We start from the raw sequence: 72,089 nt of genomic DNA, 5'->3' as shown, positions 1-72,089 counted from the left end.
TTTTTTTTTTTTTCCTTCTTTCTTTTTATTTATTTATTTATTTATTTTTAAGACAAATTCTTAGCCTCTATTGAAGGAGAAAATCAACAGTGATGAAAGAAAATGAAAATAAAAAAACTTTCATCTAACAAATATATTGTAGATATCTGTCATCTTCTGAAATCTTATTCACGATTCTTTGCTCCACCAAATTAGCCTAAAGCAGTTGAGGACAAGATTGTTTGACACAGGAAAGCTGTTCCTTAAAGACCTGGCTCTTAAAAATAATTTTGACATATAAGCTAATAAGATTTGTATTTTTAAAAGCTCAGGAGACCTATCCAGTCTTCAGAGAACATACAGGGTGATTTTAGAGTGGATGTTCTGTATATTTGTTCATAGTAAAATAGGTGAAGCTGAAACTTTGTGAAAAGAATTACATTCAGCTTGGTGTGACCTATGTTATCAGGATCACAGCCTACACTATGTTCTGCCAGGTCATACACAGGAATGCATCTAATCAAATTTCCTCTTTATTAATCATTAATTGAGTTTTAAGTATTCTTCTATTTAATGCCATTGCAATCATACAAAAGGATGTGTGCTCTTTTTTTTTTTTTTTTCTTTTTTTTTTTTTGTGTAGCTAAACCCAGCAGAGAATCTAAGTATGTTAGATCACTAAAGCCCTATGACAATTGTTTAATGATTTACTTTCTATCACATTATGTAGGCTGACATTGACTAGATAAGATTTCTCTCCTAGTCGCTTCCTTTTTTTAGAAACAGTGTTAGGCTAGTCAGCCTGTAATTGTTCAAATCATACCATCTGATCCTTTAAAAATATGAATATAAAATTGCTTTTCTTCTAGTTTACCTAAATAAACTTATATTGCAGCTTAAATTCTTAGAAGAAAAAATAGTTCCTAGTTATCTGTAAAACCAGTTTTATAGCATATAACATCAGTAGATATAATTTATCATTTTCTTTAGCAAATACTGAAACAAAACGGAATTATTCAACTTACATGAAATCCTTATCCACTTTACTGACTAATATGAAAATATCAGACTCACACAATAAAAATAATGCTTCTACTTTCTCTTTGCTTTGTTCTCCCAAGTTAGTAAGGAATTTAGGCTACTGTAAGGACTCATTTTCCTCCTGTTATGATTAAAAGACAGACATTTTATTTTTTGTCATATGATTCATAGACTTTTTCAGATATTCATTTTCCATATAACTTCCTTGCATTGCTTAACTTTTAATGCATAATTCAGTGTGATCAACTCCTATCCTCCTCCTACTATTTCAAAATGATTTTAATAATTCCCTCTGAAGGATAGGTAACACCTTAAACAGTATATCCTTTTCTGTAAGTGTTTCATTATAGCATTTATTAAAGCCTATTTTAGTGCCAACGTAAGAGAGAGTTAGACCCTCAGAGTGGGACAGTCACTCACATACATATCTTTATTTTTATTATATATATATGTTTTTATTTCTGCTCAAGAGCCTGTGTAACATGGACATGCTCCATGCCTTGTTTCTATGTTGCGCAGATGGAATCTACAGATAGAGCAAGAAGAAAAATAACATTTCCACCTTCATATGTTGCAGTTTTAAAGTTTATGAATGACATCAATTTTGCCAAATACAGACATATTCAGTAGATCTGCTGATCTTGGGCTCCAAAGCAGGTATTTCTGCCTGGCCATGATTCACCTCATCCTGATGTTGGCATCTAACTTGGGCTAGATGAATTGTGTCTTAATTTGCTTTTTGCTTCTGAGTTGATTGTAAGGGTAGTCCAAGATGGCTGACAGCATGGTGTGTCATGTGAGTTTTATCCTCTTTGCACTTTCATCTACTGTACAGCAACAGAGAAAATAAAAACAACCCATTTTTAATCCTAAAAATTTAGCTTGGATACTCTAATCTGTACAAGGTTATGACTGATCAAGGTAAGGTCCACTTTATGCATGTATAGAAGGAGTATACATATATATAACATAATTGTTCTCATTTTATTCTTTAAAGACAGTATTGAAACATGAAGTACTGCAAGGCTATTGCTGATTTCCACAAAGCTGACAAGAAATCAGAAAAACAATTATTTATTCTGAGATAGTTGAATGTAGCGCTGGTGCAAGTAGGCTGAGTTTCATTTGAGTCAGTGAATAGGATTGTTCTAAAAAAAGAAAATCTCTGGAAAGCTCTAATAATTTTTGTCCTGCAGTTCTCAGGGAAGGATTAAGCTATAAATTCAATTTAATTTTAATTGCTTTAGGTCTCTAAGGAACCAGTACATAACAAATGGAATCCCAGAGGTGAAAGTACTGAATTGGTCCTAGCATTATGTTTAAATGAAACACACAAAAAATTGCTAATTAGCAGGGGCAGAAACTAAAATTATTTAGGATTTTATTTAATCTGAGGCAAATAGCTTTGAATATAACAATTATCTAATTATACTGTTTTAATACTGTGGAGATTTTTACACTCGTGTATGAAGAGGAACTGAATGCTTAGAACAAGTAGTAAATTCTTTATTTCCACTAGAGCAAATACGTTATCATCTGCTTGACCTATGGCACAGCAATTAAGGATGCAGAGCTCAATTATCTAGAGAGATTATATAGTACTCATTCATTGAGCTGGAAATGTTTAATTAACACAGGAATCATAAGAAGAACATACGTTATTGTGGTTTTGTGGAGTCCTATAGAACCTTAAGAGAATATACTTATTCAAAACATCAAAATAATAATCCATACTTGAAAGATTTAATTTGGCAAATCCATCTGCTGTCTGGGAAATCTTCATAGCCCTCCTGTATATAGGCAAAGTGTACCCGTAAGCAGAAATTTAGAAATTCTCAACTGATATAAAGATTTTCAGAGATTTGTGATTTTAACGGGAGTTAAGGATGACTGAGCATCTACACCCACCATCAGTAGCACCATGATACAAGGAAGGGAGGAGACTGAAGAAGCACATAAGTAAACGGAGTAGGAAGTGGAATTATGTACATTCATGTTAGTGGAGCACTTAAGTATCACCTTGTAATACCCTTCCTGCCAAGATGAAGTAATTTGATGACTGCTCATCAACACTTACACTCTTGCTATATCAAGCTACCTTTCCTTCTATCCTTTAATACTTCACACTGATTTTAGGTTCAGATGTAGAGGCTTGTTACACATTTACAGTGCAAACACTTTGACAGTTACAAGCCCAAATATTTTTAGTGGTAAATATTGAAAGAGAACATGGCCAAGCATTGTAGAATTTCTGGCTGAAAGCAAAGATATGCTGAACCACATTGGGTTTTTAGCATAAATCCATAGGCACATGATGTTGTCAGATCTCACAATGTTATCACAGATTTCATAGCTGAAAATGCTCAAGGATTAACAGTTGGAACATATGCATTTTGGAAGTAAATATGGGAGGGGGAAAGGAGAAAGAAAAGCACAAGGAGTTAATGACAGCATCAGCATAGGGACAAGAGAGAGATATCACAAATTGCACCAAACTTGTATATCAGTTAAAAGAGAAAGGATGGTGGAGTTACAGGAAGAGTGAAAACAGAAAGTGAGAAACTCACTTTGAAAAACGCAAGAAGAGAGTGAGGAGAAATTGAACAGATTTAGACAAAATAGTACTTTAAACTGTAGTCAGAGTGTACCTGTGGCCACTATTTCAGAATGCAAGGTCTTTGAGCAAGTGATGAATCCTGAGGGGCAGTGGTGAAAATCAGAAGCAATATGAAAAGAATGAAGAGCTAATGAGTTTGGCATACAAATGAATAAACTGTTTTGAGCTAATGTGGAATAGGGACATCTAATTTCACTGCTTTGTCTTTATTCTCCCTTTCCCTTGTCACCTCAGATGGGAGTAGTTACAGTCCTGTGGATATACACACAGTGTGTTTTTCAGAGTCTTATAGACCATTATTTTTATTGACTTTTTAACCATTCCATTTTCAGTCATAAGCAACATAAAGGTGACATTAGGGTCACAGAGAAGCACGTTTTGCAAGAAGGTCACTTATGATGACTGAAGGAGATCCTAGCAGTTTATGCTATGAGCAAATATGAAAGGAACACTAAAGATAGCTGTGGGAAGACAGAATGAGTCAAGCAATTGTTTTAATCCAGATCTTCTCTGTGTAAGAGAACCCATAGTTCTTAAGGTCATCAATTACTTGACTCACTTTTATTTCAATAGCTCTTAGGCCTCAAGGTGTTCAAGAAAATCCTATTAAACCCATTGTAATAAATGAGAATTCATTTTTTATGGATCTCAAGTGGGTGAAAAGGCAAAGAAATCTGGAGAGCCTGCCAATAAAAGGCAAGATATTGGATAACAGGGAGACAGTAGAAAGCAGAGTCCAGAATGACAGGTCCAAGAAAACTTTTATTTAGGACCACAAACATTTTGGGAAAAGGTAGTACAACTAAGCAGTACTGCAAACTGAGACAGGACATATAGGTTTGAAGCATAGAAAATGTAATATTGGCTAACTTCCAAAGGAGATTCATGACTGTCACTAAGGGTAGAATTTGGCTTACTTACAGCACAACTTTTCTTAATTACAGTGCATATGCTGCTTTCTATTTTTTTCTTTTATCTTTGTATGTTTCATAGATATTTGTCACTGTAAAAAGGACACTTTTTTTTTTTTTTTTTTCCCCTCCTTCCCGCTAAACCATTTAAGCAAGGATGGCATGTCTGCTACAGCTACTTAGTTGCACAAGTGACTGAGTTGCTTCAGTAACATGAATTTGTTTTCATCTCTCTTAAGTAATTACTTGCCAATAAAGCTGTTCCTTCATTACTTTAGAAACCTTTCTCATGTCTGTAGAGCATTGCCTACATCTCAGGCATATGGCCTTTTCTCTGTAGATGCCCCTAGCTTCATCCATTATAGTTACTTTAGGAGACATCAGTTCTTAATCAAGAGAGTGCTGTGTAAGGCCATGTGGCTTTGCACTTTTTCAGTCAATTCCGACAGCTGCACGCACAAACATAAATTAAACTATTAAGAATCTAAGGAGATTATAATGACTGCAATTAACTTCCAACTTATTTAATAAAAAGGTTGTTTCCAATGAAGGGTCATATAAAAGGAACAGATTGCATGCAGTTAAACAAAACAAAACAAAAGAGAAGAGAAGAGAAAAAAAAGAGTACTTTGCTGCTCATATCCAAAGGGAAGCTAAAGAAAATTTGCTTTGGTATGATCCCAAGGAGACCTTAGGAAAAGCAAAGAACTTTTCTTGGACTATACTTTCACTTTGTGTAGAAAAGTTGTTAAATAGTCTGATGGAATTGTTAGAAAGACATACTTGAAAGACTTTTTGCTGCATGGAAGCAACCTTAATCAGGGAAATACTCTTAGATACAATTAGCATATCCTAGTTTATCTTAAAACTTTTTGAAATGCATACTATCATCCCAGTTCTTTCTGTTTTCTCACAAAGATTTTTAGTCTTAAACTTATGAGTAAAGAGCTTTACATTTATAGTTCTCTAATGGTTTTAGTCTTCTGTTATGCACACAGGTAATTCAATATTTATAGACCATATTCCAGGATGAATGTACTCCCACACCTTTATTGGACAATTGACTATTGAAATCTGTTTGAATAGTGAATTACTGGATCTCACACCATCATTTAACATTTGTAGGAATGTTAATCATAAAATTCTATACCTATCACTGTCAAGGAGTCAGGTAATTAAGGCTTTGAGAAATCATCAAAGGTTTCAAGAGAGCAAGCTGGAAATGCTTAACCATAATACTAGAACTCTAAATAAGGGAAGATGGAGTCAGTGAAAAACAGACTGAATAGCCAGATTAAATGAAAGCAGAATACATAGCTAGATTCTCTGATGACTGCATTTGATGGAAGTCCACTAAACTAAATGGAAGCATGTTTATATATTGGAGGAGGCTACCTGGCCCAAAACAAAAATTGGGAAGGGAAGAAAATTCATTTTTACAAATGGCACTGTAGCAGAAAAAAACCTAACACCTTATGGTTATGTTGCTATGATTAGTGGTTACAGACCACTAATGCTTAGCAATAAAATAGTGGCTCAACAGTGTCAGTTCACAGAATCACAGAATATCCTGAGCTGGAAGGGACCCACAAGGATCACTGAGTCCAACTCCTGGCTCCACACAGCACCACCCAAAAATCAGACCCTATGTCTGAAAGTGTTGTCCAAATATTTATTGAACTCCAGAAGCTCGGTGCCATGACCACTGCCCTGGGGAGCATGTTCCAGTGCCCAACCCTCTTAGTGAACTTTTTCTAACATCCAGCCTGACTCTTTCTTGACAGCTTTATGGCATTACCTCAGGTCCTGTCCCTGTTCACCAAACAAGAGGTCTGTACAGCCTCCACACTCTAGTATTCTTTAGCTACTGGGGACAGCAACAAACAGAGCAGTATATTTTATCTGTTATGAAGATAATAAGAACTAAACATTCTTAACTTTCTAGTTTGTATTGGAAAACACAGACAAAGAAAAGTCATCACCTCACAGAAGGATTTGTAACATCCCTTTTTTGTGTTCAGCCAAGCTGCCACAAAACCATATCTAAGAGACTTCAGCATGCAAAGGGAAAAGTATTTTTTCTATCAGATTAAAATAATTCCGTGAACAGCTTGGTTGACAAAGTTTCCCTTAGTATTACTGTTTACAACAATAAAATATCTTTGTGTCAAATCCTGTTCATATTTCCAAGAAATGCATTAGCTCTGTTTTCTCTAGCAGTAGAGAAGGAAACCATATTAGTTTCTTAGATACCAGGAAAATGTATCCTTTCCACAGCCATTGCCTTCCACAACCTAATTATTATTACTTTTTTTTTTTTGGCAAAGATGAATTGTGTATACTTTAATGTTAGCTCTAGGACTTTCTTCAGTTCATGTAGATTAAAATAGTGATGTTTGTTGTATTGAATAATCCCAATTTTTCCATAAAGCTGACTAATGCTTGCTGGTTTTAATATTTGAAAATTCTGATTTTCTAATTCTTTTTCAGATCACCATTAAAAACAGTAATAATTTCTCTGAACACGCTGGTGATAGTCTATGTCCTTATATACAGACAAACCTGGATACATATAATAATGTGTCCGTGCATCGGTCTGTGCCCTGATCTTATTTAATATGCCAGTACAGGCAGCTTGTGAGAGCCCAACAAACATGGTCTGGCTGAAAGATTTCTGTTTAGCTATTCACATTTTAAGCCACGGTTATCTCTGGTCCCTCAAGCTGCCGGCTTCCATTCTGATTTACACATTTCCTAATCCCCTACAGCAGTTTTTTCTCTGCTGTGGTAACTCAGCCACAAATGCTGTCTGCTTGTGTCTAAAGGGCTGTCTCTTTGCTTCAGACAACTTCTCTTGATCCTGATATTTTACAGCAGAATTTGCCTTTCCTCCCCACCCTTCCCCATCACCCCACCCCAGTGTATTTATTATATATGTTTATTATATATTAACAGTCCTGCACTACTTAAAATCACTTAGTCTATGGTGGACAGACTTTAGTCCTCTCTCTTGGAAGGTAGAGTCATACCTTTTGCTCTGACTCTGCTCTATTTATTTGAAGCATGTTATTTGGCCTATCCTAATGACTACATGAGGGCTGTGAGCAGGTTCATCAGCCTGCCATTGTTCTAGCCCATCTGTACACTCCATCCCATCCCACTGACTTGATTTCTTTCCTCCTATCTACAGCTACAGTCAGACAGCAATGATGAATAAGACTAAACCTGTTTACATTTAGTTACAAATTATTATTATTTTCCCACCGTTTCCTAAACATTTCAGGCAAATATCTCCAGGTTCCAAGTATGAAACTCAAATACACAAATAGCTTTAAATGATGAAAAAGCTGGGAGAGGTTCACAGTGCTAATTAACTGTCATGTCAGTTTTCTATAATGAAATATGTGAGCATGGCAGTTATCAATCTGAACAAATAAAAACAATACTTAACCACCTCTTGAGGCTTTGAGATTTTAAAGAGAAAATAAAAATGAAATATACGTGCCCTTTCTGGATGTCATTTGAATATATATAATATCATCCAAATGTGCATGAATCACAGGCTATAAAGTACTACCACCTGCTTAAAAGAATTTACAATCTAAAGGGAATAGTAGCAAAAATGATGAGAAATGAGGTGTCTTTCCTGAGTTTGCACTACCTGCCAGTGGCAAGAGAGGAATCCAGGTTTTACGAAGCTTAGTCCTGCTCTGTTTCTCCCAAACTAAGCCATATTCTGGAAACCTGAGCATGGGGAGCTCTCGTTCCACATGGTTCATCACTCATGATGTCTCAGACCAGGCTGGTAGACTTCTGATTGTAAAGGAATCAGCCTTCAGTCAAACAGCTTCCCTTGGAGTGGTGACAGAATGATATCCCACTAAAAGGTTTTCCTTCTTTGCATTTTTATAAGGGTAAAGAGATGGGGCATGAAGGAGATGGAGAGAATTATTTAAACTGTATCATTGGCAGTATTAACTCATCACATATTTCATTACACATCACTTCCTAAAGAACTAGAAATTCATATGACTGAATGACAGCACATCTTTACATAAACTGCTAATGTACTCCCATAATCCAGCTCTTTTTAAGGGTCAACAGTGCAATCATGAGCAAACTTGGAAATGCAGAAGCATCTGAAAAGGTAGGAAAGAACTGGTGTCACGTCATGGAAAAACTTGACAAAATTATTAAAGGTTAAAAGTCAGTAATGAAAGAAGGCTTATTTAGAGCCCTCCAACCTGTTCAGTCATATTTACAATGCTCTTTAGAGAAGTTATTTTAATTAATGATCAGAAAAACTGTCCATGAGATGTATTTTTTTTTGTTATTGTTGTTTTGTTTCCTGCTCTTCATAGCAATAAACTTATTGATATGAATTTTTGTTTTCTGATAATCAGTGGCTATGCTTATGTCTTCCTTGTATGTGTGTAACTTGTGTAGAATACTGTATTTTACAAGTTTTATATCACACCAGCACAACACAACCTTTTTCTGAATAGTGGATTCTGATAGAGGTTCTTGTCCCCAAGTGCTTCATCCAGCAGAATGAGACAGACGGCAGCATGAAACACAACAATATGTAAACACAATGTACCCAGAATTAATTAAGTATTTAGTCAGAAGGTAAATGATAGAGAAGAATTAAGAGGGATAGTCAGGGGGGGAAAGCATATGGTTTTGGATGACATTTTGAAAGAGATGAGGAAAAATGACATAAGAGGCAGTTCTATTATTATTTTGCCATTTTTCTTAGAGTAAGGTCTCGGGAACCAATCATGCCTGAAGCTGCACCCTGTTAATGCCACAAGAAGAAAATAATCAAAGAAGACATCCCAAATCATCTAGCCCCTTGAAACAGAATCTGACTGTGGAATAGACTTGATCCAGAAAGATGTACAGAATTTATTTATCACCAGGGAAAAGTTTTCTCTAACAGGAAGACCAAACAAAGAATCATAGGACACTTATTAAAGTAAGCCAAAGAAATAATAGTTATAAATATATTAATATAATATTTCTCGAGGCATGGCCAAATTAAGGGCATATAAGATATTTATGGGGTGCTATTAGTTGAAAACTCAGAGGAACAGAGACTCCACATTGAGTAGAAACTGTGCTACAGACAACAGTCTAAAAGGTTGAAAAGGTTGGATGGGAAGTACAGAAACAGAAACTGCTAAGAACTACAGGGTAAGAGGTTGAAAAGATTGGAGGGAAAGTACAGGAGCAAAGAAAGTTGCTAAAGGCAAAAGTAAAAGCAGAAGGGTTGGGATTTATTTTAAGTTGCAACTGCCTCTAAGTTAGCCACCTCACCTATTCTTGTATATCTCCACAGTAATGGAGAAATATTTTTTTTAGGAGATAAATTTAATTTTACCAGAGTATTACCCATTTCTCTGTGTAGACTGTAAAGATATGGTAAGTCAAAGTTATAAATCTACAGTTGATTAGCTAAATCCCTTTAGATATCTCCTGACTCTTGGGGTGATGTTATGCCAGATGGTCAAACAGCATTTCAAAAGTACCTGAAGCAAAACCAAATCAGCTAGAATTTTCCTTCAAGATCTCAAGGAAGAATAAGAGTCTTGTACATAAATCCTTTATAGCAAGAACTATATATATATGTTAAACTTTCTTTAAAAATATATATATAAATAAGTATTATGGATGGCGAATAGTAGGATCCTTGACTTCCATATATAACAGCAATTACATAGAAAAGAAAGACTCATCATTTGACTCAAAAATACAATAAAAAAGAAAAATCCCACTGAACAGAGATATGTGAAACAAATATAGAGGGGAAAAAAAAAAGAAATGATCAATAATATTTTGTGTTGTAGGTCTCTCTTGGGAAAGGTACTAAGAAATAGTAGGAGAAAGTAGGAGGTACAGTAGCAACACAATCGTGTTTAGATGAATGGCAGAAAGCCAAATGTATTACCTACTTTACTTCAACAACGGGAGCTTTGGTTATTCAGCACAGACCTTTAGGGAAAGTATGTTCTGTATAACTACCTGTTTTCTCAGCTAAGTGCAAAAGAAATAAAATATGTAATTAAATATTTTATAAAATATAAGGTGTGTGTTCATAAACAAAATATTGTTTTACTATTGAATGGACAGTTGTCTTTCAAAATAGCATTGGTCCTTACTGCACAGCAAAAGGATTTCTTGCAGAGCAGGTCCAAAGAATTGGAAATAACTTATCTTTACATGTTGTAAACTGACTTTAGAGAAACACAGATTTTTCACAAACTAACTTCACTTTTAAATGCATTTCTGTGACATGTCTGTAGCATAGGTGAAGAAACAGATTTGTGGGAGACACAAAAAGCTGAGAAGGAACAATATATTAAAATTTTGATTGATGTGTGGCAGGTTGTTTATTAATATGCTATGTATGTACATGTTAGTTGAGCACGCTATGATTGCTTTGAGATAAATGAACAAACAAAGCCAATGTATATCAGTATGTATTTGCATTAGTCATGTTCCGAGCAAAGTGTTCTGCAAGGCTGACATGCTGAAATTCATTCATAAGTGTGCTTATCGACAGGAATAGAATAGAAGCATAACATAGACAAAAAATAACGCCATCTGTTATACCCAGCTAGAAAGGTAGCAAACGGAAAAACTGGGTGCCTAATGATTCAGTGAGAATGGTAGAGGCTACTATGACAGACACCTCAACCTGATCTAGAGCCCTAGGTGTTTTTCATTCTCAGTCCCTTAGATATCATAGAATCATAGAATCATAGAATATCCTGAGTTGGAAGGGACCCTTAAGGATCATCAAGTCCAACTCTCGACACCGCACAGGTCTACCCAAAAGTTCAGACCATGTGCCTAAGTGCACAGTCCAATCTCTTCTTAAATTCAGACAGGCTCGGTGCAGTGACCACTTCCCTGGGGAGCCTGTTCCAGTGTGCAACCACCCTCTCTGTGAAGAACCCCCTCCTGACGTCCAGCCTAAATTTCCCCTGCCTCAGCTTAACCCCGTTCCCGTGGGTCCTGTCACTAGTGTTAATGGAGAAAAGGTCTCCTGCCTCTTGACAACCCCTTACGAGGAAGTTGTAGACTGCGATGAGGTCTCCCCTCAGCCTCCTCTTCTCCAGGCTGAACAGGCCCAGTGACCTCAGCCGTTCCTCGTACGTCTTCCCCTCAAGGCCTTTCACCATCTTCGTAGCCCTCCTCTGGACACTTTCCAACAGTTTCATGTCCTTTTTATACTGTGGTGCCCAGAACTGCACACAGTACTCGAGGTGAGGCCGCACCAGCGCAGAGTAGAGCGGGACAATCACCTCCCTTGACCTACTAGCGATGCCGTGCTTGATGCACCCCAGGACACGGTTGGCCCTCCTGGCTGCCAGGGCACACTGCTGGCTCATATTCAACTTGCTGTCTATCACGACCCCCAGATCCCTCTCTTCTAGGCTGCTCTCCAGCGTCTCATCGCCCAGTCTGTACATGCAGCCAGGGTTTCCCCGTCCCAGGTGCAGGACCCGGCACTTGCTCTTATTGAACTTCATGCGGTTGGTGATCGCCCAGCTCTCCAACCTGTCCAGATCCCTCTGCAAGGCCTTTACGCCCTCATTTGAGTCCACAACTCCTCCAAGTTTGGTGTCATCGGCAAACTTGCTCAAAATACCCTCTATTCCTACATCCAGATCATTTATAAAAATATTGAAAAGTACCGGTCCTAAAATGGAGCCTTGAGGGACCCCACTGGTGACCGCCCGCCAGCCTGACGCAGCTCCATTTACCATAACCCTTTGGGCCCTGCCCGTTAGCCAATTGCTCACCCATCGTATGATGTTTTTATTTAGCTGTATGGTGGACATTTTGTCCAGTAGGATCCTATGGGAAACCGTGTCAAAAGCCTTGCTGAAGTCCAAAAAAATCACATCAGCTGGTTTCCCTTGGTCCACCATACGGGTGATCTTATCATAAAAGGAAATCAGGTTAGTTAGGCAGGACCTACCCTTCACAAACCCATGCTGGCTGGGACCAATGACTGCTTTGTCCCCCAGGTGCGCCTCAATGAGTCCGAGAACCAACTTCTCCATGATTTTACCAGGCACTGACGTGAGACTGACAGGCCTGTAATTGCTAGGGTCTTCTTTCTGACCCTTCTTGAAAATTGGCACAACATTTGCCAGCTTCCAGTCTACAGGGACCTCTCCAAATTCCCAGGATCGTTGAAAAATAATTGATAGAGGTTCCGCGATGACATCCGCCAGCTCTTTCAGCACCCGGGGATGAATCCCATCCGGACCCATGGACTTGTAGGGATCCAGGTGGAGTAGCAAATCCCGCACACGTTCAGGGTCAGTTGGGAGTTTGTCATCCCCACCGTCCCGGTCCTCCAGCTCAGGGCACCCTGGGTCCCGAAGCCCATCATCGGCATTGAAGACAGAGGCAAAGAAGGCGTTAAGCGTCTCTGCTTTGCCTACGTCATCGTCTGTGAGGAGACCTTCCCTATCAAGGAGCGGCCCTATGTTTTCTTTAGTTCTCCTTTTTCCATTTACATATCTAAAAAACCCCTTTTTATTTTCTCTCACAGACACAGCCAGCTTCAACTCTAGCTGTGCTTTGGCCACTCGAATAAATATCGTAATTATCTAAGAGAGATAAAAATAGGTAGGCAAATTACCCATTGTTAGTAAGTTGAATGTCATCCTGTATACATATTCTGTAAGGAACAACAGCATAGCTTGTCTTAAAATGTCTGAAGGGACAGGACAGAGAAACCAACGAGTTTTGGTGGATGATGATGCTGTTTTCAGTGGACAGAGAAACCCTTTCTCCTGAGCCAAAAGCTATCCTAAATGGCCAAAATCTGACCATAGTCCAGTGTATTACATTTATACAGATGTGCACTGATATTACCTCATTTTCTTTAGCACAGCTAAATGAAAGGCACAGATAAACACCTTACAGTGGTGCTGCTGTCAGAGAGCACTGCATGTAGCAAGCTGTCCTACTCAGACTTAGCAAGTTTGATGACACAAACCCCCATTTTAGAAACAAAAGATATCACCTCTTGGAGGTGTGTGAGCACAACTTTGCACAGTACATTCTGAAAGCAACATTCCATAATTATTTTGCTTGCTGTGATCACTCCCAACATGTGAGTAGAGCAGCTGTCAGGTTAAGTCCATAGAGTTGTGGGGTTCATGCTCTGTGCAGCCAAATGGTCCCTGCCAGAGTGGCCTGGGGTGCCCCTAATCAGTGGAGTTGATAGCTCTCCTCCACAGTAACATCCTGCATGGAGTGCTAGGATATGTAATTTGAGCATCAATGAAGAGAAAAAGAGAAGACAAAAGGAAATCTGGAGTTCAGTATATGTTTCAAAGTCATGGGCTCACTGGGAGATCTAGGATGAAACCGAAGTCAATAAAACCAGGGTAAGTTCAACAAAGTGTTGTTAACAAATTTATTTTTAAATAAGATATTCCTGTTGAGTTATTAAAAAAAAAAAAAGTCTAAAAACTCTGAAATAAGATCTCCTATTCTTGACTATTCAAGAAATAGATTTATGTTTCCTGAAATAGATATGTCTTCCTGCTTTAATCAGACTCCTCCAAGACCTTACAACAGCACTGTGTGCATACATATCACTTTTTCTATTAAATCATTTTGCTTGCAATAGGAAGGAGGAGGTTGTTATCATCAGTACACCAGGAAAAATTTGAAAGCTTTAATCAGAAAAATATCACAAATCCTAGAGCCATTTAATCTCTTTAAGAAAGGGTTATATATCTTTGCAGTATTGTATTTTTAACACCAGATGGTACTCTCTGAAGGTATAAATTGCAGCACCACATGACTTAGGTTGTTGTTGCAAACTAAACAAGACGTATTTGTTTTATAAAACCTGTAATGAAACAATAGCCTAAGGATCAGTTTCTTTTCTTAGAATAAGAGATTATTTACACAAAACAAAACTGATCTAATTTTTTAATGTTTTGAAAGTGTTTGCATTTATTAATGTCTTGTTAAAAACCATACTTTATTAATACTTTTTAGCATTTGAGCATTCAGAGGTGACGAAACCAATTTAATGTGTGCTTTTAATCTCTGAGTTTAGTTGTCTATGCATAAATGTGAACAGGTGGATATTAGCTGGTGGTTCATTAAAGTCCCTTCCAAACCAAACCATTCTATGATTCTTCAGCATTAGTGATTCATCAGATTTTCCTCTGAAAGAAAGAGATTTAATAGTAAATGTTTACGGCCAAAATTATGTTTGGTCTGCTATTATATTCTTTAAAGTTACTTCACTGAAGATGGCTTTGCTTAGATTACACATTTTGAAATTCAGCTCTTAATTCTGCATAAATTTTGAAATTTGTCTAAAACAGAAAAAATGAGTGAGTTTCCAAACTGTGTTACAGTTGGTGTAATTACAAAAAAAAAATAATAATAATAATAAAAAAAAAAAAGCAGTATGCAGTAGTATTCACAAATAACTTAAAATCATTATATGAAATAAGCAAAATTACTGATTCTATTGTATTAGGACGGGAAGAGGAAAAAAAATGTAGACAATGTTGCAAGCATCTGAAAGGATATGGTAAGCAAAAAAATCGCTGTCAGATATTAAGTGCTCAGTTGAAACTGATGAGTTACACATATTGTTTTAATTTGCTGAACTGAAAACAACAAAAAAAAAATGTTCATCATGTGAAAATAAAACCAAAAAATGGTGCGAAATAGGATTACGATAAATTCTCTGAAATTTCTCTGACAGTTTTTCCCCCTTACTTTCCAGCTAATTTGTTAGACATGAAAAGTAAAGATGAATGGAATGGAATGGAATGGAATGGAATGGAATGGAATGGAACGGAACGGAACGGAACGGAAATAATAGAATAGAATAGAATAGAATAGAATAGAATAGAATAGAATAGAATAGAATAGAATAGAATAGAATAGAATAGAATAGAATAGAATAGAAAGGAGAAACTTTCAAAGATCATCAAGTCCTACTGCTTGACCACTTTAGGGCTAACCAAAAGTTAAAACATATTATTATGAGCATTGTCCAAATGCCTCTTGAACACTGAGAGGCATGGGGCATCAAGCACTTCTCTAGGAAGCCTGTTGCATTGTTTGTCCACCCTCACAGTAATGACATTTTTCCTAACATCCAGTGTGAACCTTGGTACAGCTTCATGCTGGGCTTCCTGTCTTCTGTGCCTGGTGAGCAAAGGCAAGTACCTCCCTTGTTGCTTCCCTCATGGAGCTGCAGGGAACAGTGAGGTTGCCTTTCATCCTCCTCCTCTCCAGACTGGACACCCCAAGGGTCCTCAACCTCTCCTCACATCACATGCCTTCCTGCCATTTTACCAGCTTTCTTACCAGAACTTTTGGACACTTTTCAACTTTTTAAAATTTGAAAAGTTTGTTATTGAAGGTAAAGTGCAGAGAAAAGTTAATTCTGTCAAATCCACATCATGAGATATTTGACAAGACTCTTATCAGTGTCTTAACTGGTTTTGTTTCATACATTGATCTATATAGTATGTTGCTGAAGAGCATACAGAACGCAGTGAAGTGTTAGCTTCACTGCCGATAGTTGTAGTTTATACATTAAGGAGTTTTCATGCTTAATAATTCTTCATACAAGGTCTGCGTTCACACGTTCACGTAGTATGATTGAATTCTCAGCTGTCTTCAGACTGATATTTTTCCCTTTCTTTACATTTCATTGTCTATATGCTTTAAGCCTGAAACCTATATATAAAGGTATTTAGGAGTTTTTTGTTTTGTTCTGTTTTTGTTTTTGTTTTTGTTTTCCCTGGGGGGGTGGGGTGGGATGGGGTGAGGGAAGGAAATGAGTACCAGTAATACCCTAAGGCTGAGGCACAAGTCAATGTACCCATCCACTCTAGAACGATCAGTTATTCTGCACCTCTCCAAAGCACAATAAAAGCATGATGCTGTTGGAAAAATGTGAGCTGCATAGAACAGTAAGCAGTTTTCATGTCTTGGGTTGATTATCTGAATCACAGTTGAACCCCTGGGTATGTGTGAATACCCTGTCATTACCTTTGATGTGTTCTTTGTTTTTCATTTCCAACATATTGATTATAATATTATGAACATAGTGTCCAATCTCATTTGCCAATGGGTATATCTGTCATTGAAATCTGGAAATGGAGGGGAAAGAAGAGAAGTCTGAGGCCTATTGACTTATAGCAGCAATTTGTAATTGCAATATTTATTTAGCTTGAAAAGATGTCTCATCTACTCCAGAATTGGAGTTCATAGTGTGAAAAATAACTCCATCAAATGCTAGACAATGATAGAAAAGGAAACCTCAAATTTCCTTTTTCCCCTTCCTTGGTAGCATATATTAAATGTTTGGTTTATACTGCTAACAGCTACCTGAAGGAAACACTTCAGAGCTCTAAGTGTATAGAGGCATGTGTATTTTAGTAGGTTAGTAATTAAGCAGGCATTATAATGCACGTCAACAATCACAGCAGGCTTTAGTGGAGAGACTTATTATAGTAAATATTGTAAGAACGCTAGGGTGGCCATCACACATTAGCAGTACTGGCATTAGAAAATGGACATTGTAGGCTAAGGTGGTAAAACATAGTTTATTAATTAGAGTAATGATAATGCTGCTAGCTCCCTGTGGTAGCTAATTATAGGTGCCAGATAATGTTGACGCATTTAAGGATCTGTTGCTGTTTTCTATTACAATGCCACATTTCCTAGAGCTGTACTGTATAAAAATATTGAAAATGAGAAAGCAGATCTTTAGAACAGATCTACATAACCCTGATGCAGAATTTCATAAAACAAACAAACAAACAAACAAACAAAAAAACAATTAAAATAGTAAAAATTATTCATGAATTATGATAACTGTTCCCAAGAGGGCTGTGACTCCTTAAAGCTAGGCCTTACTGGAACACAAACTATCCACAGTTCCTTGACATAGAGAAATTAGGACAGGGAGAGGTTAACATTCAAGGGAAAACATTTTCCCTGAGATTGTGGAATCACAGAATAGCTGAGGCTGGAAGGTACTTATGGAGGTCATCCAGTCCAAACCCATGCTCAAAGCACGTTCAAGTAGAACAAGTTGCCCAGGCTCTTGTGCAGTCAGTTTTTGTCTGTCTCCAAGAAAGGAGATCTCACAACCTCACCAGGCAATCTATTACAAAGATCAATCACTCTTACAATAAAAAAGAAAAAAAAAAAAAAAGTATACTTTTTTCTTATGTTTACAGTTTCAATTTGTTTCAGTGTACATGAAAATGCTCATGTACAAATAATGGAAAGTACATTCTTTTGAGGTTTATTTTCAAACCAACTGATTTCTGTGTCTCAAACTCTTTCAGTAATGTCTTTGCACCTCCCCCTAGGACCTCAAGAAGAACCTTTTTCTTTGTAACCCATCTAAAATCTAATCCTGTCAGGAACTCCTAATCTCTATTTATACTGTCACCTTCCTCCTTACTGTCCCAGACTCTACCTGTCAGAGATCTTGCCCTGTGTGGGTATATTCATTTTTCTTTAAGAAGAGAAGTAAGGCTGCTGTCTGTCAGAGAAAGCAGACAACACAACCACAGTCTGATGGCAAGGCCCTCTGCTTAACAGAACATGTAATACTGTTTGCAGCAAAGAGAAAATGAATAAAAAACTTGCATGATGATACATGAGAAGTAACAGCTTTAACACTTCTGACTTGTCACGATGAATAATTTGAGTCTACACTTGGATAATTTTGATGCTGAAGTATAACACTTATCATCTAATCACCTCCGGGCCTCTTGGAGTATTACCTCTGGGCCTCTTGAAGTACATACTTTGAAACAGTACTTTTTCTCCTTCATTTGAAAGTGAGTTGTCATTATTTCTAAGAGTGTTTTTGTTTCAGTGGAGTTGTATCAAGCCATTTCTCTTTTGATAATTTAAGAGAAACAAATGAAAGTGTTTTGAATTATTAGATTGTTGAACATAAAAACAAATTTCTAAGAAAAGATAGCACATGAATTTATGAGTAAATTAAAAAGATAACTTATGCATATATGAGCACAAAGATCCCTTGAAACAACAGACAATAGCATTCCAAAGAAGCTTTTATTGACTGTATCATCAGTCATGTGCATGGTGAAGAGCTGAAAAGTACTCATTGACTTGATAGCTGCTGCAGCAAAAAAGTCCATTTGGTCAACATTTCATGTTCCTGTAGATCTGCAAAATAAAATATAAAAGCTTCCTAGGAAATACCAGAATCTATTAGGTCAACCATCATACAGTCCAGCCATGTGGGATTCATTTAACTTTTCAGAATTCCTTTTTTGAATGTATGTGAATAGGTCTGTGCTTGCTTTCTTTTCCTTCCTTCCTTCCTTCCTTCCTTCCTTCCTTCCTTCCTTCCTTCCTTCCTTCCTTCCTTCCTTCCTTCCTTCCTTCCTTCCTTCCTTCCTTCCTTCCTCCCTTCCTTCCTTCCTTCTTCCTTCCCTCCTTCCTTCCTTTCCCTGAACCAATATATGAAGAAAGAAGATGAGATTTTAAAGCACCACAAAAGTTCAAATTACTTCCCCTTTCTTTATAATAATTCTCATAAAACACTAAATATTTTCAGGTGTGTAAGTACTAGGACTGATGTACATGTGGCAGAGGATAACAAGAAAATAACACTTTAAAAGATGATTGAAGAGAATTATATTACTTGTGAATGAAGAGGAATAAAAGATGAATTAAATTTAAGCCTTCTCTGTCTCGCAGTATGTTAAGTGCAAGTAGCAGGAGAAGGGAAGGAGAGATAATTTTAGCTCTTTAGGGTGGGCAGTGAAAAATGATTAAGGCAACACTAGTGCAGACAAAAAAAAAAAAGTGTAGCTGGGGTTAGCACAGAGAAATTTTGAGGAGAAAAACCAACCACTACAGCATAAATAAGTTATATCATTTGTCCAGTGACTACATGTGGAAATGCATAAATCTTATCAACTCTTACTCAACTTCAGTTAGAGTATTGAAACTAGCCCCTCTCCTCTTCAGTAGTAACTTTCATAAATGCATTTTGAGAACAATTCCTGACCTCTGAGAGGATCTAATATCAGCCAGAAGTTGTCTCTTTGTCAAAATGGATGCTGAGGATGAGACACAACTTCATATGCAAGGCCTGGTCACATCCTGGTATGAGGTATGACTAAAGTCTCTGCATGAGGGAGACTCGTTTTTTAGCGATTTACAATTTGCATTGTTTTGTTAAATTAATCCAACTGAAAAATAGTCCTTAACTATATATAAAGGTGCATTCATCTAACAAGCTGAGAAACAAGCTGAGAAAGAGAAAAGTAGAAATTTGTGAGCCTTGACCAAATACCAAAACTCAAAACTCAAAACTCAAAAAAAAAAAAATAAAAAATCAAATACTACAATACTATTAATGTTCTCCAGAGACTACTAAATCCCTCTTAGTGAATCCATCTTTTTTTTTTTTTTTTTTTTTTTTTTTTGCTTGACACTCTTTAAACAGAAAAGGCTGCAGCATCTCCCAGGTATGCCTTGTATAGAAGAGCTAATTTATGGAGTTCACTGGAAACTTGGGGGAGAAGCAATGGGGACTCCGAAGTGCTCGTTGCCAGTAAAATGTAAGATATATACTTGCCAGAAGGTTTAAGAAAAATAATTAAAAACCAAGCAAGCAAGCAAGCAAACATAATTTATTAAATAAAATCTCATACTAAAGTAATGAAGAGAGAAATATAATGATTTCCAAAGCAATATTTTCCTTTGAAAACTACAAGTCATCTTCAGCATCTTCAAAAGTAGGACATGTCTATCAGTAAACCCGGGAATAAGGCTTTAATAAAATAGCCCTTCACCTTCTCTTTATTCAGCCACCTGATTAAGAAGACATGTAGGTTTAGATCTATGGTTGATACACATTTTGATGACGTAGCTTAGGATACATATGTGGGGACATGCTATGTCTTAATAATGGAGTCGTGGCCATCAAAGACTTATTGAAGAAACCAGAGACCACAAGTTATGTAATCAAGTATAGATTTCTGTACAAAGGGTTAAAAATGTTTAGAAACAAAAAAGAGGCAGTGGGACACCTATTTTACAGTTCATCAAAAAGCAAAAATGTTCAATTGACAAAAGGAGGCATTTGTGGCATGTAGAATGGAATATATTATATATATATATATCTCATAAATGAAATGTAATAGTAACAGGGAAATAACTGTTTGAATAGATCAATTTAGAAAAAAAGAAAGCATAGACAGAGGAGAGCAACTTACTGTTGTCTGGGGAATATTGTATACCTACTAATCCCTCTTCGCTACCTTCTACCCCCCCGCCCCCCTCTTTTTCTTTCTGTTCTACGATCTTAGATCATTCAGAGCTTTATCAGTTTACCCTTTATTACAAACTGTTGACTACACTAGAAATCCAAGGATCATCCAAAATTGCTTTAGGCAATTTCAACCTGAGGTTAAAGCAGGCTGTTCTGATACATTCCAGCACAGGGCAGAAGGAACTGCCCTGCAGTAAGGGCACTACCTTTGAGATCAACCTGGATAAATAATTTTGTTTCTCTGGACTTTAGCAGTAGCAGCTGTTTTGACATGCTTGTGACTTAATGGGTGAAGAGTCAGGTGCTTCAGGATGTAAAAATCTCAGATTTAAAGATGACTTTCATAAAGGCAGTTGAAGTTAGGAGCAGAGAGGTGTTTTGTGTAGATAGCTAGATGCTGGCTTTCTGACAAGTTACATGTAGGAGGTGTAGGGGTCCAAGAAAAACTCCTTAAAAAATCTAGTTTTTACAAAAGAGATATAGATTAACAGCAAAAAAAAAAAAAAAACAAAAAAAAACAAAAAACTTTATTGCTTAGGAAAAAAATGCAGTATACCCCACCTTCTTTCACACCAATGAGGTAGCAGTTCTTTGTACTGCTGAGAGAAAAACTCATCCCAAACAAGTCAAGAGCTGGCAAGCATATCTTGACCAATAACCTGGAGACCACTTACCATTATACTCAATTATTAAGACAAATGAAACCCTCTTTTATTATACATGAGATTGGATTTTGCTTATTCACATCTGTAGTTCTCTTCCTCTATAAGGCTAATAAAGTGTATAGAAAAGGACATATACAGAGAAGACATGAGATTTGTGTGGAAAATATTTCAATAAAAGGGGAAGAGAGCTGACTTTTATTTGATGCAGCTGCTGGGTTATTCAAGGATATGACCCTCTGACTGCACTGTCATCGGATACCTTTGAAAGATCCCCAGGGTGAATGACAGAGTGGGTCAAGAATGACCGAGCTCAATTCCTTTTTTATTGTTTTTCATTGTAATCTTATTATCTGGTGCTGCCATGTGTCAAAGTGACATTGTTTGACAACTGCATCAAATACACAGAAACACAGGAGTGTGTAAGGAAAAATCTGTGCTTCATTCAAGCCTTTCAACCTGCTTTGGAGACTGCACAGACATTTTTAATTTCTCTTTCAGAAATTATCAGCGCAAATAACTAATCAGTGCAAATAACTAATAGCTTGAGTAGCCTTAATTAAACACCACACTGTACAATGTATGATTTATCAAGTAGCTGGATAGCTAGTACAATCATGGCTTGAAACAATGAATTCAGAGCTACAATAACTGAAAAATCTTGCTTTAATCTTTATTATTAGCCACTTCTTTGCCAGTGGATATGGAATCTACTGGAAGAGTGGGAATATGGATTATTAACTCATTACAGACAGTTCTGAAAAGAGTGATTATGTTCTGGTAGGGGTTTTGCATTTTGGCCACATATTTAGGACTGAAGAATAAATAACAAAATCTGTTTACTTGACATAATTTAATTTAAATTTATTTGCAATGGTCAACTTCCTATTTTCCTTCAGAACAGGATGGAAAACTCACAGATTGGTTGGGTTTCAGGAAGAGTTGTTATTTTAAGGGATCTGTCAGAAGGTGCTGTAGGGATGTGCCCAGAAATCCAATATGGAACATAAATTATTTACCTGCAACCACATAATCAGGGTCATGCCGAAAAAGGAACCCAACAAACAGCAAGGTGCTGTGAGAGGCACTGTCAACATTTCTGTTAATAAACTGTATCTCAATTTGTGCCCCAGCATGTGTGATGACTATTGTATTGCTGGAGGTGATATCTTTCAGATGAGTTGGAAAATGAGGTTCTGACTACATGGAGTCACTAATGATCCCATGCCAGCCTCTGTAAGAGCAGAAGATAACCCAGGTGTCCTGAAAGAGCTCTGTTTCAGATAATTACATTTTACTGGTCTAAATTTCCCCTGGGGTTTTAATTAGATATGATATTTCTAGACTATTGCACTAACTGTTGCGTAGTTTCACTGTTTATAGATAAGATACTATTTCAGGGACACATGAGTCTTTATTTTGGGGATAAACATTCTTAACATGAGATCAGTCCTGTTTTTACTGTTGAGTATATGTTTATTGACATTTTGAAGAATGGGATCAGAAGGACAGAAGGCCAGCAGAGCAGAATGAAAAGAGAAAAATACCAGTAAATTAAGATTTATTTATTTTTTTTTTCAACAAGCTAATAAAATTAAGCACATGAGGAATTAACAAATGTTGTCAGACCATGAAAAACAGAATGTATACCAGTGAGGATAAAATGTCTTAAACAGGCTACTAAACCACCAGGTGTAATTCTACTTGTATTTCTGTCTTAAATCCTGTGCAGACTACATGTAACACCATGGCAAAGACAAACAAATGAAAAAAAAACAACACACAAACAAACAGAAAAAACAACAACAAAGAAACATAAAACGAACCAACCAAACAAAAAAACACACCAGCATCTCATATTTGCCTTCCTTGCAGACACATGACAGGATCCTAAGTGCAGGTTAGCCCAACCAAAAATATGACAAAAAAGGGATGAATCATGAATCTTATTAAACTTCAATTAGTACATGTGAAAAATGAGGTAGCATTTGCTTAAGTTCATGCTGAGAGGTGAAAGGTGCTCATGTGTGCAATTCCTCAGCTGTCATTTAAAATGGTGTTTATGGTTTGGAAAACCAGATAATGGTTTAGTCAGAACAAAACCAGCCAACTAAAGCAACAACAACAATGAACCCACAAGTAAACAATACAGTTATAGAAGAGACAAAGAGAAATCTAGATGCCACATTACTGTCACATTACATCCACATGAAATTAGACTGAGCAGCCGTTTATAGTGTGGCAATACAGAAAAAATAATTGAGAGTTGTATAAACAGACGTGTCATGTCCTTGATCAGGCTAAAGAAAAGTTTCTCTGGGTACTACTTTGCATCTGAAATGACACATATACACTGTTCTTGTCAATAACTGGGAAAAAAAATAAAGAAGGACAAAAACTTAATCAAGTTAGCAGCTGTTCATGGAAGGGGTTGGAAACAGCTCATGATTAAAGGTCTGAAATGACTGAATAATGAGGAATAATTAAAAGGCTAATTTATGACTAAACATTTAATTTTGGTGATGGAGGTCAATGGGTGTTTTGTCATTAACTGTGAAGGAATATGTATCAGTCTGCAGGAGAAGAATTTTTACTGTTATTTTTTACCATGACCTTATCACATATTGTTTTTACATTTATGAAAAAAAAAAAAAAAAAGTTATTGTATGAGGGCTGTAATTGGAAGAAAATAGAGGACCTTCGTTCAAAAGAAAATCTTCCCAGTGGTCAGTTTCCCAGTTTCCTAGGAAAATCTAGACTCCCAGGTAATCAGTGTGGAAAAACTGCAGCAACCAGGGCACTAGGAGATGTGGAATGAAAGTGAAACTTGCAGCAGTGAAGTTGTCAAACATAATTGGTCTCCTCTATGATTATTTTATATGAGTTTCTGTGATTAATTCGGTATCAAGATTGATTGTTGCCCTGGAGACAACACAGTATCTTTGTTAGCTTTATGTTTGTTAGAAGAGCTTGTGTAACGTTAGGAATAACCATGTAGTGAAAGTCTTTCTTCCAGATTTAATTATTTATTGCAATTTCAGCAAGATGATTTTTCTTAAAACTGTTATTTTGCAGTAGTTCTTAGTATTTCTTTAATAGCATGCATTTAAGTACATCACATGATATGAAATGAAACAAATCCCATCCTCCGTATCCCAAAGTACTAGCTCATATGACTGTAAGGGCTCACATCTTCCTTGAAGATAGCACTTTTATTACAGAATTGAACTCAACAAGAGTTGAGCAACTTTTCCTGACTGGACTTACGTTGGGCATGAGTTTGGACAAGTTTACCTCTGGAGATCCCTCACAGTATTCATAAATGAATAATAAATGAAAAATAAGTGAAATAAATGGCAGTAAATGAAGTCCTTCCAATAGTTATAACATGCTAGTACATCAGTATATTCACCATTCAGGAAAACCAGTGAAAAGGACATATTTAATTGTTTTTCATGTCTTTACTACCTCTAGTTTCATTAAAAGAAAACATGAGACTGACTCTGTTTATATATTAGGCACTGCTATTTGTTTCCTCTGACAGAAAATAAATAAATAAATAAATAAATAAATGAATGAATTAATAGCTTTCTCTGTTTTCATGTAAGACTTCATGCACTCCTTGTTAGCTATCTAACATATTTTCTTATAAAACTACCCTTAAGGTCCTTATTATTCATATGTTCCAAGGTGAGCAGAATTTAAGAAACTTTGTTGAACCACATCCTTAGTTTGTCAAACAACAGAGCCCATTAAGTTGATGAAATTAGAAAAGAATAATTAGGTAGTCAGGAGGAGAAAAATGGGCTGCAAATTTCACCAAGAGCAAAAGGTGTTTCACAGAGAAATAAATTGAAGTTCCTATTCTAAACATTGTTTAATAACTATGCTCTGTCCAACTGACCCTGAACTAATCTCTGCTAGTTCATAGAGCTTTTCTATTTAAATGCACAACAAATCATACATTGCTGAAAAAGAAGTACTGGGTTCTGGAAAAGATATTAAATCACATAAGCGATTTTCAGTTTTATCAAGAAGAGAAAACAAATGGACTACATTTTTGTAACCAACCAGGATACATTTCAGTTATATTATCTTCACAATCATTCATTCCATCTTCTTTTTTAGCACATATTTTAGTACACAATTTTAGTACACAAATTAGTTTTAACACACAAAAAAATTATCCTTGACTTCATTTATAACACTACCTGTGGCTTTCAGCTGGAAATCAGTGGTCCATTGCATTAGTCATTGTCCACCTCATAACAAATAGACTATCACGGTCAGATCTTTCACTCAAAAAAAAAAAATTGCAGACTTAAAAACTTCGCAATTGGAAATGCATAAGGACCTTAAGAGTGAAAAAAATTGGTATGACAAAAAAATACAGAAAAAAAAAAAACACACCTTTGGAGATAAAGTAGCGAAGGTCATATCAGTTTTATAATCTATGCATTTAGCAAATAAACCAGACTGCTGCAGCTCTTGAGTATTTCCTTCATTATTATGCAGAAATGTAGCCTTTTCTTTTGACCAAACATTAATGCTTATTTTACTTTTCAAATTATGTATGAATTAATGATATGCTAATAAGGGTAATGATTTTAAAAAGAGACTTTACTAATCCTTTAAATGTTAATTCATATTAATTGAGCTAAGAGAAAGCATGATATTATTTGTCAATAGAGCTAGAAGCATACTTACTGCTGTCCCTCCTTAATTCAAATTATTAAGGAATCTGATAAACCCAGCATAAAAATATCAAAATTGTGATAACTAAGGATAGGATAACTAAGGATAGTTTTTTTTCTCTTTTTTTTTTTTTTTCTTTTTTCTTTTTTTTTTTTTTTTCAGAGCAAAATGAATTTCTTCAGAAGTGAATAGAAAATTTCAGTGAAAGGGAAATGTACATATCTCTTACTTTCTGATTCAAATAAATGATAGTCTCCTACAGATAACACAGATTCAAGAAGGTTTATCTTGTAGTTCATGCAGTCTTTTGTTTTTCCATTAACAAAAATTGATAATTATGATTATCAACATCAAACTCTTGAAGTTATTTATGAATTCATTAGAGATAAAACCTTTCAAAGAAGCTTTTGAAGATCCAACTGCGCTGTTGAATTCGATAAGAATCTTCCTATTAAATTTAATAGCCCTTATCTCCTTTTCAGGGTGACAAGGTATTTAGCCTTGTGAAATTTTAATTCAAGTTGTCATGGGAAAGATATGGAATGAGTCTGAAAATCCTTGGTTTGGGGTATTCATTCTTACTGCTGTGAGCAGCTACATGAAAATTCCTAGAACTCCTCATGCAGCCATGTAGTCACACAGTTGTATACTCAGTTTCTGTGCAGTTAAGGTGGGAAAGGTTGTTTGAGAATCTCTACTTCAGTGTTACAGACTGTAGAACTTTACTGAGCTGCCGCGTGCCAGACCTAGTGTCTCAGCCAAGCTAAGGCAGATCCTATCACCTTGGTGCTCAGACTCTGCTATTAGCTACATAACTGAGGTTTGTTATCTCTACCAAGTGAGAAAGGGCACCATCCTGCTAACTTGCTCTCATGGATGCCAAAGCTAAAATTTTGGCTCATATCTCTCACTCCCGTATCCTCTAAAACTGGAAACAGGTAGATATTCTGTTATCCAAGCAGATAATCTTTAGCAGGCAGTCTCATTGGCTTCCTAGGGATCTGTTTTGGACATGCCTTGAGATATCTAATACTTACACCAGCATGGGCATTCATACGGTAGGTGTTTTTTAGATGTTGTACCTGGAGGATACAAATCAGATGACATCATTTTACATTTTCTGTATTGAACCCTGGTAAACCAGAACATAAGTGTTTCTCATGCCCATTACACTGTTTTATAGAGATGAATCTCAGTGTCTTAATTGTACTGGAGGTATTTGTGTTTGTCTGCTATCATCCAGGTAAATGCTTTAATCTATAATTTACTGAATATTCTGATATTTAGATCTCTCATTCCTTCCCTGTGAAAACTGCCTGAGATAAGTAGTAAACATTCATGTGTGTGAAGAGTGGCAGTGTAGCCAGGGAAAGTTTGTCTGTGTAACAAATCCAACTAGTCCTGTGGCCTTTAATTAAACCAGATAGGAAAGAAAACATCTGGCGTTTGATTCAAGTTCAGTAAATACTTAATATAAAACTATGAATTTCAGTATGTCCTAGATTCCTCTATTCTCCTGTAGTCATGGAATATTTATTTCTGTTAAACACAAGATTCTAGAGGCTTTTTAGGACAGGAAGTATCTCAAAATAATCTATGTATTAGACAAGCATTAGACATGCAGTTTAGGTGACCTGCTGACTGCTTGGTTAGGTGAAATGTCTACCTTCCTATCTGACAGATATATTCTGTATGGAAGGACAGGTTTATGGGTCTGTCTCCAAGGGAAACACACTGATTGTGAATCTAGAGATGAAAAAGCACGCGGGAGAGATTGTCGTCTAGGCATTTTGAGTTAGTTCATCCTAGCTCAGCTTGCCAGTGGATTCCACAACACAGCAGACACTAATTGCTGGAGGTTTTGGCATTGTTTTAGCTTTCTTGTCAGTCTGGACTTCATTACATCGTCTGAACTGAAGAGGCTCCTGCTCTCTGCCTTGGAGATCTTAGTCCAGTTTTGGTTTTGTCACGGTAAAGGTGCTCTGTGTACTTATATGAGCAAAACCTTGCAGGATCAAAGCTAAATATAATTGCAGAAGTGAGAACTACAAGAGAGTTTTATTTCTTTCTTTTGCTCTTTGTTTCACTTTCTTTCTTTTTCTTTTCCTTTTCCTTTTCCTTTTCCTTTTTCTTTTTCTTTCTTTTTTTCTTTTTCTTTTTCTTTTCCTTTTCCTTTTCCTTTTTCTTTTTCTTTTTCTTTTTTTTCTTTTTCTTTTTCTTTTTCTTTTTCTTTTTCTTTTTCTTTTTCTTTTTCTTTTTCTTTTTCTTTTTCTTTTTCTTTTTTTTTCTTTTTCTTTTTCTTTTTCTTCTTTTTTTTTCTTTTTCTTTTTCTTTTTCTTTTTCTTTTTCTTTTTCTTTTTCTTTTTCTTTTTCTTTTTCTTTTTCTTTTCTTTTCCTTTTCCTTTTCCTTTTCCTTTTCCTTTTCCTTTTCCTTTTCCTTTTCCTTTTCCTTTTTCTTTTCTTTTTCTTTTTCTTTTTCTTTTTCTTTTTCTTTTTCTTTTTCTTTTTCTTTTTCTTTTTCTTTTTCTTTTTCTTTTTCTTTTTCTTTTTCTTTTTCTTTTTCTTTTTCTTTTCTTTTTCTTCTTCTTTCTTTTTAACCCCTACTTCCATGCTGTAAAAAACAAACATATACTACCTAGAACACACTGATTAAGAATGTGTTATAATGTATGTCACTGAAATGTATTTCACTTATAATCATTCTGGATCAGTACACTTATGGCTCAATGGGATTCTGTGCCAAGGCTCTTTTGATAAACTTAAGCACCAGGCTTTCTTATTGCAATCAGTCCCCTTATATTTAGAAGCCATAAGTGTAGTAGAATTATAAAAGACATCAGTGATGTAAACAGGAAAGAAATACATTGGACAAAGACTTGTAACAGGAGCCACATTTGTGTTTTTGTCTAAGAATGACCATTGTTAAAATTACACATGGAGCTACAGCTATCAAGGAGCTAGAATAATTTTCAGGATCAATAGCAGAGCAGACAACAGTTCTCAAACCATTACAAAACTGTTATGGTATATGAGATGTTATGAGACCTTGCAGCAGTATCCTTAATGAAAACTGGTAAAACTGTTTTTAGGCTGGGAGTGTTTTGTTTACTTAAATGAACTCCTGTGAATAGCAATATTTATGTGTTCATGAAAAAAAAAAAAAAAGGAGTATTTGGAGTAGTGACTGAAAGCATCAGAACTTTGCTGTGGAAGTGAAGTGAAAATGAGCCATACATGGAGCTTGGCAGGGCTGTCTGTAGCAATCTGCTGAATTCCTGAATTCTGAATTCCTCCGGGTTCTATACTGCTTGCTTTGACTATAGGATCTGAACAGATCCTACAGCAACTGCAAAGTTACTACTGAGGAGTTGTTATTTTTAGGTTACAAACTTGGTTTGAATTAGGAGTCTTGGCTCACAATTATATTCATCTTATTTTACTTTTTTTTTGTTGTTTTGTATTGGTTTTTGGCCTTTTATTAATGAATTCTTCAATCGACTTCCATACCTTGTTTTGCCTTTGACAAAGAACCATGTCATTTTATATTTTATTGATTTTTATTTGTTTGTTTGTTTATATTTTTGTGGGAAGGTGGGATTTTATCTTTTATGGGTTTAATCACTATTTTTTTTTTCTTTCAAGCATGTTCCTGGAAAGGAGTGTTTAAATTTCTGACTAAAAACATTCAATGTTATTACTTCTCTACTTCTCTTGTTGCTATGTGGAACTATTGGTGTTCTCTATATGGCCAGAAATCAATGGACAGCTCTTTCAAATGTTCATTTCATGTTTCAAATATTCACAGGTTCAGTGTGAACATGTGAGTAATGTCTTTTTCTTTTCCTTCACATTGTTTTTATGTTGTTACTACTGCTACTACAAATTGAAGATTATTTTTTTTTTTCAGTATGCAGCAGAAACTGTTTATTTTGATATTTTCATAATATCCATTAAAGTTAGTTTGCAAGTACTGAAGGGACGTAAATTTCCCATACTGCAATGTGCTAGCTTCTTCCAGCCTTCTTTCAGTATTGCAAGTGCCATAGTAACTTATGAGATCATGACCTTCACAAGACTAACCCCCCCAAATAAAAAAAAAAAAATATATATATATATATAAATAATTTAAAATGTACTTTCTATATGATACTGAGCTTTCCATTGTCTACAGATGCTACTGCAACATCAGTCATTCTCCTTCACAGAGTGATAAGCTGTATTAACTGACACAGTCATACCTAGTAACACAGACAAAAGGACAATGTGGGTGGAAAGTTTACAATTCATTTACTCTCACAAATTCACTGAAGTATTTGTGACTAAATAATTCATATTAAAATATCAAGAGGGAAGGAAAAAGAGGGGGAGAAACTAATAACATTAAAGTCTCATAAAGAGACAGATATAACAGTCACAATGCTAATTATCCATACTATCACTGCAATTCTCAAAAGGCTGATTTGGTCTGAGTAGAGTACAAATATATGAGTTCTCAAATTGCATTTGATTTGATTTGCTTCTCATAAGTATTGCCATTTTTATCAGCAGTAATTTATCAGCAGTAATAAAAAGAGTAAGCGTACACATAAAAATATATGTTTTTATGTATTTAGAAAAAAAATACAGCTCTCAAAAGAAAAGACATACAATACTCAAGATTTCTTGTGTAGCCAGCACAAGTCAGGGAGTCTTAATCATCCTGTTGATGACTTTATATCTGCTTATTTTCTGCTACAGTCTGTGCTTATGGCATTAGCTCTGGACAAATATGAAGTAATTCAGTTTGGCCCAGCTTGTGACGCAAAAGGTTTAAGGGCACTTATGTTACATTTAATCTGGAAAGATCTCACAGGTGGAGAGCTGGTATTCAAGGATCAAACTTCTTTTAACTTGGATGTGTAACCAAGCCCTCTTCAGACCAGACTGATGTTTGCATCAGGAGAAAATAATGTATCCTCCTTCTTTTGCCCTGTCCTAGCACTGTTTGGTTTAAAGGCTACATCTACTCTGAAGATGAGCTGGGCTGATCAGGCAAGACTATATTTTACAAAATTCCAGCTTTATTCACTGAGAGGTAAAAAGACTTGTAGGGAAGACTTGAGGGAAGAAAACTAGGAGAGATTTCAGTCTAAAGATCTGGTTTCTGTTCCTAACAGAAACAAAATTTCTGTGGATTTACTTAAAATTTTAAACCAAGCAAAGCTAGCTATTACAAAGACACTCCTACTCTTCCAGGCACCTGGTCTGATATTCTGAGTCTATGTTGGTAGTGTACTCCCAGTTGCATGGTGATTGGAATAGCTCTCTGAAAAGAAGTCATACTGCAAAAAGTCTACCTGAAAAAAAAAAAAAAAAAAGTTTATTTGAAAAATAAATGTAAATAGGAAAGCAAAAATTGATATGTTTCTTCACTTCTCATTAAAATCCCTAAGCTCTAACATTCATCTGTAAAAAGAGAGGGATAAAAGTACCTCACTGACACACAGACATGCTCAAAGCACATCTTGCATCACTGTAACTTCTAGGGCCTTGAATAAGGAGAACATAAAGGCGGTGAACAACAACTAGATGATACATATTTTCTGAGTAGAGCATACTGGAGGAAGTGTGAAAAATGTCGCACACAGAAACACAGAATGGCTGAGGTTGGACAGCTGGAGGTCATTGGATCCAATCCCGTTTATCAAGATAAAAAAAAAAAGAAAAAAGTCTTTCATTGTGTTCTTTACGTTGGACATAGAAGGACATAGAAACTGGGCAAATGAGTTAAGGAAACCAGAGATAATAGTATGTGAGATGTTTGTTGTCACTGTGCTTTGTTTTGTTTTGTTTTGTTTTGAGAAAGGGGTTACAATGTGACAGACACAATACAAATTATCAGTACATTATCTGATGACTAATTGCTAAAGATATCCTGCAGGGTTTGTGAAAGGCAAGATGTTTCCAGGCTTATGACTAGAAGTTGCTGACCTTCTGATTTCACTATCATGGTCTCAGCCAGACAAAAAAAAAAAAAAAAGGAAAATAAATATTTGGATTTATGTATTCTGGCAAAAGATTTCAAGGCTTGCCATCCTGACATACTTAACTACCCTTTACGCTCAACTCTTTGGAGTATTGGGAATAACCAAATATCAGTGCTAAAGTTCTGTTTGGAGAACCACAGCTGAAATAATAAAATGTTAGACACATATGAAAAGCCAACAAACCAGCACCACATCTCCCCAGTGTAAATACAAACAAACACCCTGAAACCTTCCTGCCTGTACTTGGATGGAGAAGCCATGATTTTATTTGCAATATACAAATTACAGAAAATCCAGCTGATGTGGCTCAGACATAAGACACTGAATTGCAAGTGAACTGGTAACTCTATACAGGAAAGGAACATGAACAAAACTTATTTGGGAAATTACATTTAGATTGAGCGAGTTAGTTTTTTAGAGATGCCACCGACCTTATTCTTCATGACTTTGGCTGTTGTGTTTGTACCTGCACAGTTCCTTCTCAGTGTACTTATATTTTCTATATTCCTAGTAAAAAGAAGTAATTACAGTAAATGTTTCTAAATAATAAAGAACTGTCCAACAAAACAAGAACAAATTATTGCTCTGAATTCCAAACCCCAGGTCACTGCTATTATTAAAGAAGACTGATTATTTCTATTAAACTTTCTTTTAGTTTGTAAGATTTAAATTTGTTTGCATGACACTCTTGACTCCCTAAGGTAAAAATGCTGTTAATGTTTACTTTGCAATTATATAAAAAGAGGCCATTTATGTGTATAAATGGAAAGCAATATATCTAACTGGTCACTGCTCTGGATCAATATACTGTATGAATATGAAAATGAAAATATTTTCCAAAAATAAGGGTTGAATCAAGAATAAAAATGGTGTGTTTAGTGTAAATATAACTCTTAGAACAACTGCACTGTTAAAGAGAGTCATCACTCTTCTTAAATATCTTCATAGATGTAATTAACTAATGACTGAATGCAGAGCTTTTTAGGATACAGTTCAGTCATGCTTTTAAGAATTTTCATGGATTCCATCTTTAAAATCTAATTATATTTTATACTGAAAGGTACTTCCTTCTCTTAGTCATTCCCTGTTGTAACTGAATAGAGTTATATTCAAACCCCCTCTGTATGCACAGGAATTCCAAATATGGTCAAAAGTTTATAACTTTCTGAAGTAGGAAAGAGGTGTCACTGCTACATCTGGGACCTCAATGGTAGAGGCACATGTTTTAAAAATATTCAAATCTATTGCATTTAGCTCAGACATTCAGTAGTGTATCTAACTAGACCTGAAACATATTACTATAAATGACTACAACCAGGATATCAGCTTTTGGCAGAAGTGTTTGGCTCTTATCTATCTGTGAAGACTCATTGAGGAATATGTGACAGGAGAAGAAAGGAGTAGGAGTATTCATGAAAGAACACACTCTTCCTGAATCCCATAGAAATCAGTCTGTGCCCTATTTCATAGTGAATGTATAAGACATACATCTTGTTCACACTTCTTCATTTACTGATATTTTGAGTCCAGGTGTAGTAGTTGTCTCTGACCAGACTAAATGGTAAAGTCTTAAGGTGAACAAATTCTCAGTGTCAATAAATATTTTCCCTTATTTGCTGTAAATTTACCAGTATGTTTTGTTATAATGCCAAAAAAAAGTCCTCTTTACAGGACTGTAAACTGTGGATGAGATGATTTCTTTGAATTCTTCTCTGAGACATTATAAACACTTTGGTCTGGTCTCCTAGATCTTATTTTCAAACTTGACAGAGTAAAGGCTTTATTATTGAACTGCTTTGGCTTCTTGAAATCCCAGGCAAATATTTCTTATAATGATGTGGATAAGAGGAGAAAAAAAAATGATAATGGTGTTCTGTGCATACCTTTACTCTCAATAATTCTATTAAATTTAATTTTATAGAGTTATACATCAGTTAAATGAAAGAAAATATACCCACAAAAAACATAAAGCGTTCTGTTGTCTTGGAAACTTACTATACTTAGTAACTAGAAGGTATCTTTTCCATGGTGATTTTTAAATGTAAGCAATTTATTGCCATAACATTGTTTTTTCTTTCTTCAAATTAAACATTTTCTCTGGTAAGAATTCATGTGTGTACAATATGTTTTGGGGAATAAACAATTGAATTTTCCTGGGCAATTAACAGGGCTTTGTACTTGGTCAGAACAAACCTAGATACATCCTAATACATCCAGATTAATTAGTCAATTTACAATAATCTTTCAGTTTGCCTTTCCAAATTGCAATAAGGTAAAAATCAGATTTTATATTCTGCTTTTGTTCATCAAAACAAATATGTTTGGAACCTTATTGACTATTGCCCATTTTCTAAAATATCTGTGTGAAAAGAAGGAACTGGCCCAATAACTTGTCAATACCTGCAATTCTGAAAATAGTTTTGGTTTTAATTAGAGATTCTTCATCACGTGATTTGCCTTTCCGCAGCTTTGTCACTGAAACAATCATTTTAACCCAGATTTGTGAGGAGACCTAGGCGTGAAAATCCTGTTGCATTTTAGGAGGACATTTGTTTCCAAGATTGCCTGAATTCTCTATGGTGTGAATGAAGAAGATGGTGTGGCCAAGGATAGGATAAACAGAAGTTAACATTCTGCTTCAGGGATGTCTTCTGCTTTTTGCTTTAGAGGTAATAAATATAACACAAAGATAACATTTTAGATTCTGTTCCTTCTGAGGTATTCTTTCTTGGACTAGATATGCCTCCACTTCACACTTGGGTGCTTAATTCTCTCCTTACAAAATCTAAGAACATGTGCTCTACAAAGAATGATGGATTCTGGTCTCATTTCTCTTAGGCAATACATGCCAATGACACACAGTCAAAGTGAAAACTTCAGGATTTTCTAGTTGTCAAAAAATTGCATTTAATGATTACTGAGTTTAGCAAACATTCTATAATGCCATATGCTATGTGTATATTCAAATTTTGTTAGTACTGTCAACTATGATTATTTCTATACAAAATGTTATGTGGCTTTAGAACAAACAAACTTCTGAATCTTGGCTCTTTCATTCTGGGAGGCAGAATGTTCGTTAGAGGTTGGAAGGTATTTTCTTCATTTCTATGGCCATTGTGAGACTGTAAAATTAACCAGGACAAGCAACTTTGCTTTGATTTGCTCTCTTTCCCAGAAAGTAACCAATATATAGCAACCAGATAACCAATGTCTCCTCTCAAAATTCTTTGAATTTTACTGGTCTAAACCCTGATATATATTCCAGTTGTAGAATATTCGTAATTATGTCTTTTTTCTTAGGAACAACGTGCATGCATAATCACAACTACTATAATCACAAATATAGTAGTTACCCTAAGTGAGGTGCTAGATTGTATGTAGAATTCAGTCTCATCTGCAATTCTATGGTTTAACTGTTAGGCAGAAGGACATGTATAGAAGGTGTGTGCTTGAGAAAAAGAGAAATAAATGTATATAAAGAGAAATAAAGAGTAATTTACAGTGACTCAAACCTTGAATCTATGCTTATTCAGATAGATTTGAAATGTTCACTTTATTTCTTCTTCCTTGAGGTTTTCTGTTAGGCAAACAATTAAATCATATGCCTATACATTAAGATTGGTTTTCTCACAGATTAAATCTTGCCCTGAGTGAAAACTTTATTGAGAGTCAATATCAGTGCCTGCCCAGTTACTCCTAAATTCAATAAGTCCTGGTCTGTCAATATCTTCCTATCCTGCTTTTCACTCTGGATAATTACACACTCTCCCTGAGGAATCCCCCAGCCAGCATCTCTATACGACTGTATTTTTGTATTTTAGCATTCAGAATATCTAAAATGTAATATCTTGCATTTTAGAACTGACTTTTAAAGAACATCCTGAGGGATGAAGTAATATTGAATAGCAGACATAAAGCTAGGTGTACAAGTAGTCAGCTCTGTAATGTTACTATCTTCACTACATAGAATTCACACAACAACCTTGTCATAATGAATTCATTCTGGAAAGTCTTCATTTTAAGGGTTTCTTCTAACTGGATGTGCATATGTTTGTATCCTTTTCTAAATAAAATGTGAAATGTCACTCTGGATAACTAATTAAGGACCTGAGAAACTTTGAATTTGTCACGATTCATAATAAATAAACTCTACTTTAGTTGCAGCAAAAAATATGTGGTACACAACAGGTATGTTTCAGAGCCAGCAACACAGATACTATTTTCAGGGAAGGAACTGTACCAGTCAACAAATTCAGTTTTCTGTTATCACAGACCACCACGTCTTTTCACACAGAATCACAGAATTTCTAGGTTGGAAGAGACCTCAAGATCATCGAGTCCAACCTCTGACCTAACACTAACAGTCCCCACTAAACCATATCCCTAAGCTCTACATCTAAACGACTTTTAAAAACTTTTATTCATATTCATAAATTAAACTAATTTTATGTTATAAGGAAAGGATATTTTCCTGTCTTCACTACTGTAAAAATGGATCCTTGTTGTTTTAATGGCTAAGCCTTCTATTTATTTTATTTTATTTTATTTTATTTTATTTTATTTTATTTTATTTTATTTTATTTTATTTTATTTTATTTTATTTTATTTTATTTTATTTTATTTTATTTTATTTTATAATCTTATATTGAAGCTGTTGATTGCTGTAGGAGAGGCAAGCATTTCATGTCTTAAAATATATGAGATATATAATCCACCCCCTGATTAATTATGATTTCTAGTGTCTGACAATCAGAAGTTTTTTTCCTCCTACTCTGAATATGAGAGTCTGTCACAAAAAAAAGCCAGTAACAATAGTGTTTCAAAGACATTCAGAACATTGGAAAACATTTGCAATTTCAGAGGTTTGAGTTTCTTCCAGTTTTTGTCATTAAAATTATAGAAAGCCATTGTTTCTGCTCGGCAGTCCCCACCAGGAGGAGAAGTCAAATTGGAGACCACCATGGGATCAGCTACAGCACATTTCATTTCAATGTAAGGGAGCATTTATACAGGATGTATAATATAATGTAATATAATGTAAGGTAATTGGAAAAATGAATCATATGTGGATAAGTTGTTTGTATTGGTCATCTAATGTCTACCTTCAGTTGGAAGGGGAATGTACTATATTGAATTAGAGCTGGCCCTATCTTTTGTGACCACTAGTAGTGTTTTAGAAGTGTCTGTTTAAAGCTGAGATCAGTTCTGACAGACCTAAAGGTCAGTTGCACGAGGAGCACATGTTCACATTGTAAAGCACTGTGTATGTGAAAAGAAAGTTAAATTCTCCATTACTGAGTGCAGTTCATATACCTGGTAAGTATTATGCACCTATTCTTCTAAGTGAAGCTCTTATATTTAGCACCCTTGACAACAGATCGTAAAATACTGACATAATTTGGTTTGGAGAAGTAATTGTTATTTACAATATGTTGATTTTAACGCCAAAAGGGTGTTGAGAATGTTTCAAAAGGAGGAATTTAAAATTGCATGCATTCTTGCTTTAAGATGAATTTGAATTTATTTTAGATCATACCTGAAAAAGTGGGTTTTGAGTATCTCATTCAACGAGAAAGTAATTTTGCCTGCAGATTTTTTTGATTCTTGAAGTGTGGGACTATGTATGCATGTGACAGATTTCCAAATCCATTGACAACAAACTTTTGTTATAGCAGTTTGCATGAATACAATCTCATCTTTTTACCTTAACAGCTGATTTTTATTTTTATATTTTAATAAAGCTAAGTAACTTCTTTTAAAGACAACTGCTCTTGGCTAAGAAAAAAAAAAAAAAAAGTCATTATCAGGTTATATCAATCTAGGCATTCATGCTTTTAAAACATTGTCCTTGATTGAAAACTAGATGAATTATAATCACAGGAGAAAATGGTTGCTTATATGACTCTTTTGACCTTTATGGTAAGTTAATGTGAGATCTTTATAGTTTAAATCATTTATCTCATTTTAAGTGACTGACACCTCTATCGACTCCTATCCACAGTCAGTGTCATCTTGATAGACAAGTGTTTCCCTAGCAATTCATATACATAATTATGCACTATAGCTGTGGCATAAAGGTTAATTTGAGAGTGTTTATATGAAAGATTTCTTTTTGAATGCATCATCACTGTCTAGAAATATTATGCATTTTATGCCAGTCTCCCTACTATTTAGTGAAGTTTTCATTCAAAAGGAAGCAAAGTATAGTATGTGTAAGTATACCAAGTACAAAGGACTACTTTATGTGTCTTATATTTCATTATTTTTTGACATATAATATACATTAATTGATTCATGAATTTTGAATGAAGCATCAGCATGAAAGTTTTAATAAATTAAAATGAAAGGACTAGATTATAAGGTAACCAACAAACTGTATCCTTTGCCAGCTTTATTTCTGTGAACAGCATGTCCTGTTCTGGAAATCTCTGCTTCAGGGAAGGATTCCCAGGAGCAATCCTAGCCAGAAAATGCTTTGACAATGAAAGATTTCTGAGAATTGGCGTGAAGTGAAGACATTTGATAGATGAGTATGAGCCTCTGACATAATCCACAGGGGATATAGTCTCATACAGAGGAGAGAGTTAAAGTTATGGGGACAGTTCTCATTGCTCCATTACAAGAGCAGACATGACTGGGAAAACTGTACCCTTAAATTTTCCTAGAAAATGGAAAGAGATGACAAATTCTCTTCTTCTCCTTTCTAGTACATATGTTGTTTTCTTTCCCCAGTTGCTGGTCAGCTGGGCTTTGGGCCAAAGTATTTCTTGTCTGTAAGATGCTGTTATTTAGTTTGTTTTTAACATTGTCATGGCTCACTGCATGAAGAAGATAGTATTTTCAGCCTTTTATGATTGAACTTTTCTTTTTTGGAGTGCATCCAGTTGGAATGTAGAAGACAGAAAGATAGCTGAATAATTTATTAAGGCAATAGTGCCTGGTTAGATTTTAATCATTATTATTGAAGGAGAGATCAATAAATCTGTGCTTTTACTCAGGATTTTGTTCTTTTCCTTAGGGAACCTGTCCTTCATTCAAAAACTATTGTGTCATATGCTTTATGAGTTAAAATGGAGACATAATAAGAAATGACTTTTATTGCAATCTACCTATGAAATAATGCTGAAGGAGATCAATAGAACAATGAATAAAAAGTAAAGATCCATAAGGATGATTGATGTCAGCTCACTCCTGTCTTTTCTTCTGCTATATAACTTAGGCTAGGAGAAGTGGTTCACTGTGAAGGTGAATATTGTCCCCAGTCTTTCTCCTTCTCTTTTCACTCCCTCTCCACTCCCACTCCAGTTCTGTCAATCTAAAATGAAATTTAAACTGCAATCCAATTTCAAGCTTTACTGTTCATAGGAAGGAGGTTATAGGGTGGAAAGTTGGATTGATCAGATTTAGGCATTCTTCTTATAGTATGCAGTTTCATCTGTGTCTTCTAATACAACTTAGATATGAAGTACAAATAGAAATTTGAGTACTGATTGTAGGGTAAGTTTACTATTATAACAGATACTTGTTCCTCTTGTACCCCAGTTCTCCTTTTTTACGTAGTGACAGTGGTTGTGCCTTTTTACTAGCTGCTATTTCTTTGGTCCATTCAAACCTTCCAAATGTTTTGTTTTGTTTTGTTTTGTTTTTATAATTATTTACTTTTCGGGGCAACACTCTTCAATGAGGTTTCTTCTTCCCTCTTGGGAAGATCTATAAATCCTACTACAATGCAAGGTATTAAAAATCATTTTTGGAATCTGAATGCTTTGGGGGCATTGTGATTAGAGTTTTAAATCCCTTGATTAAGTCCATAGCCATCTGACTTGGAACTATTTTTGAAAATTCATTTTCTTTCCCCTTCTCCCCTTTCTCATTACAGAATTTTATGAGAATACCTGTTATTGCAGAAATACATGTATGAAAATACCTATCAGCAAATGATAAAGTTAGAGACATTGCAGGTTAGAAATGCAAGAGGTTTGGGGATGCTTGTCTAGACTCCCAACACTGCTTTTAAGTGATTCTTTTAATTTTCCTTCTTATTATGAGTGGATTCCTATTATTGCTTTTGGGTGACAAGATTTTCACCAAATTATTGAATGGCATGTTAAGATCCACTGAGAGGAAGAAAGAATATAGAACTTCAGTAAGATAAACAGGCTTGTTGATGCATTACTACCATAGCTCTTCAATAATTACCCATATGTTCGGAAGGGTTTAGAATGTGCCTGTCATTCCCGTGCTAATTATGGACTGTTGCAAACCTCATTTTTCATTACTGGGATCATGCCATGTTTATGGGGTTTGATGAGTTGTTTGTTCTGGGTTGATGCACTGCAGTTTTGTTGGAAGTTTCACATTTGAATTGCAAATAGATTGGGGGTTGTAATTTTTTATTATTTATTTATTTATTATTTTTTTAACCTAGCATACATTTCAGGTAGGGCAAAATCTTACTGAAAGAAACTGAGCTCAGTAGTTAAGAAAATAATCTCTTATCTGAAAATATTCGTTTCTGAATGAAAGAAGCAGAATGCTTGGACTTTTACACATTACAATTGTTTTTAAATTGAAAACAAATTGTTTGTTCCCCCATCCTCCATGTGCACTCTTCTTCCCCCTCAAAGCTAGGAGAACTCCATTGCTACCAAAATCAACTTTTCCATTGAGTTTCCTAAACATTTAAGGAATTTGGAAACTCTGGTCCCGCTAAAATTAATTTGACCAGATGGCCATATCCTAGAAATAATTTATAAAATTATAGTTTGAATAGCCCTTTTCAATTGCATGTGACTACACATATGTCCCACACCATATATAATATATATATATATATACATATATAATATGTATACATACATACATACATACATCATGGTTGGAAGCAGAAATGCTGAGGTACTAACAGGTCAACTCCTGTTCTTACCTCTGTGTGGTGGTTTTACCGTGCTGGGCAGCTAAACCCCACAATCGCTCTCTCACTCCCCCTCCTTTAGATGAGGAGGGGGAGAAGTAAAGCAAAGAACAACTCACGGGTTGAGATAAGGATAATTTAATTAAAGGGAAATAATTATAATAATTAAATAAAGACTACCATGAACTAAACAATTTAACTAAGGGGAAGTAAAAGGGAAAAGGGGAAAAAGGGAGGAAAACAAACAAACAAAATAAATGAAAGCTATATGGAAGTGCAGAGGAAAGAAATTACTCTCTACTTCCCACAAATGAGCGATGATTGACCACGTCCTTGAAGCAAGGCCTCAACGCACGCAGCCGGTGTTCGAGAGGAGGACCGACGTCTTCTCAACGAGAGCCCACCCCTCCCCTCTTCTTCCTGTTTCCACCTTTTATTGCTGAGTGTGACACCACATGGTATGGAATATCCCTTTGATTGGTTTAGGTCAGCTGCCCTAGTGATGTTTCTCTCCTCACTTTTTGCCCACCCCCTAGGAGGGTTAGAGAAAGGCCCAATGCTGTGCCACTGCTACTCAGCAGTAGACACAACACTGGTGTGATAACACTGCTGTTCCAGCTACAAGTACAGAGTACGGCACTGTATGGGCTGCTGCCAGGAAAGTTAACATTCCAGACAGACCCAGTACACTCTGCCATCAGAGTAGTTCCAAAGAGGTGATTTTCAATAGGTGCTTTTCATAAATATAAATAAATAAATATATATGTATAAAATAAGTTATCCAATGACATTCTGTTACATGTTAAAGACATAAAGTTTATTCTGAACATTCTATGTACTTATATAGAATATCATAGAATCATAGAATCATAGAATATCCTGAGTTGGAAGGGACCCTTAAGGATCATCAAGTCCAACTCTTGACACCGCACAGGTCTACCCAAAAGTTCAGACCATGTGCCTAAGTGCACAGTCCAATCTCTTCTTAAATTCAGACAGGCTCGGTGCAGTGACCACTTCCCTGGGGAGCCTGTTCCAGTGTGCAACCGCCCTCTCTGTGAAGAACCCCCTCCTGATGTCAAGCCTAAATTTCCCCTGCCTCAGCTTAACCCCGTTCCCGTGGGTCCTGTCACTGGTGTTAATGGAGAAAAGGTCTCCTGCCTCTCGACACCCCCTTACGAGGAAGTTGTAGACTTACATATATATATGTATGTATACACATGCACACACAAATATGTTGAAGGCTTCTGTTGAAGAATAATTCTGGTAAAATAAACCATTAAATAAGCTGATCAGATTTCCTATTCTACATTTAGAGTGGATTTCCTCCATACCTTGAAAGAAAACCTGTCCTTATTTTCTGGAAATAGGAGTAATACATGTTTTTGGTGAACATGAGGTCACAATTTCCCTACAAACTAAGAGGCTGATGCATGCTTTATAGTTCCAAATCTGTAATAATTTATGTTTTGTCCGCACTGTAGTTTGTGTCCTGCTGCATCTTCTAATAGACTTTGAATAGTGAAGTCCATGGGTGATAACAACAAAGCTTTACATTGAAGTCAGTGTCCTGTAGTGAGACTCACATAAAGAAAGGGCTACAGGAATATAACTTCTCCTGGGTAGCTGAGAACTTGCAAATGATAACAGAGCTCGTACATCTCCACTTTATTCCCCAGTGCCCAGTGCTGCCATGTAGCATCCCATGCACTGGGTTGCAGAAATATGAAGTTTGGATTCCCATGTAAAATTTCACCTGGTATGTCTCCTGACTCCCATGGTGTTAAAATTTTAATCTATTAGCTTATTCCCTACTCCCAGCCCTAGAAAATAGGCTAAAAGTTATGCACATCATATTTGCCTAACTTCACAGGATTATAAAATGAGGATAGTGATCTTGTCCTGTCCATTTAGACAGTGATCTTCTCTTTCTATAGATTATTATTATTATTATTTTTTTTTTTTTTTGTATTGGATGTAGAACAGTTAAGTACCCACTGAATAAATATCACTGAATGCCAATAATAGTCATGCATTTAACTCCCACTCCTGGCTTTGAACATTTTTTTCAGTTAAATAGCAGTAGTAAATACAGACATAAAAAGGCTTATCAAGAACTCTCCAGTACACTTAATCCAAATGATAGCAATTAAACTATCTATTGTGTGTTAAAGACATCCTGATTCAGATTAAAAATAAATGAAAATGAAACCCAAGGAAAAAAAAAATACATAAAAGTTTGTCCAACTTAAGATTGTCTTTAAAACAAAGCTTCTAAACTGGTATTGAAATGAAAATTTATTTTATTTTATTTTATTTTATTTTATTTTATTTTATTTTATTTTATTTTATTTATTTTATTTATTTTATTTTATTTTATTTTATTTTATTTTATTTTATTTTATTTTATTTTATTTTATTTTATTATTGTTGTTGTTATTATTATTTCAGTTTCTGGGCAGGACAAAAAATGAAAATAACTTGGTAGGAGATGATGTTCTTGTTCAGCTTACAGCTGTGACTAAATCATAAAAACAAGAAATTTTATCAGTGATTCATTTCTTACAAGATTGCCAGGTTGAGGATACAGATTCAGGAGACTAGATTTGTATGAGAATGTTTTAAATGCTAATTCAAAACTTGAACTTCAAACATAATCCTCATAGATAATTCTTGCCCTAAAGTCCATTGTAGTGTAATTTATCATCAAAGAGGAATCACATATACATTTGTTTACTTTTTTTATCTTTTAGAGGCTATACTTGTTTGACATTTATGTATCCTTTACATGGCTTAGTGTCGTGGTTCCGCTTGAGTGGGCAGCCGAGCTCCACCACAGCCACTCTCTCACTCCCCCTCCTCCTACACTGACCTTGGTGCCGTTCCTCACCCCCTTCACTCTCCCAGCTGCTGTGTGGTGCTGGAAAACAATGGGGCCCTTCCCAAACATGGGGCAGTTTCTAGATCTTTCTCACAGAAACCACCCCTATGGCCCCCTGCTACCAAAACCTTGCCACGTAAACCCACTACACTTAGCAACATAATGTGACGTAAAAATCACGAGAAACCAGGTATTCCGAGGTAAAAAAAAAAAAAAAAAAAAGAGAGAGAGAGAGAAAATGGGAGGAGCAGCAAAAGAAATATGGAGTCAGAGAACAATGTAATTCAGTAACTAAAGAGGTGACAAATATTAACTCTTTTCTGAAGACCTGAAGTTACTAGAACCATCCTTGTGAGGGAGCTGCAGGCTGCTGTGAGACCTCCCTTCAGCCTGCTTTGCTCTGGGCTGAACAAACCAAGGGACCTCAGCCGCTCCTCATAAGTCTTCTCCTCTAGACTCTTCACCGTCTTTGTTGACCTACATTAGACACTCTTTAATAGTTTTATGTCATTCTTCTACTGTGATACCCAAAACTGCACTCATACTGGAGATGAAGCTGTACCAGTGCAGTGAAGGGCAGGACAATCCCTTCCCTCAACTGGCTAGCAATGCCATGACTGATGCACTCCAGGGTACAGTTGGCCCTTTTGGCCAGGGAACACTGCTGGCTTAAATTGAACTTGCTGGCAACCAGAACGCCCAGATCCTTTTCTTCAGGGCTGCTTTCAAGCCTCTCATACCCCGAACTGTACGTACAGCCAGGGCTGCTCCTTCTCAGGTTCAGAATCATAGAAGCATAGAATAGCTTGGGTTGGAAGGGACTTTAAAGGTCATTTAACTCTCACCCCCCTGCCATAGGCAGGGATGCCACCCACTAGATCAGGTTGGCCAAGGCCCCATCCCTTGAATACATCCCAGGCTGGGACATCCATGACTTCTCTGGGCATTCTGTTCCCTCCAGTCCTCTGATCATCTTTGTAGCCCTCTGGATGTGAGGTAGATCCAGTTGTCCAAACAAAGATAACTATTAGTATATGAGATGACCTGGGCTATCACAACTCACTCACAACTACCAGTTTTGCAAGGCAGAGTGCTTTTTAGGTCCTGGGTCATATCTCTCAGCCTTGACTAGATATTCCATGTACCAATGAGTGCCTCAGTAATGTGCAATTAATATAGTGAGGTAATAAAAAAGAGCTTATCATGCTCTCATGCTCTTTCAGAGTTAGGGGCAGAGGTTCCATTGCTCTTTTTGTTTATGGGATAATACAGGGAGGTGGCTTAGGCCAATGAATCTCATGATACTGAATATGCTTCTTTCCCTTGAGAGAACCTTATGGTAGTGTGAGGATCTTTGCAAGTCACTTACCTTGCTCTTCCTCTTTGAGCTGCGTTTACATTGCATTGAGGAAAAAAAAAAAAAAAAAAAAAAAAAAACAAAAAACGAAGGAGAGAGAGAGAGAGAGAGAGAAGAAAGAAAGAGATAGAGAGAGAGAGAAAGAAAAAGAAAGAACGAAAGAACGAATGAAAGAAAGAAAGAAAGAAAGAAAGAAAGAAAGAAAGAAAGAAAGAAAGAAAGAAAGAAAGAAAGAAAGAAAGAAAGAAAGAAAGAGAAAATATTCAAATATTCTTCGAAGTCATGCCAAGGTATTACTTAGAGCAAAGCACCTTTTTTTTTTTTTTTGTTCATTATTATTTATTTATTTATTTATTTATCCATGGTATAATCTGTTGCAATTGTGCTGGTTCAAAATTAAGTCGAATGCAAGCACAGATGTTTCCTAATCGCAGCCCAATGGGAAAAAATCTCTTATTTTATGCAGGTTGTTAATGGCCCAGGTGGTTTAATCACTGTCTGGCAGTTTCAGTCTGATACTTTATGCTAATGATTCATTATTGATGAGGAAAACATTTTGAGAACTTAAAAAAATACAAATTCTACACTTTTTTTTCATTTTACTCCAGTCTGTGATATATGATAGGACCAGTCAGTTCTGTATGCTGTAGAACGAGGTCATCTGTTTCAGTTTGGTGTTCCACTGGATATAAATCTTCTTTTCGTTTCCAGTTTAAATTTATATATATAAGCTTTCATACTGAACTAGTCCTTAAACTTCAGTACTTTCTCTAGAATCTGCTAGTTTTTCACTTATAAGCATATACTGACAAGCAGTTTGACATCATCTTCAGATTTAATTGAAATTTTGGCATTTTGTACCTATATCATTAGAAGTTAAAAAACTTGAGGAGCTTTTACTAATAACCTCCCTTTAACCAAAGTCATCATTTGAGCACCACTTCTCTAGTCTTCTTTGCAATCAGTTCTTTATCCTGACAAAGAGTTTATTTTTGTCTTATTTTAATAGATGTTTTTGTGTGTGTTAAATGAGTCTAGATTCACTGCACTTCTTTTGCCAAAATATTACACCAACTATATTTCAAAAATCTGATATTTATCCATGATATTGATTAAGTCTGTGCAATCCACTTTTGGCAGGCCTATTTCTCAGTCATTACCTTGTCTGTAATTATTATCTGTTCACAGAATGTTCTGCTATCTTGCATGCTGCTGAGGTCAAATTCATAGGTTTGTTGTAGTTGAGATCACTGCCTTTTCTTTCTTAAGGCACAGAGATAAGAGCTGTACTCCCTGTTGCTAAGCAGCTTTCTAATCTGCTTATTGGAAAAAAAAAAAAAAAAAAAAAAAAAAGTTAGGCACAGCATAGGAGTCAGTACATATTAAAGTAAGTGTGAGTTTAAAGCAAAATATTCTAGGCTGTGGCCATTTTACCCCAGAACAAATGTTCATTTTTTCTGATTGAGTGTAATATACTTTACTTTTCATCATTTCTTCCCACCACTCTCTCTTCAGTTGGCACTTGCACCAGTTTGATAATGAACTCTAGGAAACACTTGAGAGCTGTAGTGAGCTTGTGCAGCTCCTGCTGGTTCCAGTTCAGGCTGTCTTTTCCTTGACTTTCTTAGAAGAGCTGCTGTCAACAAAGAAACAGCTTCTATGCTGCATTTTGTGGAAGGTATATCAGAAAATATAGCCTGAAGAAGGCAAGAAACATGATTCAATCATGGTTTGCATCCTTTGAATTCCAGTCCATTCAGTGACTATTTCATAGTGGTTCTGACTGGTCACCATTAAGCTGCTCTGGCCAACGTGTGCAGACCCATGTCCTTGGGACATACACATGCAGAGCAAGACAGAGGTTCTCTCCAGCATTTGTGGTGTCCAGTTCTCTCACTCAGAGGGTGTTCCCCATGCTCTGGATTTAACTCCTTTTGCCTCCCCTCCTACCCTCAGTTGTTATGCTCAAAATTTTTATTGTGGCAAAAGCTAGTGTACCTTATAAATGTAGGGCCAAGAGTTTTTTGTTAGTTTAATTTTTCAGTCTAATTAGTCCAGCCATCATAATTCTACTATTCGTTGTCCAAATTAATACAGAAAAGCCTCAATAATACAAAACAAACAAAACCAAAGAACAGTTATAAAGGAAAAACTATCAAGTACACAGATATTTTCTCAGATGTTCACACCATTGCAGCATCTGTGAAACCAAAGCGGGCAGGACTGTCAGCAGTTGTCCTCATCCAAACAAATTCATTGATAGGATTTTGGTGTCTGTGTTAGTGTGTTCCTTCTTTCTCTATTTTTGGGGGCACTTGGGTTTATTGTTATATTTTCCCAGTCTGGTCTGTATATGTGATTTTCCTCTTCATTCTACCTCAGTTGCTTAGTTTTCTATCCTCTTTCTTATATCTTAACAAATTTAATTAGACTGTGTTCCTGTAGTGACCACTGGTTCACTGCTGTGATGTTTAATTTATTTTTTTATTTTTTTTCCCTAGGAACATAGACAATTTAATCTGCACAGAGTAACTACTCGTTATTACTCTGAACTAAAGTCAACCACACCTAAACGTGACAGCTAAACAATTGCTGTCACAACTAAAACATGTTAAAATCAGTCAAGGACAAAACAAGCCTAGAGGAATCTTGAAAACTGTACTGTCACATCCATACAAAGCATGTGGCCTTTTACAGAATCATTTATAGGAGCATTTAGGTTGGAAAAGACCTCTAAGACCATCTTGGTCCAAAGTTTTACTAGCAATTACAAAAAAAAAAAAAAAAAAAAATCTTCTTAGAAAAATTACTATTATTAGAATTATTATTAGAAATCTTATTACAAAAAATATCTTATTAGGCTACATAGTGCACCATCCCACTCTGCAGTCTGGATAGAGAATAACCCAGGCAGCTATACTTCTTTCCTTCGTGCTTGTGAATATGATGATCAATTTATTCTGTCATTTAACATCATGTTGAAAGACACATTGGGTGCCAAGGAACAGCAGTTTGTACCATTAAAGGGAAACCTGAACCAAGACCAGCTATGCCTTTCTATAGAGCAAATCCAGATCAGGGATGAAAACAAAACAAAACAAAACAAACGAACAAACAAAAAATGCCCATGAAAAGAGAGGGTGAGTGCTTCTCTGGCAGACATGGCTCCAGAATGGTCTCATCTTTATTACCTGTGGCACATAATGTGTTTTTTTTTTTTAATAATTTGTGGCTGAAACTACTCTGAAGAATATGGCATTATGTTAAAGCATAAAGTTTTATTTATCAAAACAGCTTGTATTCAGTATTAAGGGCACCGTGATTATCTAAGTCATAAAATTTGCATAATATGTCACAATTTAAAATAAAATAACATTACCTGGAGACAGGTCATGTTTCTGGAGTATACATTCATTATTATATACACTTTTTTTTTTTTTTTTTTTTTTTTTTCCACAAGTTAATATATTCCTCAAGTGGATCACAGGAAAAAAAAAATAACATGCACAGAATTACACCTTTTTATTGTTAAATTTTGTGAGATAATTACAGAATCACAGAATGGCCAAGGTTGAAAGGGACCTCTGAAGATCACCCAGTCCAAGCTCCCTGCAAACCAGGATCACCTAGAGTACATTGTGCAGGATGGCATCCAGGTGGGTTTTGAATATCTCCAGAAAAGGAGACTCCACAATCTCTCTGAGCAGCCTGTTCCAGTGCTCTGTCACCCTCACAGTAAAGAAATGCCCACTCACATTCAGCCAGAACCTCCTGTGCTTCAGTTTGTGCCCGTTGCTTCTTGTCCTGTTGCGGGGCACAACTGAATAGAGTCTGGCTCTACCCTCTCTCCCGACACACCCAACAATGACACAATAATAAAAAGTATGTAAATAAGTGTATTGAGTTAATGAGGAAGGTTTCAGTAGTGGGAGGCACTTCAGAGGTGGCCTCTGTGAGCAGAGCCCAGCAGCTGCCCCATGTCAGATCAGAGCCAGATCCAGACGGCTCCAATAAGTACCTGGCCACCGGTCAGAGTGATGCTTGGTGGGCCTATGGGAGAGACAGTTAAGGAAGGAAGGAAAAAGTCCTGCTGTGCTACAGCAGCTAGGAGAGAGGGGTGAGAACTAAGAGAGAAGCAGCCCCTATGGTGAGAGCTGTCAGCTGAATATGAGCCAGCAGTGTGCTCAGGTGGCCAAGAAGGCCAATGGCAACCTGGCTTGTATCAGGAACAGTGTGACCAGCAGGGCTAGGGAGGTGATCGTCCCCCTGTACTCAGCTCTGGTGAGGCCGCACCTCGAGTACTGTGTTCAGTTTTGGGCCCCTCGCTACAAGAAGGACATGGAGGTGCTTGAGCGGGTGCAGAGAAGGGCGACGAAGCTGGTGAGGGGCCTGGAGAACAAGTCCTACGAGGAGCGGCTGAGGGAGCTGGGCTTGTTCAGCCTGGAGAAGAGGAGGCTCAGGGGCGACCTTATCGCTCTCTATGGGTACCTCAAGGGAGGCTGTAGCGAGGTGGGGGTTGGTCTGTTCTCCCACGTGCCTGGTGACAGGACGAGGGGGAATGGGCTTAAGTTGAGCCAGGGGAGTTTTAGGTTAGATGTTAAGAAGAACTTCTTCACTGAAAGGGTTGTGAGGCATTGGAACAGGCTGCCCAGGGAAGTGGTGGAGTCACCATCCCTGGAAGTCTTCAAAAGACATTTAGATGTAGAGCTTAGGGATATGGTTTAGTGGGGACTGCTAGCGTTAGGTCAGAGGTTGGACTCGATGATCTTGAGGTCTCTTCCAACCTAGAAATTCTGTGATCTGTGATTCTGTGATTCTGTGCAAAAGGAGTACACGGTATTTCAGATGAAAAGTAGTACTGAGAGAAACTTTCCCCCAGCCTGACCAAGGACATGACAGAACTGTATACACAGCTCTCAATCATGTTTTCTGTAGTGTCACACTACAAACTGCTGTTCATTCTAAATTAATGTGGATGTAATGTAAAAATAACATGGCATCTAGATTTCGTTTTGTCTCATGTAACTGTATTGGCAAGGTATGGTAGCAGGGGGGCTGCAGGGGTGGCCTCTGTGGAAACAATCCAGAAGCCACTCCATGTTAGTAAAGGTCCAGTTTCATCCAGATCCAAAGGGACCTGCCACTAGCCAGAGCTGAGCCAGTAAGTGATGTTGTTTGTGCCTCTGGGAAAGCAGAGTTAACAAAGGAAAAACAAAAACTGCTGCACAACAGCATCTGGGAGAGTGAGGAGTGAGAAGAAGCCCTGCAGCCCCCAAGGTGAGTGCAGAAGGAGAGCAGGAGGTGATCCAGGCACACAGCACAAGTTCCCCTGCAGCCCATGGAGAGGCCCCTGGTGGAGCAAGCTGTCCCCCTGCAGCCCATGAATCCTACATGGAGCAGATCTCCACGCTGCAGCCCGTGGAGGAGCAGGTGGATGTGGCCTGGAGGAGGCTGTGGTCCATGGAGAGCCCCTCCAGGAGCAGGCCCCGGGCCAGAGCTGCAGCCCGTGGAGAGGAGCCCATGCAGGAGCAGGGAGTCTGAGGGGAGCTGCCGCCCATCCGTGGGGGACCAGTGCTGGAGCAGTTTGCTCCTGGGAGATGGATCCCGTGGTACGGAGCCATGTGGGAGCAGTTCTTGAGAAGCTGCAGCCTGTGAGCAGCCCCCACAGGCTTGGCTGGGGAAGGACAGCATCCCGTGGGAGGGACCCCATGTGGAGCAGGGGCAGAGAGTGACTGTGAAGCAGCAGTGTAGATGAAGCATCAGGGACTGACCGCAGCCCCCATTCCCAATTCCCCTGCACTGCCTGGCGGGAAGATGTAGAAGAGAGTGGATGAGGGAAGGCTACTTTAGCATTCCAAGTCTATTAAGGTCAAAACAAACAAAGAAATAAACAAACAAAAAGGCAGGCTCCAATCTCAGAGATTCATAAATGGAAGAAAATATTAATTTCAATTATAGTGCTGGTGATTCAACTTCATTGTTATTGTCTCAGAGATTTGTTACTAGACCAATGATTATGTTCAGTGAAGGAACTGAACAACAAAAAACCAACACTACAAGTATTACTGAGATTAGAGCATTGAAGTATATTAAGATTTTATTAATTCAGAAGCTTTACCAAATAGTGTCAGTTCTCTGTGCATCAAACCTTTGACCTCCTGCTCTTTTCCATGAGAAGTGCTGAGCACAGTATGTCTGTTGCAGTGAATAAAAGCTGCTGTCAGAAAGCTTCTATTTCTTTTTGCACAGATGTACCTTTTCTTTACATTTTGCTTACACAAAAATGGTATTGTGACAGAAAATCAGACAATCAGCTGGGCTTAAGCCAACAGAATTAAACAGACACATGAACTCCCGTAGCTACCCCTTTGATCTGTCGTATGTAGAAAATTTTAGCCAGTACTGTTAACGAACTTGGTTAGATTAAATTAATATCCTAAAGAAGAGTTCTCTCTTCACATAACACTGAATTCCCAGAGACCCTTTCCAAAAGATGCAGGTGCTCAGCACATCTCTAGAAGATACTTGCAAACTGCACACAATTTATACATTGGTCTGAATTTCCCAAAGTGTCTTATTTTGTCTCACCACTATATCGGGCTGCTTTAGGACTTTTACTGCACTGATTACTCTGTACACTTGAAAAACTGGTGATGAAGTCAAAACTGCTCAACTCACATAGTTTAAATTAAATCAGGATCAAAGTGCTGTATCGATACATTAACAACTCATATTTAAATAGCAATCAGTGGACTACACGTTCAAGATCAATATCAGTAATACAACAAATGAATGATGTTACTAGATGCTTAAAAAATATTGCTGCTCTGACAATTTGCTAATCTGCCTGTGGTGAGAAAGCCTCCCATGTGATGACACCTGCACAACCCAGATGTGGGTCCTGCACTGCCAGCCCACCTGAAGGGTGCAGGATCTTCACAGTGTCTGGTGAGGAGGCTGGTCCACCAGTTCTTGGATGAAGGTTGTGATGTCAATAGGACAACATTTGGAGGTGTCAAATTTGGTTGGACTGCAGCCCTGTTCATATGCCAATCTCTCCCCACAGTGACAAATTTTCATGCATCTTTTATTCTTTTCAAGCAGCCTCCTTTACTTGCAAAGTCCTTTGGTAATCTGGTTCTATCTGTTTGGTGGTTGATGTATGCAAAAATTATAATTTTATTTTCCTTCCATAGTAATCAATTTTGGGGCAAACACCCCATCAGGTATTTTCAGATATTACTCATATACATGTTGTATACATTCACAGTCTTATCATATCATCTATTGTTATCCAGAACTGTTTTGCCAGAGAGGATTGTGCAGAATTCCCCACAGGTAGGAAAAAAAAAGAGTTTTGCTGGACTGGGCACTTTGTGGGCATGTGTTTGTTTGGATAACTTCTACCATTCTGAAATCAATGGTGGGATATCTACCCAGTGGAAGAAGAGAAGCGCACACAGATCCACCACCAAAATATATTCCAAATTAGAGAGTTCATATGGGATTTTGCATGTTTCCAGGGTCAAGTCCTGTCCTGGATCAGTGATTATAGAAACTACACTTCAGGACTCTGCTGCTCAATATAGCCCCTTCCAGGGCTTTTCTGTCTCTTCCTTGTTGCCTAAAAAATTATTTTCTTGCCCATATGAATAAAGCCCTTTCAGATTTCAAACCTCAATACTTTTTGTGAATTAGAAGTCTTGTTTTCACCAGTCCAACAAAATATCTGCCGTTTCTCTTTGTGACCTATCAGTAATTCAGCATTTCTTAGCTTTATGCTTAGCTGGCAATGCGGTATTGAAGGCATTTGGATTTTTCAAACAAACATGAAAGAACATCTTCTTCACAGATACATCATTCTCTAAAACAAAGACTTTCAAAATCATTATTATGATAATTTTGCAGGTTTTCAATAGCAAATTTCTTCAGTTTTCTTTCTCATGTCTGTATTCCATTTTCTTCTTAAATAATCTATGAATGAATAAATTATTTCTTTCATTTTTTTTTTTCACTACTTTTTTTTTTTCTAAAAGTACTATGCCTCATAACTTCAGAAGAAAAGTATAGCTTTTTTCTATCCCTTATGCATGGCACTTTGAGCTTTACATTTTAAAGGTTAAGCCCTGATTCACATTACCTGCCTGAAATAAACATTTGTTTAGTTTTAAACCTGGTCATCACCTCAGTAAAAATCCATCCATCTTTTATTTCTCTCTTGAAAAATCCTAGTCTAAAGACTCTGAACTAATAGAAGGACTTCTGTATTTTATCAGGTGATGTGTGCTAAAACATTTTTGTTCTCATATAGCAGATTTATGGACTATAAAAGCCAGAAGTATCCATTAGGGTGATCTAGTTTTGAGTTCCTCCTGAGTAAAGCAGACTGTAGTACCTTATCCAGTGCTTCTTGCATGAAATTTAGCAACTTGATCAGAGTATGGCTCCAGAAAAAAAATAAGATTTAAGATTTTGTCATGTTTTTCAATTTCTCCTTATTGAATAGTTGTAGATTTGAGCTAGGCCCTAAGTAATTTTGTTTTAAGCTGGTGTTTTGAGCACTCAGAGTATTTTAGGGGCTGTGAGCTCTGTTACAGGGGATTTAACATCTCTAGTGCATAGTTTAGGGAGTTTGAGTGACTGATAGTCCAAAGGTTTTGCTCTGGGAACAAGTCACTTGAAGATAAATTTTGCATTTGCTGACTGTTTTGCTAAATCTAGCATTTTGATTTTTGGCACTTTGAGTCTTCAGCTGAAAAAATAGGAATAATAGGTTTTATCTCTCATTAGGGCTTTTGGTGTAACTTCATCAGAAACTGTGGCTGAGCCCTAGAGACACTTGATGTTGCAAACTGTCATGGTATTTAGAAAATTGGTATCCTATTCAAAGAAAGATCAGTAAATTGTGTAAATGCAACAGACTTGTGCAGAGCAAGCATTTCAAATTCACAACCTGTGTTGAAGGAACAGGTCTGTATATTTCCAAGATGTGGAGCTTGTTTTGAAACTTTAAGCTATAGAATCATAGAATGGTTTGGGTTGGAAGGGACCTTAAAGCCCCTCCAGTTCCAACCCCCTTGCCATAGGCAGGGACACCTCCCACCAGACCAGGTTGCTCAAAGCCCTATCCAACCTGGTCTTGAATACTTCCATGCACTTCCAGGGATGGGGCACCCACAGCTTCTCTGGACTACTTGTTCCAGTGCCTCACCACCTTCATAGTAAATGATTTCTTCTTAACATCTAATATAAATCTACCCTTTTTTACTTTAAAGCCTTTTACTCCTTGTCCTGTCTCTACACTCCCTGACCAAGTGTCCCTCACCAGCTTTCTTTTAGGCCCTGTTTAGGTACTGGAAGTACATCCTCACCCCTATGTATGAGTTTTCCACTTTTTCTTGGGATTCAGCACAACCCTGTGAGTCATGGTGGTCTTTACGCTAAGTATTGTCCCCGACATAAAGGAACAGAGTATCTGTATCATATATAATGTTATTTATATCTCTCTGGTTAATAGAATTTGTGGGTATGAGTTTACCATGTATTGCCCTTCAACTGTTTTTGCTCTGCTGCAAATATGATTGTTACATGTATTGTATTTTGAACAAAATAATTACACTGCACCGGTTTTGTTGCAATCTATTTGATTCATTGATTGATTGTTGTAATTGAGTATTGTGAAGATATAAGAGACTGAATGAAGTTGAAAATAATGTTATTATTCTTTTGGTGGGATGTTCATTTCTGGATTCACAACAAAACTGATACAAATATAGTTATGCCAAAATTAAGACTATGGTTTCTTAAAGCATTCTGAGATTAGCTGTTTCATGTAAAATGCTGTTATGTAGAGGTCTTTTCCTTCTGCTGAGCTGAAGAACTGCTAGATAAGCTGCTATCTAGCAAAAAGATAGATAGATTTGCTCTCTTGCAAAAGTCCAAGTAGAAAGTAGAGAAAAAGTAAGTGTTACTTTCCCAAATTCATGGGTGGAGTCAGGATGTCATCCCAGCTCTCATTCAAAAACAGGTATCTGTTTATCAAAGTGTATATAGCAAGATATGCTTCCCTTAAGATATAAGACTGGGAATGGAATTAAAGTTTGTCAGTGAAGCAAATGGACTGAAGCAAAGCTGGACTGAATTGTCTTGAAGTTGTTCATAGGCCTAATCTTTGGCTTCCATTCAAGATCTTATAAAAAGAAGTGGAAATTCTCTTGCAAATATTACATGTGACTCAAAGGTAAAGAGTAAGTTATGAGTGCTTTTGTATTTTTGTTTGTTTTTCCCTGTCTTTTCCTCTTTTTTTACCCTTTTGAAGCTAAGGATAATGCTTATACTTTTCCAGTGCTCCAGTACTTATTCCAACTTTGCCAAAGTTTCTAAAGATCTGTGACACCATTGAATGATGTAATTCAATATACTGGAAATAGCTATTCTGAAATTACCCAATTTATGTAACTACACCAAAACATTATCATTTCATATGCAGGATCCTGGCACTTTGTCATTATTAATTGCTACAGCTGTTGAGAAAAATAAGTGGAAATAGAATTATGATAAACAGTATAGTTATTGGTTCAGATAGCTTCATCCACTGGTATTTTAGAGGAGATTACTTCTCACTAGAAATCTTGACTCAGATCAAACACATTAGTCTTTCAAGCATCTCCTGTCAATTGCTCCCTTAGATAGTAGATAAACTCTTTCTTTAGCCCTTCTTTCTGTTGCAGACTTCTTTCTTATTACTCTCTAAACAGAGAAGGGAAGAGCCCAATATCAAGGTGGAGGGTGAATTTCATAAAATCTTTGAGAAAAAAAAGTGCCTTAAGGATGGCATTTACAGGAGGATTTAAGAATTCCCCTTATGAGAGCGGAATAGAAGCAGACTGGCTTTTTTTTTTTTTTTTTTTTGGTAGTGCATACTTATGATAAACTTCAGTTACTCAGGAGAACAGGGCAAAGATAAAAAAGTGTTTTGAACAAAATATATTGCTTCTCTGTAACATATGTGGATTCAGTAAGTCATATACTAACATATCATGCACAGTGGTACTAACATTTTAATAACATCATCAGTGGTGATTTCATTATATTGCATCTCTAGAAGATGATAGAACAATAGGAACCACATTGAAACCAGAAATTTCATTCTATTTTCAAAACATCAAACCACTAATGCAAGCAAAGCTGTTGGTTTTAGTAATACCCATAACTAAACTCTTCACTGTTGTAATCATTAAACATTTTGAAAACTTGAAATGCTTTGAAATACTAAAACCCCAATTTATATGAATAGTGCAGCCATATTGGTACTCAAAATCACTGCAAAAGTGACCCCACCAGGGTTCCTGCAGTGTTCATTATCTGTAGAAGTGTGAACTCTATGCTGTTTGAAAGAGATTAAGGGCATATTACATTATCCACTTTCATCTTTTCTTTTCTGTGACACTGGGGGAATCTTTCTAACAACACCAATGTCCCCAGCTGAACTAGTCACCTTGGGCTCCTCTGTACTTAAAGCAGAGGCAGATGTACATTTCTGTCACAATTTTAAAGCAGTGGCACCTCAATGCATGTCCCCAAAGACAGAAACAGATTCTGTTTAAATGTGCAAATCAGGAAGATATATCCCAGATGGCAAAGAAACGGTAGGGAACCACAGGTATTTGGCTGATGAATGAGATTCATAGCTATGCAATTTCTGTGCAGATTATAGCTCTATTTTGGGCTTAAGTTTTCTTTTATCACACCTTAGGAGTAACATAAAATGAACTGAAAAATAAATAGACTTTTTCAGCAACTCAAAAGGGGATGAATTATTTTAAACACCTTAAATGTTTCTCTTTTGGAAGAGTGTGTGATTTGGCAGGCGTACATAGTATCTTATGTTAGCTCAAAGCTGATCACATCAATGAAGTTGAGAGATGGATAAAATATTCTAATACTGCATCTTTTTTGCCCTTCTGCTATGTTGAAAATGCTGTTCCTTCCTCTTGTACCACTCTCAGTGGTTCTACCAGCCATACTGAGCAACTGGAAAGCATCTTACTGGATAAATGGCCAGGACATAAAGAAGATAAAAACGCCATAGAAAGGAAATGCATGAGAGGATTAAAATATATATATATATAATAATAATAAAACACAACCAACCAACTATGTTTACAAAAACAATAGGAAAAGGATGTTTATCTACACTCCAGTGCAAATGGCTTTCTGAGCAATAAGTATTCTGAATAGGAGACAGAGGCTAGAGTAATAACACATGGGGCAAAAACCCAGATGGTACGAGGACAGACACTTGTCATTCCCCAAGATGATTCAGTTTCAGCCCTCACTATGCTTGTTTTAGCAATGTCAGGTTGTCAAAGGCATGGTTCACAATATGTGTCAGCTGAGCAGGATCACCTACAGCAAAGATATGATATGGCTTCTTAAAATAACTGCAAACTCTGCATGTGTTCGCCTACTATAGACTTCTCTTTCCTGTAACCAGAGTCTGGAGCTCTGGGTGAGCCCCTGCCCCTTGCCTTGCTCAGGGACTCTGATGCACATGCAGACTTTGCAGCAGCTGGAATTTATATGGGCTAATTCATGGTCCTCATTGCAGAGCCCAGGCCATCAGCACAGGGCCACGCTGAACATGAAGCATGACTGCCAGAAGCATGTCAGAAGCATATGGCATAAGCATGCAATCTTCCCATGAGCTGAAACAGCAAAGAACAGCTTGTGGCTGAAAACCAAGGTTGAAATAGGTAGGTGGCAGCCAGTCAGGATGACCCTATGTCACAGAAGACATGCAAATGAAAAGAAAGCAAGAACAAAGCAGTGGGGTATCTGTGAAAGAAATGTGCAGCGGCTTTGGTCTTTACCTGTGCCATTGATGTATCCAGCCAGCACTCCAGTAAACAGTCCCAAGGTAGGCTTTATTCTGTGTGCTTAAGCAATAGTGAATCACAGCAGGAAAAATTTGTGAATGCAAGCCATTTTAATATGAAACTCACACCCCATGATGGATTTTAAGATGAGACATACCGCAAGGGCTTTAGTTGTAAAGTAGACCAAAGCTTCTTTCTTGAAGCCAGCATTAGCCACTCACTGCTGTAAACAGGCAAGATTCTACTGACTTTAAATAAACTTGTATTAATTTTCTCTAGCTGAAAAGCTTTTCCAGATCTTCCAAAGCAAATCTCTCTGCTTCTTATTTTTATTCAAATGACTACACCTAAAAAAAGTGATTCTGTACCAGTAGGTGACAGCATAGTGTCACGAGGGGAATAGAAATTAGTGAAATTAACAAGGATAAATGTAAGGTTTGTTTGTCTGTTTGTTTTGATAATAAAGCGAGGCCACAGTATCATTACTTAGTTACAGTTTTTCTCTTTTTCAAGATTTATTTTTTTTTTATTTTGAATTCCTAGGAAAAGAAAACCCATGAGCTTTTCTGTTAATAATATATCTCAGGGGATGTTTTTCTGCTAAGAAAAACATGGTACCTTCTTATAGAGGGAAACAAGATAACACTGGAATACACATCAATACAATTTTAAACTTTGTTGAGATAGACTTTGTATTACTATGCAAAATTCTTGCTAAATGTCTCAGGACAAACTAGAAAAATATAATATTTGTATACGTACAGGTATATCTTTTGTTAAGTCACAAATGAGAACCAAAAAGCCAATTTTTGGAAAGTTGCATATCATCTAATTTGTTTCCCAAAGTAGATGTTTGTGTTTTATTTTGTTTTGGGGATTTCTGAGACAGCATAAAAGGCCGTTTAACAAAAGTAATTTAACAGGACTCACACTAGGTAAGACACATAAAAAGCAGTAGACAAAATGCTAAACTCTCCAAAGAATAACATACATTCTGCGAAAATGACAAATTTCATTCCCTGGTGCAAATTCCCCCTATACCTCCTTTTTTCTTTATGCTATCTGGAGTAATAATTCCCCTGAATACCTATTTAGCATCTGCTATGGTGTGTGATTTTCTATGACAAGTGAATTGTTTCAGGCTTTGTGGAGGCAATACCTAGGGACTTAGAAATTCTGAAGCTGTCTGACTTCATTATGTACCAAGCAACTTTAAGCTCCAGCATGGCTAATTAAATTGCATTTAAAGGCATTTCACACTTGAATGATGTATGCAGTGACATAGCAATATAGGACTAATACAATTCATCTACCTAAGGACCAAATTACGTCTGAGTTTAGGTTTTGCTTTTCTGTGTCTTTTTTTTTTTTTTTTTTTTTTTTTTTTAAGTTAAATGTTTTGCTGCAGTCTGCAGGAGGAAGAAGGGGTGTGATTTCTTTCTTTGATTTCTGCTGCCATATTTCCACTAACCTTTTAACTGGAGCATCTCTTGCCCAGTACCGAAAAGCTCTTGTGGCTGCAGTAAAGATTCATCCAAGCTGAATGGGAACCATCATTCTGCTTCTTCAAGTAGCTAAGGAGCAGAGACTGATTTCTTGACAAACAGCTTTTTCTTTTTCCCCTGATTTTGTCATTGTAGTGGTTGCTGTTGCAGTTCTTAACCTGATATTTCACTTTATCTTTAGTCACTCTGGAGTTCCTCTGTAGAGTAAATGATGATGGAAAGGAAAGCCTGTGGGAAAACAAAACAAAACAACCCCCCACTGTTCTGCAGTAGGTTCATTTTTAAGAATATACTTCCTTGCAAAGCTATATGGCTGTTTGTGTAGATGAAAACTGGACTGTTCTGTTGTAATGAAAATGAAGACCTTGAAAGTCACCTCATTACCTCTTGGCAGGTTTCTCTGCATACTGAATAACTGAAATGTGGACAGTGAAGAAGGGATATCATGATTTTATTTCAGCTGTGTGCTTTCACTTGATAATAGACGTTTAGATGTAGAGCTTAGGGATATGGTTTAGTGGGGACTGCTAGCGTTAGGTCAGAGGTTGGACTCGATGATCTTGAGGTCTCTTCCAACCTAGAAATTCTGTGATTCTGTGATTCTGTGATCTTTCTGCTCTTCCCCTTCTTACTGAAGGAAAACCATGAGACTTAACAGCAAGGTGAGAAACTAAGGAAGAAAAAATGCATTCAGACAGGAAATGGTTTAGAAGCAACCAGACAGAGCTAAATTTCAATGTTAAGAAGTGTCTCAAATTAGTGATAAGAGTTAGCTACTGGTGCACAGACTGACTGATGATTGACTTAAGAAAAATCTTCTTTGTACTTTCTTCTTTTGTAATGGGCTTAGTTTTCCCTGTAGGTCAGAGGTGGATGAATTAGTGACTATGTGCTCAGACCTTTGCAAAGCCTCAGAGGTGAGAGGGCATTTGCTTTCTTCCAGGCTTTGGGAACTTCCACCAATTGTCATAATCTTTCAAAGATTGTCACTGAAATTCACTTTTGACTGTGGCCAACTCCATCAGTACTTGTGGTTTTATCCTGTCTGGTTCCATGGCTTTGTGTATGCACTAACTTAAGTGTTTCCTAACCTGATCCTTTTCCAAGGAATGTAACTTTTCCTTGTTCTAGACTTTCCTAACAGTCTCTGGGACCAGGGATTACTGAAGGTTGGTTTTACCAGTAAAGTCCAAGGCAGAGGATGGCATGGCCTTCTTTGGCCTTTTCCATGTCCTTTGTCACAAGGTGCTTTTCTCCACTAAGCAGCTGGCCCAGGTTAGTCTTCCTTTCACTGCCACTATGCCTGTAGAAATCCTTTTCATTGCCATTCACACCTCCCATCAGATTCAGCTCCAGGTGAACTCTGGCTTCCCCAACCACAGTCCTGCCTCCTGCCCATTCAGACATTGTCTCCATATTTGCCCTGTGTTACTTGTCCCCACTTCTGCCTTTTGTATACCTCCTTTTTATGCACAAGTTTAGTCTTTGAGTCCAGGAGCTCCTTCTTCATCCTGTAATCAGGAAGGCCTCCTGATTACAATGCTTGACCTCCTGCTCACTGGGATGAACCACTCTTTAGCTTGGAGGTGGTCCCTGAAAATCAAATAACAATCCTGGAGTCTTCTTCCATCCAGGGCTGAATCCCATAGGATAATTTGAAACAGTTATTTGAATAGTCCAGTCTGTTCCTCTGAAGTACAAGGCTGCGATACAACCATTTGCCTTGATCCCTTTTCTCAGGATCCTGAACACAACCATCTTGCAGTTTCTGCAGCCAGAGCTGCCCCAGCCTTCATGTTCTCAAGCAGTTCTTCCTCTCTTTAGGTGTGAGGACTAGTAGAGCAGCTTTTCTCACCAGCAATTTGATCATGTGTGTTAAGAACTTTTCATCAATGTGCACCAGAAATGTCCTGGATCTTTTTTTTTTCCCCCTGTGTTTTCCCTTCAGTAGATATTGGTGGCTATGGTCCGCAGTGAAAAGCAGGGCTTGAAAATGTGAGACTTTATCAAGTTGATTTAAGGGTAGTCTGTAGTAGACATCCATCACAAAGTCACTGATATGTGTCTGCCCACCAACCCTAACCTTTAAAATCCCAACTAGTACATAACCCTTTCTCTGGCAGAGCTCCACACATTCCTACTCCTTCTCTTACGTAATGGGTAGCTGACCTTCCTTGCCCTTCTGTTCTGTCATTACTAAATTGTCTATAGCCTTCAATGCATCACTCCAGTCATATGAGCTAACCCACTCTGTCCCTGTGATCCCAATAAAATTAGAGCTTGGTACACAGTCCTCTACCTTCTCCCATTTTTCCCCATGCTGTGTGAGTGAGTGCACAGTACTTCAGAGAAACACTCAGTCCTGATGATTTCCTAGAAAAGTATATATATATGAATACATTTGAGGTGAGCTGAGCTGCCATACAGCAGCTTTTTGTTCATTGCAACTTTTTCTTGTCCACATCACCATGCACGCTTTACTTGCAAACCTTGTCTGCCACTTCCACACTTGATTGCTGGTCATCATCTCTTATGCCACTCATTCCTAAGGTAAAGCTTTCCTTACCAGGCTGTCCAGCCTATTGATAAATATGCTTTTGTAACACTTAACAATATAGATCCTTTCTATTCCAAGCAATATTTGGTGGCTGGACTATGGGGAAAACAGTTTCAATTACCAATAGTTCAGTATCTGTCTGGTGACTAGTGAAAAAGAAAGCACCCTGGGCGTTGATAATGGAGCCCACTTAATTTTGCATCTTTGGTAGTGTCCTGGGTGATGAAGACAGAGAATATCCCTAAAAACATCTGCTGATGGTATGAAACTGATGGGGAATGGCTGACAGACATGATAGAGGTTCAATGCAGAGGGACCTTGGTAAAACTGATGACTGTTTGGTCTGACAGAAACATTTGGAGAACTTGCTGCTATTTCAGAACTTCTGAAAACTTGCTGCTATTGCAGAACAATACAATGCATTAGCACAGGCTGGGGAATGACTGGTTGAGTAGTAGCCCTGAAGAAAAATGAGAAGTGTGGATGCCAGGCTGAATATGAGCAAGCAATATGCTCTCATTGGAAATGCAGCAAACCTTAATGATTGCCCTGTATTAGGACCATAGCTAGTATGTCAGGGAAATTCATCTTCCTCTCTCCTTCTTAATAATGATGCTGTGCCTGAAATACTGTGATCGTTCTGGGGTTATCCAGTTCAACATACATGTGAATACAGTGAAGGGAATCCAGCACAAAGCATGTGGACTAGAAAGTGAGATTGGAGGATATTGTTCAGTCTGGTCAAAAGGGTGCTAATAGCTGCCTACAACCGGTATTTTCAAAGGCAATGAAGTCCTTTTTTATTGGTAGTTCTGGAATTAAGAACAGGAAATGAATTGCAATTGCTACTTGATGGACAGGATGGACATTTGGAGAAACTTTGTCATTAGCTTGCAGTTCATTGCTAGAACAAGTTACACCCAGATATTGTGGAACCCCTTTTCTTGGAGATTTTTAACTCAGTCAAAACCACAGTAACCTGATATAGCGTTGGCAGAAAAATCCTGCTTTTAGCAGTGGTGTTGGACTAAATGGCCTCTAGAGAATCCTTCCAATTAATATTTCAACAAGTTCATGATTCTTTGAAGTTCATTGCATTGCTCCTCAGCACAAAGAGATTTTGTTCAGTTAGTGGGGTCACTTTTTTGCCAAATGATGACAGAATGATGGATTCTGTGGGATAGCTTCCCTGTGGAGACCAAACCCAGTTAAGTTTGATGTGTATTCCTTATGTGCATGCATGTCTGAGGACTAAGGCAGTTAGATCTTCTCTCAGACCATTTAGTTTACAGTCTCAAAAGTTTGTATTAATGTTATTTACTAATGGATTTAAGAAAGAACATTAAGTTCTTCCATATCCTCTTCCTACTTAGTGTATGAATGAACTATAAGAAATATATTTTTATATGAAGGTGAATATTTTATCATCTGCTTAAATATAAATTACAACCTAAACACTGTAATATCACTTCCTGTGACTGCATCAATACATTTCAGTAAGTAGGTTCAAACTAATTAACTTTTGATAGCAGGTGTTCTACTGAAAAATGGAATATCTGTAAGTAAAAGCAGATCAGTGTTTTGGTAGCAAAGAGTATGGCATCACTAATTCAATATGTGAGCTTGTTTGACAGTGTTTGAGAATTAGCAACATGGTGTGCACATCTATGGATTATGATGTCTTCTGATATGTGGCGTCCTGTGAAGTAACATTTTTCAACTCTAGTTGGAAAGTGTAGCATAAAAAACACAGCATTCCCTTCCTCTGCTCAGAAATTTCTTTCAGCCCATGTCTCAGCGGTCAGTGTATATAAGAAACAAACACCAGATGAACAGCAAAGACTGAATAAATTGCTGAATTATGTAGGAAAAAGAAAGCAATCTCTTGCTTACAAATGGGGGATAAGAACTTCCATAATATCGTCCTACAGAAAATATAAGTCTAAGTGAATTCACAGTTACAGAGAAACTTTTATACATGCAATAAAATTAAGGATGGCATATCTGAGTCTAAAGTTTTGGGGGAAGAGAGGCCTGAAACTATATTTGAAACTGATAAAAAATTCATTTGTTTCCATAACAAGGTTTTGTGAATACTAATCTGTAAATAAGATTACATCAGAGAACTACCTGACTATTTACCCTGTATTTTGAAGAAAAAAAAAGTCACACAGCGTTTCTCTGTCAGCCTTTCTGTCTCTTGTTCTGACCCCAGTCAGAAACTCTTTGTTCATTTGTTTCCAGAACTTCATTTTCACATAAGTATGTTCATTTTCACATAAGTATGATAGAAGGTTAGAGTTCATTAAGATACTGATTTCTACATGTTTAATGAAAAGGGCACTGAACAGGGGACGACTGTTTCATGGTCCCTATGAGTAAAAATTAGTGAGAAATCAACCATATGCACATATATACGTGTTTGGCAAGGTCCAGATAACAAACTAGCTTTAATGCAGTTCTCATTGGCATGGGGCCCAGGTGAGGACTGATGTTATTAAATGTGATGGATTTCAGGAAAAACTTGGATGTATTGGAGCATGTGGGGTCTTGAGAAAATGTGAGAAGTTTAAAATATCTTGGACGAAATACAGGGATATAGGACAAAATATTTGTTGAAGAAAGCAAGGCTCTTTAGTTTCAATGCTCTTTAAATGTGTTTTCTTGCTAACAGAAGCAAGCTGTAAAACCTTGAATAATGACTCTGGCTGAAAGTGGTGTCATTCAGATGTCTTGTTAACAGGGCAAAGTCAAGTTACCGCAGTAGACCACTGTGAAAACATCAAGTCTCATCAGAGATGTTGACAAGTCTATAGGAATACACCCAACGTGGAAACTACTGCTTTTAAAAGGCTGAGTAATTTTCTTTCAGATGTTTATATTAGAAAAAAAAAAAAAAAAAAAAAAAAAAGACGAACAACAACAAAAATCAGACAAGGCTTCCTTCTATTTCTCAATACTGTTACTAAGAGGAGGCAAATCTAAGGTTGTCTAAGACCCAGGGGATTTCTCCAGCTGAGTCTCTCTACTACTGGCCCTATTTGCACATCTGGACACAAGCAAGACTGACTGAGCCTGTAATCCAGAGATGTTCAGATGTGCCATACACACACATCCAGCACACAGACCAACACAGACAAAGAGGAGAGCCTTTATTGTCACCCACATAAACACCTACAGGAGGCATGCAGACATGACCTACACAGAGAAATGTTTCTTTTCCTCTTCTCTGGCTGATCGGAGTTTCCAGCATGCAAGCAGCCTCACTCTCTTGAACCTCAGTCATTCACACAACTTCATATATTAAACATAGGCCTGATGGGAAGCCCTTTCTGTATCAAGACCCTGGCTCTGGGTCCTTTACCAGTCTGTCAGCTCTAATCTTGGGTATTTCCAAATTCTGCTCTGCATCTACCTGCTAGCTAGTCCTGTTGACTTCACTGGCAAGTCAGTGGTGGTAAACCTCACAGGTTTTGTCGTTGCATTCAGGATATCCCCATAGTTTCCCATTCCACACACACTGATAACTATGGTTGCTATCTTTATTCTAGTCCTCTATGCTCTTTTCCCGTATTTTAAATCTTTTTTTTTTTTCTTTTTTCATTTTATTTTTATTTTCTCATGAATATTATCTGCATTTAGAGGGTATTAAAGACATGTTCCTCTATTAAAGTTATTTTAAAATCATGGCTTTGATTACAAACTGTTAAGAGGTGTTGAACCTGACTGGCAAAGGGGCAATTATAAAATAAAAATCACAGAATAATTTAGGTTGGAGAGAAACTTTGGAGAGAACTCTGTCCAACCTGCCTTTTAAAGCAATGCTACTTTCAAAGTTAAATCAGGTTTCACATTCATCTAGTCAAAGTTTGAAAATCTCCAAGGATGAAGCTTCTACAACTTCTCTAGGCACTGTTCCAGAGTTCATCCAATCTCATTTTTAAAACAAAGCTGACTTTAATGTAAAAGTTTTTTTTTTTTTTTTTCCCTTGTTTTAATAATAATAACAATATTTGCAGTGGGGAAAAAAACACTGTCAAAACAAAACAAAACAAAACAACACACTTTTGAATTTGTGACAATATGTTGTGACATGTCCTGCAGAGAAAAGAAAAACTCTGGAACACAGTTCCATTAAGGGTTTTTCATCTGTTTTGTCTTGTGAAACAAAAATTTTAATTTTCAATCTACATATGTATGTGTGCAGTTCATATTTTGTTCTTAACAACAGACTTTTAGGGAGAAAATATCAATGAAAAGACTTTTCATCTTCAGAATTCTGTCACAGGGATTAATGATCACTGAGGGATTCTTAAGCACTTTAATTAACCAGAGAACAGTTTCCAGTGTTTGTATTATAGAGACGTTCATATATTTTCGATTTGAGTTGATTTTTTATGCCTTGATTTAAAAATCAGTTCATTCCCTTTTTTTCAGTTATTTATGTTAGGGAATTTTTACAAGTAGAAGGTTTTTTTGAACAACATAAAAATGGCACATTTCATTTTTTGAAGTAATGGATGAAAATAACCCCTGATAAATGTACATGTAAGTACAATTTTTACTTCAATAGAATTTACTGTAAAAGATACAAATTCATTTCCAAGTATTTGTTTTAGATATATTTACTGCCTTCAGTGTCACGTTTCCTAAGTGGAACTAACAACCCTCCGGGTTAATTTTGAAAATATCTTTTGGATGTTCAGATATTGTGTTTTTACCAGCAGTCTGGGGAGCTGAAGTGAATACTCAAAGTGAGGTCAAATGCTATTCCTAGAATGAATGTGTGAGTGTGCACACTCACACATAAGTGCTGGTGAGGCTGCCTTGGATCTAGGACCAAGATGTTTATTTCAGCTTGCGTACGATGTCTGTTAATATAATTAGTGTTTCAAGATGTCTGTTCTTTATTTAGGACACACAGTATCCTGCTAAATCTTGCTGAGAGAAACCAGCTGTTACAAGATGAGACTGAGGTCAGAAATGGTAGCATCCAACTTCCTCTTTGGTAGGATAAGGATGCTTTTTGTACTCTATTGTATTATGTAGTGTAGATATACCCGTAACACCTTCTTAAAGCATCAGACACATGTCTACAGTGAGCCTGGAAGACAGACACAAGTCAGATCAAGGCTCAAACTCTATTTAACTGTTCAACCAAATACAGACCATCTGTGTTTTCTAGGTTAATTTTCAAATTTCGGAATGACTGAAGTATTTGATATGTAAGAGTTCAGCAGATATATCGTCTTTTTTTTTTTTTTTTTTTTTTTTTTAATTTTCTTCTCTGTGAGGAAACTACAAAACTACTCCAGTGAATTAATGCTAGATATGTAGTTTTATCACCCCATGCACAAAGAACATAGTTCAGTGCAGAAGATCACAATTACTGGCTTCTCAACATTACTATCAGAAAATAATAATAATAATAATAATAATGATCTTCCCATATTTTGTGATTGTCTGCTACACTGGCCATTGATTTTGAAGTGTTGGAAGTGTTAGGATTCTTTCATTCTTCTCCATTTCAAGCCATCATTACATGCACCTGCTAATATTATGTTTTCCCTGTTCTTCAGCTGAAGTCAAAATTTGAGCAGAAAAATAAAGAAGGACCTGCTGCAGTTCAAACAGGGCTGTAAAGATCAAAAAAGATAGCTTGTGGGAAGAGACAAGCCTTAGGTTCATCTTGTGGCAAAGATGGTGGTATTAGCCTGTAACTTAGGACTCAGTTTGCAGTTCTGCCCCAAAGTTCCTATGTGATGTTATGCTTTCATATAAATGAATATATAAACCTATTATCAATGTAGATGTAAGTTCTGTGTGCTTTTCAGACACCTGTACGTATTTGTGGAAAATCCTTGAGACTGCATCTTTTTCTGAACTACCTGCAGCAGTCAGATGTGTTATCACCCTTATGTTTAGAGTTACACAGTATAGATTTCTACATTTTCAGCAAATAATGTAAAACCACCACAAACGTTAAGTTTGCTTTGTTTTCAGCTGGGAGAAATAAGTCCTTGAAAGGTTCAATACCTCTGACTGATTTTAGGATGCAACACACTGTGCTGACAAGTACTGTTTTTCTACCACAAAACCCAAAAGAAGTTTAACATGAGCAGAGCAGGTACAGAGATCGACATCTACTCAGTTGAATTTCTAGAGTGCCTTTTTTTTTCCCTCTTTTTTTTTTTTCCCCAAGTAACTTAGTTGTCTTCTGTAAAAATTAAATAAATTTGTATTTCAAATGGAATAACACTATTTCGCTACCTCACTGGGATTTTGAGTCTAGACAGCTACAAAGGATAGGATAATAAGAGCAAGAAATCTGCTTTAACTAGATCTTCAGTCCATTTGGGTTTCCTATATTCTTACTAAGATATTGATCAAGTCTGTCATAGTTTAGAGGTTATATTTAATACAGGTATAATCAGTAATCACAAGTTGCAGACTGCATTATCATATTCAGGAGACAAAATGTGGTTGCATCTGGTCTGTATTCTTGCCTTTAATATTCTCCCAATGTATTAATCAGCAACAACAACAAAAGACATGTTATTTTAGTTTAGTTATACTGTTGCTTTTCTTATAATTTTGTTAAACTTTATGGACTACTAGGTGAAGAACTGACCCATACCTGATTCATTGGTCTGACATTCTTCCACAGTTCTGCTACTGATCTAGAAATAACTTTGGCCAAGTCACTTTGTCTCTTTATGAAACTTTTGTAATCTGTAACAGTCATAATTGTACTTTTCTCTTTTGCAAAGTAGCTAGAGATTACCAATAAAAAATCTATGCAAATTATGCCATTTATTATTACCCTTTTCAAGACAGGTTTTAGTTAATATTTAAACTTGATTATTTTTAAACTTGATTATTTTGCCTTGTGCTATGTAAGCAGTGGGACTACTCTTACTTAAAGTTAAATATATGCTTAAGTACCTTACTAAACTGAGACTTAAATTCTACTTTATGGGAAAAGTTGGCATTTAATAACACATAAGGGTGTACTTTCATATTGATTCTGCAGAGATTCGTAATAAAACTGTGGTAATTAGAGTGAAGAAGGTAGACCCCCGTGCATCAGCAAATGATTTTAGTTTAATTCTTCCATACTATCAAATAGTGTTTAACTGTTCATCAAGCTGTGACATACATAAAGACTACAAACAATTAAATACTAGAAGAAGGATCATACAGTCTTCAGTTTTGCATCTGATGCTGTATTTTTTCTTCATTATATTCAGATGTGTTTGCAAAACAACGAAAAGTGTCATTCTGTGAAAATAATAATTATTATAATTTTCAAGTGTTATTAGAAAAGCAATATTAGTATTTTTTGACATCTTGATTTTACACTAATTTGTCTTAAATCTTGTTTAAAAGCTCAGATTAATTTTTCTTTCTGACTTTCACAAAGTTTAATGCTCTCTAAATTGCAACCTCTTACAGCAATAATTGTAAGGTATGTGGCTGTCCATGAATTCGTTTTGGTCTCTCTGAAGATAAAGGTCATGCCATATCTCATTAGCAAGATAATTTACACTAGATTCTGCAATTAACTTTCAGATTAAAGATGTGATAGTTTGATAGCTTGAGCATACGTTGCATACTTTTTCTTTAAATGCATGCTGGAAGATGCTTTCTTTAAGGAAAGACTAGGAAACACCTTTCCTCTACTCAGCTTTATTTTACAACTCTTCTTAGTGGAAAAATATTCTTTATTCATGTTATGGTCCTCCTAGAATATGCAAATGTATTCTCATATTCCCAAGGCAAATATCAAACAGAGACATGAGCAAAGCATTTCCATCATCATTAGACTGCTAGCCTGAACAGATGTGGATTAGTGATGCCTTATTGCCAAGATCACAAAGTGTAGTGGAATAAACTGATGTTACTCACAATGAAACTCACCATGTCCTTTAATTTATTGTTTTTCCCATCTTTTTTAGTAACTTTGGAAGAATAAAAAAAAAATCTGATTAAAAAAAAAAATATATTTTATAACATAAACCTTATAATGATACCTAAGACTATGTATTTCTTTTCAGTAGTAACTTAAACTATTTTTATCAATAGACAAAAACGTTCATCATCGCTAGATTATCAAAGTAGGTTTTAGAAGCTTTTAACTTTTGATGATAAAGAACCATTAAGGTAAACAGCTCTTTGAGATTTTTTAAGTATAATAAATTTTTTCTCAAGATGGAAAGACAAACAAGATGATCTCCATGGATCTTTTCTGTATTTACTTGTTTATATTTTCGTTTTACTGTAAAGACAAATTCAAATTGAAGTAGTTGGCTTTGGGTCATCAACAGCCTAAAAGCAGAGCCGGGAACACCACCCAAAACTGTTCCCACTCAATCAATCTTTTTTATTATTATTATTTATTTTTTTTTTAATTTTTATTTTTCCACTGGATTGTATTCAATCTATGACTGAATCTGAATTGAAATTTAAAGAAAATTGAAGTCTTAATTCTGTGGAATGTAAATCAGTCATATCAAAGGAACATTACAGTTACCTTTATATGTTTTACTATACAATAAAATACTGGCTAAAACTGAGTATTCAGTTTGAGAAAAACAAAGACAATAACAATCATTGAGTCAAGTATATCATTAAATTAAGAAATAAGTTATGTCTGAGATTTACTATTTTCTTTGAACTACGCTTTCATGATTCTTCAGCCTAACAAGTACTGGGTTATCAGTAAACAAAATCTTTATTGTAATTGGGGAAAATTCCCAGAAGAAAGGCTGTGTTAGAAGTAGATTGTTTTCTATTGACATCTGGGGTACCTTTCCACCCTCATTAGCCCTTCCAGTCGATTTCATGTTTGCATAATGAAAGTTTGTGCTAGCTTTGAGTCTGACATTAGATTTTAATGAGTGGTTCTTGCACCTATAGTCAAATTAGGGCAGTCACCAGGGTTCTTTTTTTTAGCATAACAAAATAGCACTAATGTGCCTTGAGTTTTAGTTTGCCAAGTATTGTGCATAACTACAAATAATATGAATAATACAATCTGTAAGCCCCATTGCAGTATACATGTATCCCTGAATATTGGAAACTTATTGAAATATTAAATAAAAATGTTTCTTGACATAATCTGAATATGTAAACATGTACAGGGAATCTGGATGGAAAATTGGGAAATTTTTGAGGACTTGACTTTAAAATCTACAGAATCTACAAAGTATATAGACTCTGATGATTTATTTATTTATTTTTTCTCCAGAGAATAAATGCATTGACATTAATGGTCTCAATCCATATAGTGAGGATGAATTTAGGCCTGTTTCTTATATAATGATAAAGAAGCTGCAATACTGTTAATTAAGAGAGACTACTAAATTTAATGTTAGAACAAAGACAACAAGAAAAATAAGGTTAATAATCCTATGTAGTACTTTAAGAAATACATGGGTCTTCTGTTTCTGCTTTTACCAGAATTATATTGAACTAATAATTCTTATTTCTTTTGTGCTACCCCTGATATTCTCAATGTGGCAAGAGACATGAGTTGTGTGTTCCACTTGAATAGTAGTGTTTTATGTTCTTGTAAGATATAAAGATCTTCAATCTTGTAGAACTTGAATGCATTAAACTGAATTAACTTGTAAATGGAAGCAGGATTTCTTGAAATCTAGATAATTCAGAAAATCTCCAGATGTTTAATTTAAAATTACAGAACATTCATTTCACATCC

This window comes from Aythya marila (genome assembly GCF_965140915.1).
Source record: "Aythya marila genome assembly, chromosome: 1".
Lineage (NCBI taxonomy): Eukaryota > Metazoa > Chordata > Aves > Anseriformes > Anatidae > Aythya > Aythya marila.
This window is presented reverse-complemented; position numbering follows the sequence as displayed.